The sequence below is a fragment of the Myodes glareolus genome, chromosome 23 (genome assembly GCF_982192425.1).
Source record: "Myodes glareolus chromosome 23, mMyoGla1.1, whole genome shotgun sequence".
NCBI classification, from domain to species: domain Eukaryota; kingdom Metazoa; phylum Chordata; class Mammalia; order Rodentia; family Cricetidae; genus Myodes; species Myodes glareolus.
The window spans coordinates 5427997-5497432 of NC_142048.1; the positions used below are offsets into that span (position 1 = coordinate 5427997).

A 69436-nucleotide genomic window follows, 5' to 3' on the forward strand; every position below is an offset into this window, starting at 1 on the left:
CAATCCCTGACTTCAAACTCTACTACAGAGCTACAGTACTGAAAACAGCCTGGTATGGCATAAGAACAGACAGGAGGACCAATGGAACCGAAGCGAAAACCCAGATATTAATCCACATATCTTCGAACACCCGATTTTTGACAAGGAAGCAAAAAAATATCAAATGTAAAAAAGAAAGCATATTTAGCAAGTGATGCTGGCATAAGTGGATTTCAACATGCAGAAGAATGAAAATAGACCCATATTTATCACCATGCACAAAACTCAAGTCCAAATGGATCAAAGACCTCAACATAAAGCCAGCCACACTGAACCTTATAGAAGAGAAAGTGGGAAGTACACTTGAACATGTTGGCACAGGGAACCACTTCCTAAATAGAACCCCAGCAGCACAGACACTGAGAGGAACAATTAATAAATGGGACCTCCTGAAACTGAAAAGCTTCTGTAAAGCAAAGGACATGGTCAACAAGACAAAACGACAGCCTACAGAATGGGAAAAGATCTTCACTAACCTCACATCAGACAGAGGTATGATCTCCAAAATATACAAAGAACTCAAGAAATTGGACACCAAAAGATCACATAATCCAATTTTAAAAAATGGAGTACAGACCTAAACAGAGAACTCTCAACAGAGGAATCTAGAATGGCTGAAAGACACTTAAGGAAATGTTCAACATCCTTAGTCATCAGAGAAATGCAAATCAAAACAACTCTGAGATTCCATCTTACACCTGTAAGAATGGCCAAGATCAAAAACACTGATGACAACTTATGCTGGAGAGGTTGTGGGGAAAGGAAACACTTCTGCATTGCTGGTGGGACTGCAAGCTGGTACAATCCCTTTGGATGTCAGTGTGGTGATTTCTCAGAAAATTAGGAAATAACCTTCCTCAAGACCCAGTAATATCACTTTGGGGTATATATTCAAAGGATGCTCAATTGTGCCACAAGGACATGAGCTCAACTATGTTCACAGCAGCTTTGTTTGTCATTGCCAGAACCTGGAAACAACCTAAATGCCCCTCTACTGAAGAATGGATAAGGAAAATATGGCACATTTACACAATGGAGTACTACATAGCAGAAAAAAAGACAGCTTGAATTTTGCAGGAAAATGGATGGTACTAGAAAACATTATTTTGAGTGAGGTAACCCAGACACAGAAAGACAATTATCACATGTACTCACTCATCAACATAAAGCAAAGAAAACCAGTCTACAAACTGCAATCCCAGAGAACTTAGGCAACAATGAGGACACTGAGAGAGACTTACATAGATCTAATCTACATGGGAAATATAAAAAGACAAGATCTGAGTAAATTGGGAGCATGGGGACCTTGGGGGAGGGCTGAAAGGGAGAGGGAAGAGACAGAGAGGTGAGCAGAGAAAAATGTAAAGCTCAATAAATATCAATTAAAAAAAACCGCCATAACCAAGGCAGCTTATAGAAGAGTTTATTGGGGGTTACATTTCCAGAGTTCTAGAGTCCATGACCATCATGGCACTGGAGCAACGGCTGGCAGCTTCTCTCTAATCCAGAGACAGCAGGCAGAGACACACTGGGCCACGTGTGGGCTTTTGGAACCTCAAAGCCCACCCCCAGGGACACGCCTCCTTCAACAAGGCCACACCTCCTGTCCTTTCTAATAGTGCCACTCCCTAACATCTAAATGTATGCACCTATGGGAGTTATTCTTATTCAAAGCACCACATAGACAAAAACACTTATAAATAAATCTTCCAAATAATTTAAAAGAAAACTAGGGGGGCTGGATAGATGGCTCAGTGGTTAAGAGCTCTGGCTGCTTTTCCAGAAGACGAGTTCAGTTCCCAGCACCCATGTCAGGTGACTCACAACCACCTGTAAGTCCAGTTCTAGGGAATCCAACGCCCTCTTCTGGTCTCCATGGGTACCTGCATGTGGTACAACACAAACACACGGAAACGCTCCGAGACACACAAATTTTTAAAAAATTAATAAATCTTTAAAGTAAAAAAAAAATTTTTTTTAATTCATTTTACCGGGCTGGAGAGATGACTCAGCGGTTAAGAACACCGGCTGCTCTTCCAGAGGACCTGAGTTCAATTCCCAGCAACCACCTGGTAGCTCATAATGATGTGTAATAAGATCTGGCGCCCTCTACTGGCCTACAGGTATACATGCAGGCAGAACATTTTATACATAATAAATAATTTTTAAAAAATCATTTTACCATGTTTTATTTCATGAAAATATTTAAGAGGTTCAAAAAAAAAAGTATATCATTTATGGCCAGATTCTTACAGGTCTCGGGCTTCCAGTGGTCTGTTCTTTGTAGAAGAAACTTTTTAAAGACATTGTCGCACTGTGTGACTAGGGCTGCCCTGGAATGTGATATATAAACCAGGCCAGCCTGAAACTCGCAGAGATCTCTGCCCCAAAGTCCCGAGATTAAAGGTGTGTGCCCCACAGGCAGCCGAGGGAAACCTCCTGATCTATGCACTGGGAAAGATTAGGGAACCCCAGCACACACATGGAATTGTTTTTCAGGAACAGGACAAATGACCATACAGACGTGTTACATTCAGAGTGTATTAGTGTGGAGGCTGGGCCAGTCCTCTGCATCCAGAGTGGGGACGACTACAGCTCGCCTTGCCTGTGGTATCTACTGAAATGGTTGTCGTGCCTGCGGAACTTCCCCATCAGCAGCTCCTCCTCATCCTCCTCGCGGGCTTTTTTCACTTCTTCCTTGGCCTGTATGGCATCCATTTCCTTTTCTGGACCCTGGAGGGACAACAGTAGGAGAGGCCTGAGCTGGGGCTCACACAGAAGAGCATGTGAGTTCAGCTGGTAGAGTGCTTACGCCTCAGTTAATGATGCTTGCCCAGCACTGGACTCAATAGCCAGCATGGGAAAAACTGGGCGTGATGGTGCACCTGCACACAGGCACAGGGATCAGAAGTCCAGGGTCACCCCTGACAGCAAGGTGAAGACCAGTCTGGAGGACTGTGAGACTACCGTCACAGTGCTGTCACACGTCCGTCATCCCAGCACTTGCGAAGCAGACAGAAGAGTAGATTCCTATGAGTGACATGGTGAATTCCACTGCAGGCAAAGCCCTACCAAGACGCCTCCCTCTCCAGAAAACAAGGGCCGCAGGAGTGGCTCAGACATACTGCTCTTCCGGAGGACCGGAGGGCAGTGCTTGGCACCCACACAAGGCAGCTCAGGACTGATCTAACGCCATCTGATGGCCTCTGTGGACACTGCACTCATGTGCACAGATGTAATTACAGATAAGAAAGAAAGCCAGGCTTGATGGTGCACACCTTTAGTCCCAGCACTTGGGAGGCAGAGGAGGGTAAGTTCGAGGTCAGCGTGGTATACGGAGTGGATCTTTGTCTCAAACAAAAAAAAAAAAAGTGAGCTGGGTGTTTTGTGCCTACCTTGGTCTCCCCCCAGGTGGCCTTGCCAAACCGCTCTGCATACTCTTCATCATCTGTGATCAGGAAGTTATCAAAGATGGTTCCAGATCTCACCTATGGATGGAAATGGGTCCTCATTAGTGGAGGCGATGCACAACCTTTCTCATGAGCAGGGGTGCTTAGTTCAGTACGCACCCATGATCAGCTAAACCCATTTCTATGATAGCAAAGCATAATCCAGGTGGGGCTCGGGGTGACCCAAAGGTGGAGCACACACTTACAATGCAGGAGGACCTGGATTACATTGCTAGCACCTAAGTGTGGCTAGTGGGCATCAACTGGGGGCTAGCTGGGACAGAAGCCCAGGCATCACCGCTAGTGCATATCCCACAGCTGACAGGAGTGACAGTCAGCTCCAAAGGAAGTGGCTTCTAAGGGGTAGAGACGTCAGGCACATGCTATGTCTTCAAGACCACATGCAACTACCAATGATAACAAAAGTGTTCAATGAAAAGTAACTATAGGCTGGGGCTCGAGAGAGGGCTGGAAGCTAAGAGTGCTTGCCACTCCAGCAGCAGCCTGAAATCCAGTTCATAGGATCCAACCAGGTGTCTCACGACAGCTTGGAACTCCAGCTCCATGGGATCAGACACCCTCTTCTGGCCTCCAAGGACACTTGCACGCATGTGCACAAATACAATTCACACACAGCTATAAAAAATAATACATCAAGGGCTGAAGAAATAGCTCAATAGGTGAGAATGCTCACTGAGAAAGCATTCAAGACCTGAGTTCAAATCTCCAGCACCCACATGGAAAACCAGACATGGTTGTACAGGTGCCTATGACTCCCAGTATTTGGGGGGCAGGAAGAGCAGAGGCAGGGGATGCTGGGGCTCACTGGATGCCAGACTTGCTCCAGGTACCCTCTCTCAAAGGAGTAAGACAGAGTGACATAGTTAGATACTAGACATCTTCTTCTGGCTTCTGCCCATGTGTGTTTAACACACACACACACACACACACACACGGAAAAACAACAGTTGTGTACTAAGCGGGTTATGTTAAAGTTCAAGTTATTAAATCAGCAGGCCATGTGGCATATACCTAGCATCCCAACACTCGGGAGCCAAGGCAAAAAGATAATGATTTCAAGGTCAACCTGGGTTACACAGCAAGGTTCAGCCCAGAGCTATTATAGCAAAGCAAACTTAAAGCCAAGTCACCTGCCACAGCTCCAGACCAATGGCACCGATGTTCTCGAACTCTGAGAGGTCATACTGCGTCAGGTAGTGGGAAGGCTTCATCTGCCGGTGGAGCCACACATCTTTATCGATGCCCTCAGGTTTCAGGCCATCCTGGAAAGGTAGATGCTTGCCAGGCTTGGATCACAGGCACCAGAAATGGTTTGTTTGTTTGTTTTTTTCCTATCCAAGGTGGCTAGTTCACCAAGGACCAATATTCCATGAATCTTTCTGCAACTTATAAAAGGAATGCAAGTCTTTTCATTTCCCCTACTTAAAAAAAAAATCCAAGCAAATCTTTTAGCTTCCCTGACCTGGTTAATAACATTTTTTTTTAAATTAAAAGCACTATGCCTCTCATTCTTGGAACTTGACAGCCTGCAGCTATCCAATCCCCCTTCCTTTCATTTCCTTTGCATAAACTCTTTCAAAAGTAGCCAACCTCAAAAGACTGTACGATCAGGTTCCCTTGAGTCACAGTCACTACCTGTGTTAGAAAAAAAACTAAACAAACTTCCCGCCCATGTGCTTGCTAGCAAGCTTGGGTCATGATGTGTCATTTTTACAAAAGGAAATTGTCTTGCCAGGTTACTTTTACTTCCTGTGACACCGAGAATATTCTTTTCTAACAGCACAGGTCGGGACAGAGGCAAGGACCACTACAAGGGTCCAGAGTCACTGCAGGAAGAAGCCACACACCTGGTACGGTGGCTTTTGCAGCCAGTCCCCATCCAGTTCACTGTTCCAATCGCTTGGCTTGCTGGCACCTGCATCCAGAAAATGCTTTTCCCAGTCCTTCAAATATAGAAAGGAAAGCATGACGCCAGAGGCACACGTTTGTATTACATTTGTTATGCATATGTGTGCGTGTGGTGGTCAGAAGACAACTCGCTGGGGTCAGTTCTCTTCCACCACGTGGGTTTCAGGTGATGTGGGAGTACCCTCTGGATGCTGTGATTACCACTAATGAATAAAGAAACTGCTTTGGACCTATAGTAGGGCAGAATTTAGGCAGGGAAAACTAAACAGAATGCTGGGAGAAAGAAAGGTGGAGTAGGGAGAAGCCATGTAACCCTGCTGGAGACAGACACTGGAACTTTACCCAGTAAGTAATGGAAACTGCTTTGGACCTATAGCAGGGCAGAACTTATCTAGGTGAGGAAAACTAAACAGAATGCTGGGAGAAAGAAAGGTGGAATAGGGAGAAGCCATGTAGCCCCGCCAGAGACAGACACTGGAACTTTACCTGGTAAGCCACAGCCTCGTGGCGATACACAGATTAATAGAAATGTGTTAAATTAATATGTAAGAGTTAGCCAATAAGAAGCTAGAGCCAATGGGCCAAGCAGTGGTTTAATTAGTACACGTTCTGTGTGGTTATTTCGGGGCTGAGCAGCTGCGAACCAACAACATCCAGGGTTCAGATTCAGGTCCTCATTGCTTAGCAGCAAGCATTTTTCTTGCTGAGCCATCCCCAGAAAATTCTTTAGCGTAGATGGCAGGGGTACCTAAGGAGCCAACATGCTCAGTGGAGCTGGGACAGAGCTCAGATGGCCTACAGAAGATGGTGGGCACCAGAATATAGGCTTGAAAAAACTAGAAACAGATTAGCAGGCCAGGTCTCTAACTCCTGTCACAATATCCTCTCCTGTTCACTAGAGTGGTCTCCAAGTGTGGTGGGTAGTTTTATGTCAACTTAACAGAGCTGGGGTCATCCGAGAGGAGGAAGCCTTCAGGTGAGCCTGCCACAGAAGAAGCAAGATGTGACTGCCTCGCTGAAAAAAGGTACCGAGCCATGTGGCTAGCATAGACAAGAATAATGGGCTAATATAAGTTATATGAGTTAATAAGAAGCTGAACTAATGGGCCAATCAGTTTATAACCTGAAAAGAAAAAAGTAATTGCCTCCATAGGCTTGTGGTGCACACCATTGAACCATTGATCCCAGAACTTGGGATGCAGAGCCAAGCGGACCTCTGAGTTTCAGGGCCAGCCTGGTCTACAGAGTGAGTTCTAGGAAAGCCATGGCTCTAAAGAGAATTCCTTTCTCCAAAAACCAAAATAAAAGAGAGAGAGAGGGAGAGAGAGAGATGGGGGAGGGGAGGAAAGAAGGAAGGAAGGAAGGAAGGAAGGAAGGAAGGAAGGAAGGAAGGAAGGAAAGAAGGGAGGGAGGGTAGCATTAGGTCTTGCTTATTGGGGTTTATGTCCTGCCCAGTTCCCACAGCTGTTTAGCCTCAAAGAAAATCACACAGAGGTCTCCATAACTTATAAACTGATTGGACCATTAGCTCAGGTTTTTTATTAGCTCTTGTAGCTTATATTAACTCATTATTCTTATCTATGTTAGCCACATGGCTCGGTACCTCTTTCAGTGGGGCAGGTCACATCTTGCTTCTTTGGTGATCTGGCCCAATCAGTGTTTATTTAAAACATAATTGACAGAATACAGACAATTCTCCCGCACCACTTTCCCCTCTGGGTTTCTTTTTTTCTTTCTTTCTTTTTTTTTTAAGAAACCCATTCATCCCAGTCCTGCCCAGACCAATTAGCGTTTATTTAAAACATGATTGACAGAATACAGACAATTCTCCCACACCAAGGAAGGAAGGAAGGAAGGAAGGAAGGAGGAGGGAGGGAAGGAAGGAGGAAAGAGGAAGGAAGGAAGAGAGTGGAAGGAGGGAGGGAGGAAGGAAGGAAGGACATTCCTCCATAAGACTGGGTTGTAGGCAGTTTTCTTTTTTCTTTTCTCCTTATAAGTTTTTTTCCTTATAGTTAAGAGCAGTCAGTGCTCTTAACTAACCACTGACCCATCTCTCTGGCCATCTTAATTAGTGGTTGATGGGGAAAGCTCAGCCCATTGTGGATGATGCCATCCCTGGGCTGGTGGCCCTGGGTTCTCTAAGAAAGCAGGCTGAGTCAGGAAGTAGTGACACATTCCTTTAGTCTCAGAGCTCAGGAGGCAGAGTCAGATCTCTGTGAATTTGGGGCCAACCTGGTCTACAGAATGAGTTCTAGAGGTACTTAGAGAAACCCTGTCTCAAAAACAAACAGAAAAAAAAAGCAGGTTGAGCAAACCATGAGGAGCAAGCCCATAAGCAGCATCCTCCACGGCCTCTGCATCAGTCCCTGCCTCCAGGTTCCTGTCCTGTGTGAGTTCCTGTCCTGACTTCCTTCACTGATGGAACCCTTTCCTCCCCAAGTTGCTTTGGCCATGGAGTTTCATCACAGTGATAGTCACCCTAATGAAGACACCAAGGCTGTAGGACTGCCAATCCCACCAAGTGACATGTGTGCCCTGTCTGGCTTTTGTTTGTCTGTTGGTTTGTGTGGTGGATGTGATAGGTTTCGCTCTCTTCAGCTAATTTTAAGGTGGGAACAGGGAATGAGGGGGAGAAACTGCATAGGAAACCTCATGACAATGGAGCACCAGAAAGCTACAGGCCAGAAGCAAACTATCTTGGGCTATTATTATTCCCTGTGAGAGCCTGTCCCTGCATCAGACCTAATATCTGTGTGAGTAATGGCCAGGCCCCACAATGGCCAGGCCTGTGAGGAAGAGGCAGGTAGACTTCTGTGAGTTTGAGGCCAACCTGGTCTACATAGTAAACTCCTGGTCAGCCAGGGCTACACAGTGAGTCTCTGTGAAAAACAAACACCCCATTAAAATTGTTTCTGCAGTCCCTTGAGTGTGTGCCCAGTCCTCAGGGAGAGAGGTCTGTGTGGGCAGGGATGCAGTGCAGGGAGTCCCCAAGGGACTCCACCGCATGCCCAGGCTACGGCCCACCTACCTGGGCTCTGCCACCGTCCACCTGGTCCCAGTCCCTAGACTCTGCTGATGGAGTTTCTGCTTTCTTCAGCGATGTCAGGTTCCAGTCATACTCAATGCTGCCGGACTCAATGGACTGGCCGTCAACTTTCACCTCGTAAGAAAGATCTGGCCTTAAAATCAGGGTGTAGAGGTGGGTGAAGCCATCAACCTGCACAGAAGCCACAGTAAGGAGCACTTTTATTGTGTGTCCAGATGTGTACTTTAGAACAGGAAGGAGGGGTGGCAGATGGCTCAGTGGGGGAAGGCACTTGCCACCAAACCTGGTGACCTGAATGCAACCCGCAGGACCCACATTGGTGGAAGGAGAGAAATGACTCCCACAAGCTGTCCTCTGACCTACACACACACACAACACACACACACAACACACACACACAATACACACACAACACATACACACACAACACACACACAACACACACACACAACACATACACACACAACACACACATACAACACACACACACAACACACACACACAACACATACACACACAACACACACACTCAGAGGGCAGTGCAGATAAAACAGAGCTGGGTGTGTTGGGGGTGGCACAGGCCTCTGCCCCTAGCATTTGGGAGGCTGAGACAGGAAGACCACAAGTCTCTGGCTAGCCTGAGCTACAGTGCAAGACCCTGCCTTAAAGCCCAAATCAACACGCTAGTTATGGCTCACAGCTCTAAGGCCAGCACTTGGGAAATAGAGGCAGGGGGATTAGGAGTCCGGTGTTATTTTCAACTATGTAGCAAACATCTGTTTTGTTTTGTGCTCATTTGTGTGGGGATCAGAGGTTGGGTCAGGTTCCTCCTACTATTGTTGCCCTCCTTATTTTCAGACACAGGGTGTCTGGAGCTCAACAACGTGGCTAGACTGACGGCTGCCTCCTTACGACCCAGACATCAGCACTGGGTTTACAGGTTGGGGCTCAAACTCAAGTCCCTGGGCTTCTTCAACAAGCAGCTCCTTCCTGAGCACCTTCCCGAGCCCACCTTTGTCCTTTTTGAGACAGTGGCTCACTCCATATACTCCAACCGACAGCTGCCCTCCTGCTTCAGCCAGGTGCCAGTCACCACACCCTGCCTCTCACTGAGTTCTTTGATGTCTTTTGAGATAGGGTTTCACTCTATAGCCCAGGCTGGCCTGGAACCCATGGTGATCCTCCTACCTCAACTTGAGTGCTGAGATTACAAATTGGTTTTGGTTGTTTATGCTGGAGCTCACAGGTTTATAATTTTACATTTCAGCACCATAAAATGCCAAAGTCAACCTTTTTGCTGTTGCTGCAGTTTCGAGATAGGGTTTCTCTGCATAGCCCTGGTTGTCCTGGGACTCCCTCTGTAAACCATGGTGGCCTTGAACTCAGAGATCCACCTGTCTCTGCCTCCAGAGTGCTGGGACTAAAGGCCACAGTGCCCAGCCAAAGTCATCTTTTTATCTGAGTTAAAAAAAAAAATACAATGACATTTTCAACTTGTCTTTCTAGGCCCCTCCCACATTTCTCCAGATTTCTTTTTATCTGTTCAGAGGACTTGGATTTTCCTCTTCTACCATGTAAGGCCCAGGAATTGAACTCAGGCTTCAGATTTGGCAGCAAGACCTCTGACCCACTGAACCATCTCACTGCCCTATCTCCAGATTTTCATAGTTAGAAAGTTGACAGAATCTCTGCTGTAAACCCAGACTCCTGACAGGGCACTGGGAGTCAGAGGTCATGTGAGGACGGTTCTGGAACTTTTCAGCATCAGAATCTGGGCTAGAAACCTAGTCCTCTCAATATAGAATACATATAAGATATGTTTATAATATAATGATAATATATATTATATTTGTATCCATGTGTATCTGTGTATACACATGTGCATCCTTAGAGTATGGAGGTCAGAGCAGACTAGAACTTTTGGAAGTCGAGTCTCTCCTTCCATGTGGGGTTCAGGGTTCAACCTCAGGTTGTCAGGTTTGGTGGTTTTTCCCACTGAACCATCTTGACAAACCCTTGTTCTTAGATTGTTTTTGTGTTGTGTGTGTGTGTGTGTGTGTGTGTGTGTGTGTGTAGAGTGCACCTTTAATCCCCACACTCAGGAGGCAGAGGCAGGCAGATCTGAGTTCAAGGTCAGCCTGGTCTACAGAAATAGTTCTAGGACTAGCTAGAACTAGCTAGTTCTAGTGTGTGCATGCTTCTGTGAGTGTGTGTGTGTGTGTGCGCGCGCGCGCACGCACACGCGTGCACTTATGCATACAGATGCCTGTGGAAGCTAGAAGGGGGCATTGGATGGCACATGGTGGAGTAAGGCAGTTGTGAGCCACCTGACATGTGTGCTGGGATCTGAACTCAGGTCCTCTGCACTCTTAACCCCTGAGCCATCTTTCTTTCCCTAGTCTTCAGTTTTTAATAGAGCTCTTCACTGTTCTAGCTCCTTGCTGATATGAGGAAGCAGGCATGGGAAGGTCCTCTGGCAGCAGGTTATGGGAGAAAATCCATAATATTCGGGCTGGTGGAAACTATTCTGTGACACGTGGCTGGAGGACTCTGCTCACCACGCTAAAAGCGGCCTCAGGCCCTCATATTCTTGGAAGATTTTCTCTGCTTTTGAGTGGACAGAACACAAAAATGGTTTTTTGTTTGTTTGTTTTTTGGGTTTTGTTTTGTTTTGTTTGAGACAGGGTTTCTCTGTAGCTTTGGAGCCTGTCCTGGAACTAGCTCTTGTAGGCCAGGCTGGCCTCGAACTCAGAGATCCACTGCCTGTGCCTCCTGAGTGCTGGGATTAAAGGCGTGCACCACCACCACCACCACCCAGCTACAAGAATGTTTTTAAAAGCATGCAGAAAGTAGCCTTCAAAATGATTAAAAGCTGTTATTTTTCTAGATGTGGTGATGCATACCATTAATGCCCAGCTTTTGGGAGGCAGATAGATCTCTGTGAATTTAAGACCAAGCTAATCAGGGTTGCATAATGAACCCCACCCCCCAACAATAAACACAGCCTGCCGAGGCCAGAAAATGGTTGGTTCCCTGGAATTCGAGTTGCAGATGGTTGTGAGCCTCTGTGTGGGAGCTGTGAGCACGAGCAGCCATCTCTTTAGCCCCTGTACATTTCTTTTCTCTGTGTGTATGTGTACAATGCATATGTGTGCAGAGACATTTGTATGTGTATGTGCCTGCATGTTGAGACCGGGCACTGAGGTCACACATCTTCCTCGACGGCTCTCCACCTTCCATACTGAGGTAGCATCTCTCTGTACTCAGTCACTGATCTAGCTGGTTAGGTAGCCTTTCCCAACAGCACTGTCCCATCCTGCCGTATGCTAGTGTAGGACTTTAAAACCAAACCAATACGCTGGTGTGGTAGCTCACTCCAGTAAGCCAAGCAGGACGGTCAGGAGTTCAAGGTCATCTTTGGATACACAGGAAGTTTAAGACCACCCTGGGCTATGTGAGACCTGATCTCAAAATGGAAACAAACCCACAAAGTCCTCAAGTTCCAGTGTCACCCTGAGCCCTCAAGCCCCAGCCAGTGTCACCTGCCTCTGTTGATTCTAGGACTGATCAGGAGAGTTTTATTCTAACTAAAGAGGTAGAGGTGCCCCTGTTCAGCAGGGACTAGACAGAAGAGAAACGGTATTTCCCACTCCCCTCAGAAGGAGTAAAATGCCTAGGGGTGGTGGGAAGGATTTATTAGCCATCCAGCCGGGGAGGCATCGTCTGGGACAAACCCTTTAAAGTGGCCTTTCCTTATCTTTTGCTAAAATGTTCCAGGGCAGGGGATGGCGTTTCTGTCCATTGCTTTATAGTCATTTACACACGCAGTCCCAGACTGTGTGATAAGCACACCCAAAGCGAGTCTGGCTCCTTTGCTCTTCCCCCACCTCTCCTTTTTGAAATAGGGTTTCTCTATGTAGTCCTGATTGGTCTGCAACTCACTGTGTAGACCAGGCTGCCCTCAAACTCAGAGAAACCCTCCTGCCTCTGCATTCCTAGTTCTGAAATTAAAGGCCCATGCCACAATGCCTAGCTCTTTTTTTTCTTTTTTTTTAATATTTTTTTTATGTTTTATTTAACTTTATCTTATGTGCATTGGTGTGAAGGTGTCAGATCCCCTGCAACTGGATCTTTAGACAGTTGTGAGCTGCCATGTGGGTGCTGGGAATTGAACCCACATCCTCTGGAAGAGCAGTCAGTGCTCTTAACCACTGAGCCATTTCTCCAGCCCCTGCCTAGCTCTTTTATTTGTCTTAAAATCTGAGTGAGGAGCCAGGCAGTGGTGGCACACGACTTTAATCCCAGCACTCGGGATTCAGAAGCATGCGGATCTCTGCGAGTTCGATGCCAGCCTGGTCTACAAGAGTTAGTTCAGGACAGGCTCCAAAGCTACAGAGAAACCAGATCTCGAAAAAACAAAAACAAATATTTGCATGTGCAAGTACGTGTGTACACACACATACATACACACACAATTACAAATGACAAGCTTAAAAGAAATAAGGGAAGGAGAGAAAAAAGGAATAAAGGAAGGAAAGGAGGGCAAGGGAGGGAAGGAGAACAAGGGCTGATGGAGAGAGCCGCTCACTCACTGTGACATTAGTGTGCTCACCTTGCATCTGATCGGCTTCTTGTTCGAATGATACTGATTTTTGAAATATAAGATAACATGAACTTTCTTGATATCAAATCCACAAATATCAGGTCCTAAAAAAAAAAAAATTAGGTGCTCTCAATTTTCTTCCAGATTGCATCAGCACACAGAAACACTCAGTTAAGCATCCTCCTCCAACACAGAGAGCAGACACATTTGTCCGGGGGCACTCTGACTTCACCAGAAGACACTGAAGCAGAGGTCTGATGCCTGGCTCCCTCCTGCCAAAGACACCTTCAACCCCACTGTGACTCAGCACACACAAGAAAACAAGGCCCCGGGGGCTGGAGTTAAGACCACTGACTGCTCTTCTGCAGAACCCAGGTTCGATTCCCAGCAGCCACAAGGCAGCTCACCACTGTCCGTAATTCCAAGATCTGACACCCACACGCAGACACACATGCAGACAAAACGCCAATGCACATAAAATGAAAAGAAATCATTTTAAAATTTTTAAAGAAAGAAAACAAGGCCCAACTGGGCAGTGTCCACCCCTGAGCTCACAGTGCTGGGAGGCCCGAGGCAGGAAGACCACTGATTCCAGCCTGGGTGGTACATACAGCTCCTGACTCAGAGCAAAACAGCGAGCTGGAGAGAAGGCTCAGAAGACAATGTTGCTTGCCCCAGGCTGAGAGGGAGGTAGCCCACTCCTGCACTGTGTCCTCTGACTCCGCATGTGCACTATGGCACATGCATGCCTCGCATAAATAAATTATAAAGGATTATTTTGTGTGACTGTGTGTGTGTCTGTGTATCTGTGTACATGTGCATGCCAGTACCTGTGGTGGCCAAACGAGGAGTCAGATCCCCTGGATCTGGAGTTACAGGTGATTATGAACCGCCCATCTCTGGTGTGAGAACTGAACTGAGGTCCTCCACTAGAGCAGAAAGCATTCTTAACCACTGAGCTGCCTCTCCACTCCCCAAATATACATGTCCTTTAAAATAAGAAACACTTTAATGTTTGAATTTAATTCAAATAAAAAATTACAAGAAAATAAAATACAATTTTAAAACGCACAAAAAGAAGCCAGGTGGGGGTGGTGCATGTCTTTAATCCCAGCACTTGGGAGGCAGAGGCAGGCAGATCTCTGTGACTTCAAGACCAGCCTGGCCTACAAGAGCTACTTCCAGGACAGGCTCCAAAGCTACATAGAGAAACCCTGTTTCAAAAAACAAAACAAAACAAAAAGCACAATAAGAGCTAAGGCATTTTGTGCTGTTTTGTCTTTTTGCTTTTTTACAGTGGTGAGAGTGGGTTCCAGAGGCCTCACACTAGCCAATCAAGCGCTCATCATTTGGGCTACAATGCAGTCCAAAGAATTTATAACATTTTAGCACAAGGTGTGTATGTTCATGTGTGTGCATGCTTGCATGTGTGGTGCATACACATGTGGTGTGGGAAGTCCTTCTGTATATGTGTTGCTTTTATTGGTTAATGAATAAAGAATCTTTCTTGGTCTGTGATAGGGTAGAGTAGAGCTGGGGGTGGTGATGGAGACAACTTGACTAAACTGGGAGAAAGAAGGCAGAGTCAAAGAGACACCATGGATCTGCCAGAGGAGAAAGAAGACCACGCCTCAGGGTAAAATATAAAATAACGGAAACGGGTTAATTTTTGATGTAAGAACTAGCTAGCAATATGCTTAAGCTATTGGTCAAACAGTATTGCAAATAATATATTTCTGTGTGTTTATTGAGGGACCCGGCGGGACAAAAACCTCTGCCAACACACATGAACGTGTAGAATGCTCTGCTTGTGTGCACATGCTGAGGGCAGAAGGAAGACTTGAGGTTTTCTCTATGAGTTGCCATCTTACACCCTTGAGACAGGACCCTGACTGAGCCGGAAGCTGGTCCTTCCAGCCAGATGGCCAGCCTGAGGCGTTCTTAGGGGTCTACCACTCTCTACCTCCCAGTATTGGGACTGTAGACACACACAGTCATGCCTGGCTTTTTATGTGTGTTTTGGGGATTTTTTTTTCTTCTTTAAGATTACTTATTTATTTCGTGTGTATGTGTGTGTGTGTGTGTGTGTGTGTGTGCTCTATCTGCATGTTCATCTTTATGCCAGAAGAGAGCATCAGATCCCACTATGAATGATTGTGAGCCGCCATGTGATTGATGGGAATTGAACTCAGGACCTCTGGAAGAGCAATCAGTGCTCCTAACCACTGAACCATCTTTCCAACCCCATGTTTTGGGGATTTAAACTTAAACAGAGTTACCCCCTGAGCTATCTCCCCAATATTTATTTTATTTTCTACATTTTTAGAGGGGTTTGAGACAGGGTGTCATTGTAGCCCAGGCTGGCCATAAACTCTGTAGCTAAAGATGAGTTTAAACTCCTGATCCTCCTACCTCTACCTCCCAAGAACTAGGATGATGCCTGCTTTCTGAGGTGCCAGGGATGGAGAAAACCCGGGGCTTTCTGCATCCTAAGCAGGTGGCATGCTAGCAACTGAGCCCAGCCCCAGCCCACACTTGAACTCTTTCAAGCTTTACCACACTCTGAGAAGGGGCCAGAAAGTCCATCTCCCTTATCTGACAGTCTGGACTTGATACTCTTCCCCAGAGTTTATCACTTTGGGGAAGGTATGTTGACTTTACCTGTCCCATGTCCCCACTGAAACCCCAGACTTTATCACTGTTTTGAATCTCTGAAGGCCAGGTCTTGTTATTTAACCAGTCAGGCATCCTGCTTTCAATTTCTCTGCCTCCCTCCCAGGTGCTAGGGAGGCAGGATTTACCATGGGGAGGTGTGTTTATGACCACCATTAACATCTCACTCTCTTTCTCTTTTTTTGCTTTTGTTTTGTTTTTGTTTGTTGGGGTTGGTTTGGTTTGATTTGGTTTTGGTTTTTGGTTTTTCCAAACACGGTTTCTCTGTAGTTTAGAGCCTGTCCTGGAACTCACTGTGTAGACCAGGCTGTCCTCGAACTCACAGAGATCTGCCTGCCTCTGCCTCCCGAGTGCTGGGATTAAGTGTTCCCCACGGCCCGGCTAGCATCTCACTCTTTAAATGTATGCTTTCTGCTCACACCTTGTAACACAGTCACGTTGAGGACCAGTGAGTGAGATGACCCAGTAGGCAGACACTTGCTATCAAGCCTGAAAGTCTGAATTCAATTCCCAGAACTCAAATGGAGAAAAAAAGAACTGACTCCCTCAAGTTACTGGAGCTGCAGGAATGGCTCGGCTGTAGAGAGTGCTGGCTGCTCTTGCAGAGGACCCAGATTCTGTTCCCAGCACCCATATGATAGCTCACAACTGCCTGTAACTCCAGCTCCAGGAAAACTGACGACCTCTTCTGACCTCTGCAGTCATCAATGGACATGTTGCACACACATGCATGTAAATTAAATGAATTTTAAAAAACCTCGAAAAAAAAAACAGGTTCAGATTCAGAGTCCTTTGGCTTTTTGATTTTTTGGATTTCTGTATGTAGCTTTGGAATCTGTCCTGGCATTCGCTCTGTAGACCATACTGACCTCAAACTCACAGAGATCCACCTGACGCTGCCTCCTGAATGCTGGGATTAAAGGCATGTGCCATCACCGCCCTGCGGCTCTTTGATTCTTAGTCCCGAGAACACTCAGCCTGCATTGGTGTGCAGTGCTGACAAACCTTGGGGCAGATAGGCTCAATACTACTACATCAGTCCTGTCGGCAGAGCCTCCGTGTGAAGTTGGAAACGCTTGCCCTCCCTGCTGAACTCACCAAACATGATGTAGTACTGAGACTTTCCGTTCATATTCTTCTGATCCAGGTCGGAGGGAAATACCTTGATGTAGCCACCACCACAGTCCATCTTCTGCTCATGCTTCACTGTGTACTGGATTACCAGGGTCTTCCCTTTGTTGCTGAACGGCTTGAAGCTCGCAGAGATGGCATAGAAGCGGCTGTTCTGAGTTGTCTGCAGGCCTTCCAACAGAAAGCGAGCATGATTGAGTCAGCAACTTGTAGGGACCATAAATTCATGTCACCAGTGACCCCCCAATTAACAGAGGTCCTGTTTGCATTTCCCACCGTGCACAAAGCAGCCGTAGTGTGCTTTTCTACACCATGAATATGTGTTACTCTCATTGGTTAATAAAAAGCTGACAGGCCAGTAGCTGGGCAGAAAGTTAGGTGAGAAAACCAAACTGAGAATGATGGGAAGAAGGAGGGCAGAGTCAGAGAGATGCCAGCCAGCCACCCAGCAGACATGCTAGAGGACAGGTAAAGCCATGAGCCATGTGGCAATGCATAGATTTCACTAGAAATAGGTTGATGTAAATGTAAGAGTTAGCTAGTAACAAGTCTGAGCTACCAGCTGAACATTTATAAGTAATATTAAGCCTCTGAGTGGTTATTTGGGACCGGGAAGTTGAAGGGTCCAAGAATAAGAAAATAAAATGTATATTTCAGAAATAATACTGTAGTAATAAAGAAATATAAAGTTTTAAGTCTAGGAGAATGAGAACAGACTGTCAGCAGCTTTCTCAGCAGATCAAGGATCAGTCATTCACAGTAAGCTATTTTCTTAGACACTTAAGAAGCCTCCATCAGCCTAGGTAATTTCATTTTATAACTGGCTATTCTATTTACAAGGCCAGAGCTTCTCTCTGCAAACTGAGACTAGTGTCCTGGCCATCCTTAATAAACGACGGATATGAACTGAGCTAACGTCTAGGGGACAGAGAAACGTGACCTCTGGGTTAGGCACTGTCTCTGTTATGGGAAACTGGCACCATCAAGGGGGAGGCATGGGGCTTCAGTATACACTGCCTGGAGGAACCAGGAGAGACAGAGGACACGGTGCAAACACCTGGTTTAGCCAATGAGCTCTGATAATGAAGGTTATAAAGTATGGCAGTCTGTATCTGAGTTTCACCTTGAGATAGTGTGAAGAACTTTCTGCTGTCTTCTAAGTTCCCAGCCTAAGAACCAATTAATTCTAATTTGCTAACCTTCTGATATTACTAGCAGTCCCTTTTTCTAACTAATTGCTAAAGACATCTGTTTTCTTGCAATTAGTGACTTTTGCTGTAATCTCCTCTGAAACATATTTCTTGATAGCTGCCTAGTTACCCATGGATGTTAGAACCCACTCCCCTCCTTAGGGTCTATGTTGACTGACCTGGGAAAGATCATAAAAACTCTTTTGTTCAGACCTAATGCTTGGTGGCCCAATTATAAAAAGATGAGATCAGAAACCAGCCTTTTGCCACAGCCTAACAAACAGCATCTCTGGCTGTGGTCTCAGCTAGCTGATAAGCTTCTGTACCCCGCAGTGTTGTTTTTTTTTTTATTCTTTTTTTTTTTATTTTTAAGTTTGCTTCTGGTTTTTCTGGAATCTGGTTTTTGGAATAAAGATTGCTTCTGGTTTATTAGACTTTGGTGGTCTGTCCCCATCTTTGCGTGACCCTCCTAAAACCAACACAGTCAGGACAGGAAGCGTCCACCTACAGCCTTGTGCCGAAGTATACCGTAACAAGCTCTCTGCTGTCAAGACCTGCACTTCACACACCCAGACACCTGTGGACTTAAGATGCATCCTATGCTGGGGCCAGTGAGAGGGCCCAGTGGGTGAGGGTGTTTGCGACCGAGCCTGATGGCCGGAGTTAGACACTTGAGGACCCATGTCATAGAAAGAAGGCCAACTCCCAAAAGCTGTCTTCTGATTTCCACATACATGTCAAGGCACTTCTGCCCCTCTATACTATCACACGTGCCTGGTACACACACATCACACACACACACACACACACACACACACACACACACACACAATTTACAAAAATACAGGATCTCACTATGTAACTCTGGCTGTCCTGGAACTCGATTTGTAGACCAGGGTGGCTTTGAACTCAGAGATCCCCTGCCTCTGCCTCCCAAGTGCTGAGAACACAGGACCTGGCACATCCTCAGCACTGGCTCTCCCTCTGGATCACATCCTCAATTCCACCGCTGTTAGACTTTATGTTATAAAATTCCTAAGCCAGGGTGTGGCTCAGCTGGAAGCTCAGCTACTGGGCCAGAGACCTGGGGCTCCATCCCCAGCACCATATAGAATGGGAGTGGTATATCCAAGTAACTGGGAGGAGACAGAAGGGCCAGGCATTCGAGGCCAGCCTCGGATACACAAAACCACCTCAAAATCAACACAGCAGGTTAATAAGATGGCTCAGCAGATCAGGGTGCTTGCTGCGAAGTCTGAGTGGGGTCCTTAGGACCCACATGGCAAGGGGAGAACCGACTCTCACACATTGTCCTTTGATCTCTATATGTGTGTCTTGGCAAGTACACACACACACACACACACACACTTAAAAAGCAGAGGCTGAGCCGGCGGTGGTGGCGCATGCCTTTAATCCCAGCACTTGGGAGGCAGAGGCAGGCAGTTTGCTGTCAGTGCGAGGCCAGCCTGGTCTACAAGAGCTAGTTCCAGGACAGGCTCCAAAACTACAGCGAAATCCTGTCTAGAAAAACAAACAAACAAACAAACAAACAAACAAAAAGCAGAGGCTGGAGAGACAGTTGAGATTGTGAGAGTCCTCACTGAGGTGGCAGAAGAAGGACCCGAGTTTCAATCTCCAGTGCTCCCTTGAAAAAGCTAGGTGTGGTAACACATGCCTGTAACTTCATTGCTAGTGTGTGTGTGTGTGTGTGTGTGTGTGTGTGTGTGTGTGTGTGTGCCTAGAGACAGAAAGATGGTTGGGGCTCACTGGCCACCATCCAAACTCCAGGTTCAGTGAGAGACCCTGTCTTAAGGGAATAAGGTGGAGAGTGACAGGACACTCTGATCTCTTCAGTGCACACACATGCCTATACCACACACCTTAGATATAATATCAAAAAGCTTAATTTGCTACCCTAATTTTGATGAGGCAAGAATATAGAGCCAGGTGGTAGTAGCACAGGCCTTTAATCCCAGCACTCAGGAGGCAGAGACAGGTGGATCTCTGTGGGCTGGAGGCCAGCCTGGTCTACAGAACGAGTTTCAAGCCAGGTTCCAAAGCTACAGAAAAACCCTGTCTCGAAAAACCAAAAAACGCAAAAGAATCTACAATGAAGGCTGTAGAGCTACTGAAGAAAACAAAGCACTACTTTTTTTGGAGACAGGTCTCAAGTAGCTCAGGCTGGCCTAAAACTCCCCATTTAGCCAAGTATCTTAGTCAGTTTCTGTGCTGTGATAAGCACCATGACCAAAAGCAATCTGAGGAGGAAATGGTTTACTTCAGCTTACAGGTCATAGTCCACCATGATGGGAGGTTGGGACAGGATCCTGGAGGTAGGAGGTGAAGCGGAACCATGGAGTAAGGCTGCCTACTGGCTTTCTCCTAGGGGCTTTCTCAGCCTACATTCTTATATTCCCCAGGACCAGAAGGGGTGCCACTGTCCACACTGAGTTGGGTCTTCCCACAACAGTCACTAAGGAAATCCCTCACAGGTTCCTCTACAGGCCAACGCTACTGACACACTTTTCAATTACGGGTCCATCATCTCAGACGACCCAAGTTTGTGTCAAGTTGACAAAAAAGCAGCCAGCACAGCAGAATAGCCTTGGACTCCTCATCCTCCTGCCTGTACTGTCAGGGTTCTATGACAGGTGTGAGGCATAATGTCCAGTTCTGATGCATTTGTTTTCCCTTGCTACCTGAAGGCAGTTTAGCTGAACAGGTATGGTGTCATATCCTAGCATGCTGAGGGCTAGGGGCTGAGGCAGACGGATGGTGAACTCCTGGCCAGTCAGGGATACATATTGAGACCCTATCTCAAATAAACCAAAAATAAAATTGGGGCAGGAGAGATGGCTCAGGAGTTAGGAGCAGGAATCAGGGGCAGGAGAGATGGCTCAGGAGTTAGGAGCACGGATTGCTCTGGTAGAAGACCTAGGTTTGGTTCCCGCACCCACATGATGGTTCCCAACAGGGTGTAACTCTTGTTCCAGGGGATCCAATGCTCTCCTCCAACTTCTGCAGGGGCCACACAGTTGGTGCACAAACGTGCAAGCAAGAAAAACACTCTACACAGAAATAATTTAAAATATTAAAATAAAAAATTATTGTGGCTGGTTGAAGTGGCTTGTGTCTTAAACCCCAGAACTGGGGAAGTAGAGACAGGCCCATATCCATGAGTTTGAAGCCAGACTGGTCTACACAGCAAGACCAGGCTAGTCAGGGCTACATAGTGAGACCCCCATCTCAAAATAAACAGCAGAACCCAAAACCAGTAAATCAAGCAAGCAATCAACCAAACCCCAAGTTCCCCAAAATGAACTTAGTATTTTGTTTTTTGCTCCTTCCTTCCTTCCTTCCTTCCTTCCTTCCTTCCTTCCTTCCTTCCTTCCTTCTTTCCTTCCTTCCTTCCTTCCTTTCGTTTTGAGACAGTCTTTCTATATAGACCTGGCTGTCCTTGAACTCACAGACATCTGCTTGTGCCTGTCTCCTGCATGCCACTACACCTGGCTCTTTTAATTTTTAATTTATTTTGTATGTGTGTGAGGGTGAGGGGAGAGAGCATGCGCCATAGCACACATGTGAGGGTCAGACTCCAACTTGTGCGAATCAGGTTTCTCCTTCAATCATGCAGGGAGTTAGTCTTGGTATCAAGTTCCTTTACTTTACCTCAGTGGTCCAAATTTGGTGTTGATCCACACATCTAAGCCTCAACTCCAAGCTAGCTCCCCATTCCCACACGGGATTCAGAGCCCTACCCCACTCCTACCCCCACAGCCAGACAATCCCAAGGGTCACACAATTCCCCACTTCTGTGTCTAGGTGCCATATTCTCTCCTGTTACCATCTTTCCATCTGTGACTGATAGGTCATGGTCCTCGGAGACCATGCAGGGACTCCAGATTTCCAGAGCCCCAGGCACCAGGCCTTATCTGTTGTTCTTATAAAACAGGGTTTTGTGGGACAGAAAAATCAGTGGGCAGACAACAGCCACATCCTCTGGCTCATTCATGCCATAGTTGGCTTGTTTTACCCACTTCAGTCATAAAGCTTGGGGTGGGGAACTGTTACTGCTTTTAAAATTATTTTATATTATTATTGATACTTCTTTTTTTCTCCCTCTGAGACAGGGTCTCACTATGTAGCCCTAGCTGTCCTGGAACTCACACTGTAGACCAGGCTGGTCTCGAAGGCAGAGATCTGCCTGCCTTTGCCTCCCAAGCACCAACTGCTGGCTTCTTAGTTGGAAGTTCTGACCTTTCTCGCCCCCTCCCCCGCCCCACACACCTCCCGCCCTTCACCCCCACCCCCACCCCAGCTGCCTTCCTCCTGCTCTCACCACACTGTTTCTGTAGTGCAGAGGCTCTGGGCAGGCTAGGCAAGACTGAGCCCCACCCCCACTCTGGATAGGGTACGTTTTAGACCTAGTGGGTCACCAGATCTCTGTTTCAATTCTTCAGCTACTTTGTAGCATCCAAGGGATATGTAAATGAGCTGCTCTGTCTGCATTTCATCTGTGGTGCAGATGTTTCAATAAAAACTTTCCCAGCCTTGGGGTGGTGGCTCAAGCCTTTAACCCCAGCACTCCGAAGGCTGGTGGATCTCTAAGATTCGAGGTCAACCTGGTCTACAGAGCGAGTTCTAAGACAGCTAAGGCTGTTACACAGAGAAACCCTGCCTCAAGAAACCAAAATGAAACTTCCTAGCATAGTGGAAGAATCTGCAGTACCAGGCCAGTCTGGGCTTCCTAGAGAGAACCTGTCTCAGATAAAACATCTTTTTTTTTTTTCTCCAGACAAGCTCTCATTTAGCCCAGGTTGTCCTTGACTTGCTATGTAGCTAAGAATGACTTTGACCTTTAATCCTCCTGCCAGTATCTCTCTAATTTTATTTATTTATTTATTTGAGACAGGGTTTCTCTGTGCAGCCTTGGCTGTCCTGGAACTTGGTCTGTAGACCAAGTTGCCTTCAAATTCACAGAGATCTCCCGTCTCTGCTTCCCGAGTGCTGGAATTAAAGGTGTGCATGACCATTGCCCGGTTAAAGTTTACATTCATTAGCCAGGTATGGGGCTGCATGCCTTTAATACCTGCACTAGAGAGGCAGAAGCAAGGCAGGCGGATCTGACTGAGTTCCAGGGCAGTCAGGGCTACAAAGACTATATCTCATAAAAATAAAATAAAATAAAAATTACATCTACTTATTTATTTTGTGGTGTGGGAGCATGTGTAGTGGTCAAAGGACAACTTGTAGGTATAGATTCCCTCCTTCTACCCTGTGGGTCCTGGGGATCAAACTCAGGTCATTAAGATTGGCTATAAATCCTTTACTTGCTGACTCATCTTGCTGGCTCCATTTTTCATTTTAATTGCCTCTGTTTTGTGACAAGATCTGACTATATCTTAGGCTGGCCCAGAGCTCACTATACATAGCCAGGCTGGTCTTGAACTTGAACTCCTCACACATGTGTGCCACAGCCTTGTTCTAATTTTCATGAAGTGAGACGATTTTGCACAACTACTGAAAACGTACTAAAACAGTCAGTCGTTCTTGCTGGTCCAGTTATCATTCCAGTACTCAAGAAGACTCCTGAACACTTGGTTGCACTCCAACGCTCAGGGTACACAGCCTCCCCCAATCATACATAGGCTACATAAGTAACCAGTACTTGAGAGGCTGACCCAGAAGAACTGCTGGGAGTTAGGGAGTTGAGACTGTCTCAACTAAAACCAAAATAACCCCACCAATTTTAATGGAAACCTGTACAAGGTAGGGCAGAGCCTGCATGTGACTCAAAGCTGTGACTTAAGCGGTGGGTGCGCCGCCAGGATGCCGTGCGGCTTTCTAACGCCACTCTATTTGCTCCACACTCTACACTAACCTTTGTCTTTCTCTTTATGCCCATAGAACTTCCCCGACGAGACTCTGAAGTGGCCGAACTGGGAGTCATTGGTGGACTGCACCCAGCGGTTCCTCCAGCGCTCTGTGGGGAGACAGGAGGGTTAGCGCTGCCAAATGCTAGGGATGATGAGCACGGATGGTGGACCAGAACACCAGCCACCACGGCCATCGCCTTCACCTCCATCTAGAAACTCCTCCTGGAAGTACACAGTGGCCAGCGCCACGCGCAGCATGCAGATGGCCCAGAGCGACACCCGGGCCCGGGCCATCGTGGCGCGCGCGACTCTCGCTCTTCGGCTCTCAGGCGTCTGCCCTGCCCACCAGGCGCGACCCAGAAACTACAACTCCCGTCATGCCTAGCGATTGTGACCTGAGGGTCCCTGAGAGTGCACATTGGAACTACCACTCCCGTGACGCCTCGCGATTATGACCTGAGGCGCTCATTGGTGGGTGGAGCGCGGTGTCCGACGGGAGATGTAGTCTCCTGTGGCCCTGGGGTAGTCTCCTGGGGCAACGGCACCCCGGGACCTGTGCTTTGCGGCAAAAGCCAGGCTCTGTCGTAGCGGCCAGGCGAGGCGAGAAGAGGCCGACGCATCTCCTCAGGTGACTTCAGAGTGAGCATCTGGTTTCGCGGGGAAGTTCGGGAAAGAGGCGCCATCCCCGCAGCTCAGTTTCCCCAGTTGAAGCGTGCCAGAGCGTGATCCCGTAAGGCTTACTCCTAAAGGCGAGGAAACTGAGTGGCAACAGTATGTACTGCTTAGTTCCTTTAACTTGTGTGTTATGTTAGTCCGCATCTCCTTTATTTTGCGTTATGTTAGTCCGCATCTCTGGTAGCCCAGGCTGGCCTGGAGCTCCCTGTGTAGTCGAGGCTGTCCTTCAACTCCTGATCTTCCCGCGTGCAGGACTTTCAAAGTACTGAGATTGTAGACATGCACTCCCGCGCTCGTGAATACATAAAACTTTTTAAAAAGTTTATACAATGCAATGAAAATTTTTACATTTATTTGTTTGGTCAGAGGAAGAATTGCAGGAATCAGTTCTCTTCTTTGATCATGTGGGTTCTCGGAATAAACTCAAGTCGTTGTGGGCAAGGGTTGAGCCAGGACTCTTCCCCTCCGTTTTACAAGTTAATAATACCCTATCCACTGTATTCCCTACTCCGGTGGTTTGCGCACTAGTTCATGGGCATCTGAATTATTTCCCAGTTTTGTATTTTGTGAATGATCTATGAATATGTTCATAATTTCCTTTTCACTTGGGCCCCTTTGGAATGAGTTACTCCAGATTTTATTGTCCTGTATCTTTTTCTTTCTTTCCTTTTCGTGTGTGGAGACAATTGTGTTCTTTCTCTATCAGGCAGTGTGATTTTCTGCCACGTGGGAGATTTGGCACACAGGAGAGTAACATAAGGGAGTCTTATAAGTAACCGCATTGGGTCAGTGAGTTGATGTCACATTGGAAAGGTGTGAGCTTAGTTCCAGAACACACATGGTAGAGCGGAGACCCAAATGCTCTGTTGTTTGTCCTCCGATCTCCACAGTGCAAACACACACACACACACACACACACACACACACACACACTAAATAAAATGAGCCAGGCAGTGGTGGCGCACGCCTTTAATCCCCAGCACTTGGGAAGGCAGAGGCAGGCGGATCTCTGTGAGTTTGAGGCCAGCCTTGTCTGCAAGAGCTAGTTCCAGGACATGCTCCAAAAGCTACAGAGAAACCCTGTCTTGGAAAACAAAACAAACAAAAAATAAATAACTTAATAAATTGCAATCAAATGTTAAGATAATTTTTAAAAAGAAGAGCTGGAGAGGTGCACTGATTGCTCTTGCAGAGGACCTGGGTTCAATTCCCGCACTCACATGGTAGTTCACAATGTCTGTAACTCTAGCTCCAGGGGATCTGACCTTTCTTCTAACCTCCAAGGACTCCTGCATGATCAAGGTGCACAAACATACACTCAATTGTGTACACATCCACATATTTTTTATTTTTGTCTTTTTTGAGACAGGGTCTCCTTACATAGCTCTGACTGGCTGGCTGGACTTTTGCTGGCTGCCAAAGAGGGAAAGGTAGCAGATTTCTGAAAAAGAAAGAGCCACTTGAAGCTAGGTAGGTCCCCAGGGCCAGCACTGGGGAAAGGGAAGTGAGTTCCATTGCCCAGGCTGGCCTCAAACCCATAGAGGTTCATCTGCCTTTGCCTCCTGAATGCTGACATTAAGGGTGTGTAGCATCACAACTGATTAAAAGATTTTTAGCCAGACTTTTAGTGGTGGTGCACATCTTTAATCCCAACACTCAGGAGGCAGAAACAGGTGAATCTCGTGAGTTCAAGGTCAGCCTGACCTACCGAGTGAGTTCCAGGACAGTGAAGGCTACACAGAGAAACCCTGTTTTGAAAAAGCAAAATGAAACAAAAATAAATGAATACTTTAAAAAACTAAAAACACAATCTTGGTTTTCCTAGAATGACTTCCACAAGAAGGCCCATTGGCCCTCGTCATGGTGTATTTGACTTCAGTGATACGTCCTTAGAGGACTCAAGGATGGAAGAGATAAGAAACATCCAGGCCCGAAGTCTCGGCCAAGTGACACTGGGGCAGAACAGAATCCTAAAGAGAAACCAAACGATGGATGAAAAATATCTGATATCCAAAGAGGAGGCTATGGCAGGGAGGGGGCCAAGGTTGGACTTGAGGCCCCCCACTATCTCCTCCAAGACCAGAGCCAACGAGGCCCTCAGGAAGCTGGCTCAGATTGAAACCAAGATCCGGAGTCGGAAGCAGGCACTCACGGCTTTGTCTGACACGGAGTCTGACTCAAAGACCGGCGAGCAGCGACGTCAGAAGGGGACAGATGCAGCGTCTGATGTTCCTTCTCAGCATCCATACAGAACTTTCCAGAAACAAGCCTGTAAAAGCCCCATGGCAAAGAGCGATGGGCAAAGAGAGCAAGGTAGCAGGTTTTTGAAGAGAAGAGAGCCACCCACTGAAGTTAGGTCCCCAGAGCCCGCGGTGGAGAAAGGGAAGAGTGTCCCACCACACAGACAGAAAGAACCTGCTGGAAAATGTGATGGTCCCGACAGTGACGAAGAGGAAATGAAAATATTGCTCAGAAGCTTAACGGAGTCTTCTAGAGAGAAAGAAACAAATATGAACCAGGTGCTCACTAGCACCAAAGTCAGCAGGAGCGATCCTGGAAAGTTGACTTCGGTGAGGTTTTCTTTTGTTGGTTTCAATGTTTTAGAATTTTTGTGATTCTAGGGATGGAACCCAGAGTTTTGAGCATCACAAGCAGATGGTCAGCTAGTGAGCTACACCTCAGAGACACCCCCCCTTCTGTGCATATATGTGCGTAAATTAAAGAGGGTTGTGAGGCGCCTGATGCGGGTGCTGAGAACCAATCTCAGGTCCCCTTAGAGAGCAGCAAGTGCCTTGTCCTAGTTAGCTTTGTCAACTTGATATAACCAGAAATCACCTGGGAAGAGAGAAGTCCAGTTGAATGCTTGCCCACATCAGGTGGGCCCACCACTGTGTTCTGAAGAATTGTTTATTGGTGTTTATTGATTGTTTATTGATGTGGAGGGCTCAGCCCACTGTGGTCTTGTGCCTGGATGGTCTTGGGTTGTGTGAGAAAGCTGTTCTAGCCCGTGGGAGCAGCTGTGGTGTGGCACCGTTGCCAGGGAGATGTGACCAGACATCCCAGCCCAGACGGAGCCAGTCCAACTTGGAGAATGAATGAGTTTACTGGGGATACTTAAGGAGCAGAAATGGCCGAAAGACAGCTGATGACCATAGCCCAGGGTGAGCGATAGCTCAGGGTCAAAAAGAGAAATCTTTTTTTTTTTTTTTAAAGATTTATTTATTTATTATGTACACAGTATTCAGCCTCCATGTATGCCCACATGCCAGAAGAGGGCACCAGATCTCATTACAGATGGTTGTGAGCCACCATGTGGTTGCTGGGAATTGAACTCAGGACCTCTGGAAGAGCAGTCAGTGCTCTTAACCTCTGAGCCATCTCTCCAGCCCGAGAAATCATTTTTTTAATAAACCCATTCTTTTTATTTATTTATTATGTACATAGGGTTCAGCCTCCATGTATGCCTGCAGGCCAGAAGAGAGCACCAGATCTCATTACAGATGGTTGTGAGCCACCATGTGGTTGCTGGGAATTGAACTCAGGACCTCTGGAAGAGCAGTCAATGCTCTTAACCTCTGAGCCATCTCTCTAGCCCAAGAGAAATCATTTACTAAAGCCATGGCTCTCGATTTCTTGATTTCCCCAAGCCTGACTCTTCTGGGCCTGGATTCTATGTAAATTCAAAGTAGCAGTTTTGGGTGACCCCTGTGGAGGTGCCTTACGTCCAGTCAGGAAGCTGATTTATCTGCTGACCCAGCAGCTGACTTGTCTTGCCCTAGCGCTGCTGATCAGCATGCAGGACCTTGGGTCCTGCTTCCCCTGCACCCTGAGTGCTACCTTCTGGCACTACAAGTGAGCCTACCTGGAGGGGAGAGTTTCTTGTTCTTTGTTTTGTTTTGTTTTTTGTTTGGCTGGTTGGCTGGTTTTTTGAGACAGGGTTTCTCTGTAGCTTTGGAGCCTGTCCTGGAACTCACGCTGTAGACCAGGCTGGCCTCGAACTCACAAAGATCCACCTGCCTCTGCCTCCCGAGTGCTGGGGTTAAAGGCGTGCGCCACCACCACCCGGCTTGTTTTGTTTTGTTTTTTCTATGTATGTTTTTGTTTATTTTCTCTATGTATCCCGGGATGTCCTGAAATTAGCAATGTAGACCAGGCTGGCCTCGAACTCACAGAGCCTGCCTCTGCTTTCTGAGCACTGGGATTACAGGTGTGCATCTGGACAGCACACTTTTGACTCAGTCCTATTCCCCTTGTTCACTCTGTCACGTGTGTAGGCTCGGACCGTCACACGATGTTTTCTCAGTCACCTTGTGGGTATCAGACATAACCCTGCTGAAGCAATTTGGAAGTCCTTGGCTCTGAGCAAGTGTCAGATGACTGAAGATACTTGTCACTCAAAGAGACACTGGAGCAGCTCAGCTCGGGAAGGTTCTAGGCCCTGCTTTGATACCTGCTGCCTTCTCCAGGGCTCTTTCATCTGTTCTGCTCACCCTCGCTGAGCTGGGTGGGACCAACAGGGTGCAGTTCCCTCTCCTTGACTGTACCCGCATCAGCTAGCTAGGCTGGGTGCAGAATCCGCACCAAGGAAAGAAACTCGGAACCCAAGACCCTCCTTTCTCAGCCACGCCCACCCCATGATCTTCCAAATGTGTACTTGTGTGACACACGTGTGCAGGTGTGTGGAATTCAGAGGTCAGTCTTGGCTGTCGCTACAAGATCTCACTGACCTGAGGCTCACTGCTGAGCCCAGACTGGCTGGCCAGTGGTCCGAGGGACCCACTGGTGTCTGCTTCACCAGAGCGGGACTGAAAAGTGTCCACACCCACATTTCAGGGTCAGACTCACGTCTTTGTGCTCATGTGGCAGGTACTTTACTTGTCATTGTCCCTTAGAGTAGGGATTTTTTGTTTGTTTGGTTGGTTTTCAAGATGGGTTTCTCTGTATAACATTCCTAACTGTCCTGGAACTCGTTCTGTAGACCAGGCTGGCCTCAGACTCACTGAGATCCACCTGCCTCTGCCTCTCGAGTGCTGAGGTTAAAGTTGCACACCACCATTGCCTGGCTATATATATTTTTTAACATTTATTTATTTGCAAGTAAGTGTGTGTGTATGCATGCACACCCGCTTTAGTGTGTACACATGTGTACACGGAGCTAAGAAGACAACTTGCCAAGGTCAGTTCACTTCCCTCCACCACATGGGTCTCAAACCCGCAGGCTCTGCAGCAAGCGCCTTTGCTCCCTGAGCCATCTTGCTGGTCATCCACCCACTAGTGGCTCCTGGGATGGTAAGAATTTATGTTGTTTGTGTTGGTAACTTCAGCCCTTTCTTTTTACAAAAACAGGACCCACCTCCAGCTCAGCCAGGAGTCTTGTCTCTGCTCTCTGTGGACCCGACCAGCTCAAAGCCTTCTCATCCCTCACCTTGGCTAGACGCCCCCTGGACTCTCAATGCTGAGGACACAGCCTCCCTCACATCCTCACCTTCCATCACAAATGACCTTTCAATGTCAGCATCTTCAAAGATGGGGTGCATCAAGCTGGCTTCCTCCCCCAGCAGGAGTGAGGTGGGGTCTTCAGAGGAGCCAATCTCAGAAGCTGCTGATGACAGTCTCCATGGTAACCCATCCCCTACTGTCCCAGGGCATTGTGGTGGGCAGGATGTAAGTGGTGGCAATCCTGTCACACTGGCAGCAGGCCTGGGTGAACTGCCAGTCGGTTGACAATCTTTCTCTCAATGCTACTAGAGCAGCATTGTGGAGCTCGAGGCCAGCACGACATACAGTCCTTGTACCATTGAGATAATAGCTAATAGATAATCGGTGACTCCTTTGTCTGTCCCTCATTTCTACCACTGAGTGTTGAGAAGGCAGGCCTGTGTGCCAGGCCTGGGCCTGAGTCTATTCTTCTCTCATAGCCTACCCTTGGTCAGAGAAAGGGAAACACTGAAAAGCTGTGGATGGCGCTGGAGCGAAGGCTCAGTGGCTAAGAGCTCTGGCTGCTCTTGCAGAGAACCAGGCTCAGTTCCCGGCACCCACATGGTAGCTCACAACTGCTTATAACTCCGGTTAGGGGATCTTATGCCCTCTGCTGGACTCTGCAGGCATTAAACACACAAACGTGAAGACAAACACTCATAAATAAATCTAAAAAAGAAATGAAAAGTTGTGGTTGTTGTTGTTGATAGTGGTGCCCATCTGTCATTCTAGCACAGAAGAGGGCAGGAGGAAGAGCAGGAGGACCAGGGCTTCATGGTCACCCTCAAGTGCCTACTTTGTCTGATGCCCACCTGGGTTATATGCAACCCTGTCTCAAGAACAGTCCACACCCTGGGCTATTTATTTAATGGGTTCATTTAGCAGTGCTGAGCTTTGAACTCAGGGCCTCCTGCATGCTAGGCAAGTGCTGTACCTAGGAACTACATCCCAGACTAGATAATTCAGAGAACAGAAGTTGACCTGGCAGTGGGTTCTAGACTTCTGTGGCCTGTGTGGCAGGGGTGTCTTGCTGCTTTGTCACATTGTCACTGGGTGGGATGAAAAACGGCAGGAGGTGGTTCTGTTGAGGGACCTCGAGGGGCAGAACTGATTTTCTTTTTTTTTTTGAAACAGGGTTTCTCTGTGTAGTTTTGAAGCCTGTCCTGTATACAGACTAGGCTGGCCTCGAACTCACAGAGATCTGCCTGCCTCTGGCTCCCGGGTGATGGGATTAGTGTGCACGACCACCCAGCCAGAACTGACATTTTAGTAATTGGCTATATTCTTCACTCCACTGTACTAACTTTGTAGTCTTGTTCTTTGACAATCTTATACACGTGTGCAATGCATTCTGGTACTGTCTCTCCCACCCGTTAATTCCTCTCCCAGATTCATGATTTTTTGTTGTTACTTTTGTTCTTTTTGAGACAAGGTCTCTCAACATAGCATGGCTGTCCTAGAACACACTATGCAGACCAGGCTGGCCTCACAGAAATCCACCTGCCTCGGTTTCCTGAATGCCTAGGATTAAAGGCCTGCACCATCTTGCCTGGCTTCTTTTTCTTTCTTTAAAAGATTTCCTTATTTATGCATTTTCTGTGTGAATTCGTAGTCTGCATGCACACTAGATCCCATCACAGACGGTTGTGAGCTGCCCTGGGGTCCTGGGACTTACTGGGAACTGAACTCCCTCAGGAAGAGCAGCCAGTACTCTGAACCTCTGAGCTGTCTCTCCAGCCCCGACATCTTTTCTTTATTGTGATATTTGAGGGGAGCCCATGCCCGTGGGGCCCGTGGAGCCCGTGGGGCATTAAGGACAACTAGCAGTTGGTCTCTGTCGGGCTTGGCTGCTGGCACCTTTCCATCTCACAGTGCACTTATTTTTAAATTACAGATTTTAGAATTAATATTTTGTCCATTGAGGATCTGGTTCTGGCTGATGGAGAGAAAATAGATGTGGAACAGAAAGTAAGTATAATGGGTCATTTTATTGTACTGATTTATCATGTATGTATTATGTAGTATGTATGTATGTATGTTTGTAAGACAGGCTCTCAGTCTATAGTCCTGACCAGTCCAGAGTTCTGTCTATCAACTGGACTGGCTGCAAACTCAGAGCGAGCCTCTCTCCTTTGCCTCCCCAGTGCTGGGATTAAAGGTGTATGCCATGCATTTCCCCATTTTGTGTGTATGCTCACTGTGCACCACAGCCCACAAGTGTTCTGCAGCGGTCACCAAAGAATGTTCTGACTCACATGTCATGAGTTCCACCATTTAATCAGAGGGTGGTGGAGGCGCACGTCTTTATTCCCAGCACTCTGGAGGCAGAGGCTGATGTATCTCTTGAGTTTGAGGCCACTGGTCTACATGATGAGGTCCAGGACAAACTAGGGCTACACAGAGAAAGCCTGTCTTGAAAAATAACCACAAAGAAAAGAGAGAGAGACAGAGGCGGAGAGAAAAGAGACACTAAGTCCAGAAGGGACCCCATGGGCTGGGAAGATACTTAGCAGGTGAAGGTGCTTGCCTCCAAACCTGACAACCCGAGTTCCCGCTGACTCCTGACTTTGTCCTCGGACTGTCACATATGCTTACATGTACACACACGCTAAATAATATGCATGCTTTCAAATGTGCACACACAGAATAATACACGTGCACTCACACTTATATGTACGCACTATATTACACACGTGAGCTCACATTTGCACACTCTAAATACCATGTGCGCTTACGTATGCACACACACACACTAACACAGGTGTGCTCACTTGCATGTACGCACATGTCATCGTTTCATTATTTATGCCCAGCAGCTGTTTATGGTGGTTCTCCAGCTGTTCCTATCCTGGGCAGTCCTAGATGCTTGTGTTAGTGTCATACTAACACAATAGAGTGACTTCCACAATAGCTAGCGCTAGTTACATAGAGAGACACTTTTTCAAAAAACAAGAAGTGATCAGAACCACTATCCCTGCCCCGCCAAACAGGGTCTCACTATGTAACCCTTTCTGTCCTGGAACTCACTTTGCAGACCAGGCTGACCTCAAACTCACAGAGATCCACCTGCCTCTGCCTCCCAAGTGCTGGGATTAAAGGTGTGTGCCACCATACCCGGCCATAGACCCTCTTTACAGCTTTCAGCATGGCTGAGTGGGATGCAGTCCCAGCCACTTGTGGCCCCAGGCTCCTATCTGCCCCATCAGATGTGTGTTCAGTGACACACAGGGTGCACCTTTAAAGTTCATAGGACCATAAGGAGGTACCTGTTTGCGTGTATAGGGCATTTTTGTTTGTTTGGTTGGTTTTTTGTCTTGTTTTTTGAGACAGGGCTTCTCCTGGAACTCTGTAGACCAGACTGGCCTCGAACTCACAGAGATCCACCTGCGTCTCCCTCCCGAGTGCTGGGGATTAAAGGCATGCACCACCACCACCTGGCTTTTAATGGGTATTTTTATTCTATTTTATTTTAAAATACTTATTTATTTATTATGTATACAATATTCTGTGTGTATGTCTGCAGGCCAGAAGAGGGCGCCAGACCTCATTACAGATGGTTGTGAGCCACCATGTGGTTGCTGGGAATTGAACTCAGGACCTTTGGAAGAGCAGGCAATGCTCTTAACCACTGAGCCATCTCTTCAGTCCCTTTATTTTATTTTTTAATTATGTGTTTCTGGAGGCGAATGTGTACGTGCATGTGTGTGCATGTGCGTGTGTGTGTGTACGCTGTGGGAGTCTGCTCTTCACCCTCATGTTGTCTAGGGAATCTCATTCAGGTTGTTGTGCTTCCTCTTCCTGCTGAGCCGTCTTTCCAGTCCACAGAAAAAATACTTTTAATTCTTCTCATTGGAGATATCAGGGGGGCAGGGTCTCGCTCTGTAGCCAGGCATGACCTTAGATGGAACAGTCCTCCTGCTTCTGTGTTCCAAGGGATGAAATTACAAGTGTGATATACCACAGCTGTCTTTATTTTTACTTTTGGTTTTCTGAGACAGGTTCTCATGTGGCCCAGGCTGGCCTCAAACTCACTATGTAGCTAAGGCTGGTCTTGACCTCCTGATCCTTCTGCCTCTGCCTACAAATGCTGGGATTAAAGGTGTGTATTACTCTGCCTAGATTACTACCTGTGTTTCTGAGAGAGGGTCTTGCTGTGTAGCCCAGGCTAGCCTAGAATTTGCCATTCCCTCTTGAGTGCTGGGTCACAGACGTATGCTGCTGTGCCTGGCTGAAGGGGCATTTTTAACCTTTCTAAAATTCCCTCCACCTCTGCTGCCATTGCTCCTTTTAGGGGGAAGATTCTGGAAGGGAAGGGATGTCAGGTAGAAGCTCTCCACCCATGTCACCCGCTTGGCTGGAAGAGCAGAGGGCTACCCAGCACAAGAGCGCTGCATTTCAGGGTGCGGCCATTGTGGTTGCTGAGGAAGAGGGCCTTGCCACTGAAGTGTCGGAGCACCTGGGTGACAGTTCTGCCGAAGCTGTCCAGTCCCAAAGTGTGTCCAGCGTGCCGTCTGCGGAGACTCACACTGCACTTGAGGCCAGTCTGGCTTACTCTGAGGATTTTGAGCAGTACTCTGGCCCCTTGACCTCAGAAGCGTCACTTGAGAGGACACTGGACACTTCATCGCAGCTGTTGTCCAGTGGGCAGATAGATCATCTTCCCAGACTGTCCCCAAAGAAAAAGTGGGGTCAAGGTGTGGCTGGAGTCATGAAGGAGACAGCCGTGCAGACTCTTGACCCTGCCTTTGCTGGCCAGTGGAGCAAGGGTGAGCAGGGGCCCACGTGACACTGCAGTGTCTTTGGGAGCAGGCAGAAAAGGATAGGTCCTCCAATCTGGGCTCTTGCCATTAACCAGCTTTGGGGGATGTTGGCACCCTGTTTCATCTTCTCAGGATAAGGAGGCAGCAGGTAGTGTTTCTGGCCTCCCAGCTCTGATACTTAAATTTCAGAACCAAAGACTTAAGGCCAGTCCAGACCCTGGGGTGACAGTTAAATCTGTGGACATTTAGGGCACGGGCCCCGGGGCAGAATGCTCCTGGTGCCTGCTATGGGGAGGGGACAGGAGGATACCTACCCACCAACCTGTCTGCAACCCCTGCACCCAGGTCCTCACTAGGTGCAGTCCAGACTGCCATCCACAAGGTCACATGTTTGACGTTAGTAGCTAGTGTAGTCTGCTTTTGCTTTGTTTTGTTTGTTTTGTTTTTCCCGAGACAGGGTTTCTCTGTAGCTTTGGAGCCTGTCTTGGAACTAGCTCTTGTAGACCAGGCTGGCCTCCAAGATCACAGAGATCCATCTGCCTCTGCCTCTCAAGTGCTGGGATTCAAGGTGTGCGCTACTACCACCTGGTGTCAGTGTATTCTGAAAGCATCTCCTCTTATCACACCCACTGGGACTTTCCAGATGCTTCTGTCCTTTCCAGCTCTTTCCAACTGTGGTCTCAGGCTTCTTTCCTCACCAGCATTGCTCTGGACCTTTTCTCTAGTCAGCTGCAGGCAGGGGGCTGTGCTGCTCACACCTCCCCCTCTGCTGGGGAAGGCTGCAGTTCTCTTGATGGTTTTGACTTTGGGGCTTCACTTGACCTTGTTGTCGTGGCGGGGTGGGGAAGAGCATCGGCGGTCAATGGAGGCCATTGGAAGGTACTAAGCCCCCTCCTTGCTCCACGTAAGCCTTTCAGGGTTGTTTGTGTTTTTGAGACAAGGGTCTCCTTTAATCTAGGCTGGCTTCAGATTGGACAGTAGCTGAAGATGACCTTGAACTTGGTCTCCTGCCTCAGCTTCCTGAGTGCTAGGTGACAGGCCTGTGCCACCACTCATGGCACGGGGATGATGATCATCATCAGCGGATAATGGACTTTGTGGAAGGTGGATGAGCTTTCTGAGAACTGACGCCCGGCCCAGCCTGTCTTTGGAGGAAACCTGAATTAGCTTTTAAAGTTCACAGTGCAGACTGGGAAGATGCTCAGTGGCCCAGTGCTGGCCTTGCAAACATGAGGATTAAGGCCTGGAACTCCAAAACCAATGTAAATGCCAGGTGGTTGTGGTGGCCCACCTGTCATCCCAGCCCTAGAAGGCTGAGTCAGGACCCAGAATAAAGTGGGCATGCATGGGGGACTCCTAATGGGAACATCAGTCTGCACATGCATACACACATGCACACACGCACACACAGGAAAAGTAGATGAAACAAAGATGCTTGTTCACGTGTTGTTCTGGATGCCAAGAGGATGAGGCAGATTTCTGGCTCAAAGCAAACCTGGGTACCATGGTTTCCAGACCCATTTCCAACCAACCAGTAAGCAATCCAGGAGACAGGGATGGGAACTGCAGCTTAGCTCATTGGCATTGTACCACACTCAGCAGCCCATCTTTGTCTTGGGCCAGCTGGTGGCATGGCGGCCATTGGCCCCACCCTTGGAGGCGCCTACGTGGACCCAGTACCCATCGCCAGTCACATTGTCAGCGCGGACGCTATAGAAGGTAACAGACAGCTGGGACCTCATTCCTTCCCCACAGTGTCCAGCCATTCCTGCAGCACAGGGCAGTACTTGCTAAAGGTGACTTTCTGGGGTCCCTGGGGGAGGGGGTTGCAGCAGCTGACAGGGTGGTGTTGAATAGCCTAAGGGTGGCTAGAACCTCTTTCTGTCTTTGGTGAAGGGACACCTAGGTTTAACCAAACCCAGGAGTCTAGGAGTCATGGGCTGGTGGTCAGCTATCAGAAAAACCTTGAGTCTGTTCCAGCCTTGCCATGCAGTCACTATTGGGTCATTTTGCCTATCTCCAGTTTTAGTTCTTTTTTAAAGTCCCTACTTTGGCATTCCTAAGCCTGTAATCAAATCTACTTAGGCAACGGAGGCAGGAAAATCACTTGAATGCAGGAGTTTATAGTGAAGCCTCTCTCTTCTCCCACCCACCCCCTTCCGAGACAGGGTCTCACTGTGTAGCCCAGGCTGTTCTGGAACTCACTTTGTAGACCAGGCTGGCCTCGAACTTACTGAGATCCGCCTGCCTCTGCCTCCTGAGTGCTGGAATTAAAGATAAGTACCATTAACACCCAGTGAAACCTCGTCTCTTAAAACAACAACAAAAAGACCAACATTTTGTCTTTGGGGGTGGACTGGGGGTAGGGTTGGGAGGCTTTCCGTGCATACATAGCCCAAGCTGGCTTGGAGCGTCAGATCCTAACGCCTCATATGCCTCTGCTGGAATGACAGACATGTGACACCATGCCCAGCTAAAGATTTTTCTTGACCTTTAGTGGAGCTCATGTATGTTATGTTGGTTAATATAGAACAGAGACTCAGGAAGAACTTCATGGCTGTGAGGGCAGACTGGCCAGAAAACAGAAGGTCTGCAGGAATCTGAGGGGGAGGGATTGTGGGCGGCACAGGTGGCACTCAAGAGCCACTGAGCAACATGGGCTGTGCTGGTTGCAGCCCTGACAGCCTACAGCCCTGCAGTGCTGGTGCTGAATGACATGCTGAAGCAGCAGCTGAGCCTGACGCAGCAGTTCATCGAGGCCAGTCGCCATTTGCACGTGTCCCTCCTGCAGTCCCTGGACGGGGAAGCATTCCACTACCACACCCTGGAGGAAACCAGAGAGGTAACTGGTCATAGCCCGGGTGGGCTAGCAATGGGACTGGGGTGCCTGTCCCCTCAGGCTGGACTGCACTCTGGACACCATGTTAGGGATGGGTACAGGCTGCAGCTGCTTGTTTCTTGGGCTAACTCTGGAGAGCACCCTCCCCACTCTTTCCTTCCTTTTTTTTTAATTTATTTTTTTTTCATGATATTTATTGAGCCCTACATTTTTCTCTGCTCCCCTCACTGCCTCTCCCCTCCCCCTTCAACCCTTCCCCCAAGGTCCCCATGCTCCCAATTTACTCAGGAGATCTTATCTTTTTATACTTTCTATTTCCCATGTAAATTTTATCGATGTAAGTCTCTCTCAGTGTCTACATTGTTGTCTAAGTTCTCTGGAATTGTGGTTTGTAGGCTGGCTTTCTTTGCTTTATGTTTAAAAACCACCTATGAGTGAGTACATGTGATAATTGTCTTTCTGTGTCTGGGTTACCTCACTCAAAATAATGTTTTCTAGTACCATCCATTTTTCTGCAAAATTCAAGCTGTCATTTTTTTTTTTCCTGTGTGTGGTACTCCATTGTGTAAATGTATCACATTTTTTTTATCCATTCTTTGATCAAGGGGCATTTAGGTTGTTTCCAGGTTCTGACTATGACAAAGCTGCTATGAACATAGTTGAGCACATGTCCTTGTGGCACGATTGAGCATTCTTTGGATATATACCTAAAAGTGGTATTGCTGGATCTTGAGGAAGGTTATTTCCTAATTTTCTGAGAAATCACCACACTGACATCCAAAGGGATTGTACCAGTTTGCAGTCCCACCAGCAATGCAGAAGTGTTCCCTTTTCCCCCACAACCTCTCCAGCATAAGTTGTCATCAGTGTTTTTGATCTTGGCCATTCTTACAGGTGTAAGATGGAATCTCACAGTTGTTTTGATTTGCATTTCTCTGATGACTAAGGATGCTGAACATTTCCTTAAGTGTCTTTCAGCCATTTTAGATTCCTCTGTTGAGAGTTCTCTGTTTAGGTCTGTATTCAATTTTTCTTTTATTGGATTATGTGATCTTTTGGTGTCCAATTTCTTGAGTTCTTTGTATATTTTGGAGATCAGACCTCTGTCTGATGTGTGGTTAGTGAAGTTCCTTTCCCGTTCTGTAGGCTGTCGTTTTGTCTTGTTGACCGTTTCCTTTGCTTTACAGAAGCTTTTCAGTTTCAGGAGGTCCCATTTATTAATTGTTTCTCTCAGTGTCTGTGCTACTGGGGTTCTATTTAGGAAGTGGTTCCCTGTGCCAATGCATTCAAGTGTATTTCCCACTTTCTCTTCTATAAGGTTTAGTGTGGCTGGCTTTATGTTGAGGTCTTTGATCCATTTGGACTTGAGTTTTGTACATGGTGATAGATATGGGTCTGTTTTCATTTTTCTACATATTGATATCCAGTTATGCCAACACCACTTGTTAATTAAGCTTTTTTCCATTTGACATTTTTTGCTTCTTTATCAAATATCAGGTGTTCGAAGATGTGTGGATTGATATCTGGGTCTTCAGTTAGGTTCCATTGATCCTCCTGTCTGTTCTTATGCCAGTACCAGGCTGTTTTCAGTACTGTAGCTCTGTAGTAGAGTTTGAAGTCAGGGATTGTGATACCTCCAGAAGTTCTTTTATTGCCCAGGATTGTTTTGGCTTTCCTGGGTTTTTTGCTTTTCCAAATGAAGTTGAGTACCATTCTTTCAAGGTCTTTGAAGAATTTTTCTGGGACTTTGATTTTCCTTCCTTTTTTAATGGAGGGTTTCTCTTTGTAGCTCTGGATGTCCTGGAACTCACTCTGTGGACCAGGCTGGCCTCGAACTCGAGATCCACCTACTCTGTCTCTTGAGTGTTGGGATTAAAGGTGTGTGCCACCACTCAGCTGATCCTTATTTTTACATTCATTTTGCTGCATGTATGTGTATGTATACATGTGCCTTAGGATCTCAGGACATTAAATTTCCTAGAGCTAGAATTACAGGCAGTTGTGAGTCACTGTGTGGGTGCTGGGAACCAAACCCAGGTCCTTTGCAAAAAGCAGCCAGTGCTTTCAGCCAGAGCCATCTGTCCAGCTTTCATTTCTTGATACAGGGTCTGTCTCTAGGCTGGCCTCATCCTCGCTCCAAAGTGCTGTGATGGCAGGCATACACCACCATTCCCAGTTCGTTTCATTCAGAAGACAACTGATAGGAGTCTCCTTCCATGTGGGTCCTGGGGATTGAGGTCAAATTATCAGGAAGTACCTTTACCTCACTTAGCCATCTTGCAGGCTCCACATTATTTTTGATGGGTCTTGCTAGAACTTTACATTCCCCCACCCCAGCCTCCCAAATACTAGGATTACAGGTGTGTTCCACCACCACACCAGCTCACAATGAGATGTTTGATGTGACATCTCAGCCTCTTATCCTAAGACTGCTACTTCCCAGCCTGACCACGTCACCCAGAACCCAGCGTGGCTCTTCACTCTAGGACATCTTGAATGTAGCACCTTGGGGCAGTCTGTCTCCCAGGCTAAGGGCCCAGAAGTTTCGTGTGCCTGTAGCCATATTTTATTTACTGTCCTCTGTCCTACAGTACATTAGGTGTCACAGGCCTGCACCCTTGACCATGGAGGCTGCCCTTCAGGAGGCAAAGGAGGAGCTTCACTTCAAGTCCCAGTAGGTGAGGCTTGCCTGGTTACCTCTGTTCATCTCATTCATGTGAGGGCAGGCAAGGCTGGGGATCTCCTGGTTAATCTCTGCTCAGTAACAACCATACATGGATTCTAAGCCCCCACTTGCCCAGCTTGTGGCTCTGCAGGTACGTCATGAGGACAGCTGAGGACCTGCCACACGCACTCAAAGCAGGACGGAGCCACAGACTGCACATGCCAGGTGTCTGGATCATCCATGGGGAATATTCCACGCCAGGGGCTGAGACAGGTCTTCTGAGCATGGTGTCCAACAGAGCTGGCATCCACCTTGGAGCTGCCTGCACCATGCCCGTGTGCACATCTCACCCACCAGGTGGACAAACTGATCTTTTACAAAAGGCTTTATTTGAAGGCAAAACAGTAAAATCCACAATCAGTGGTTAACAGCACATGTGTCTGCTTGTTTGTCCCAAGTCAGACACGTCTGCACACGTCACAGCTATGGGAAATCTAAAACAAAAATCAAGTGTCTTATGTGGTGCTGAGAAGTTGTAGAGGGCTCTGCATTTTATTGAAAAGAACATTTCAAAAGTCTGTACAAATAACTGGCACCAGGCTGCTGCAACCCCAGGAGCTCCTGGGCCTCCCTCCCTCCTTCCCTGGGAATGACTGGGGCACACAAATCAAACAGCGCAGGAAGTGCTGCCTGGCTGGTGCCCCGCACTCCATGGCACCCCATGCTCTGGGGTGCTCCTCGCTGGTGTTGGGCTCCCCAGGCGGGAGCTGCAGGCCGAGGCGCTGTGCTGGGTGGAGGAACTCTGGAGGCCATCTTTTCCTGACCCCGTCTCCTCGGAAGCTGTGTCCAGCTGATAGCAAACAGCTAACATTTGAGGAAAGGGATAAAATGCAGCTAAACGGCGAACGGAGGAGTAGGGTCTCTCGACCCCACACATCAGGAGTCAGCCTTCGCTCTTTTCTAACACAAAGCCAGGTGGAACCAAAATGAAATTCCTTCTGACCTCTGCAGCTCTGAGGCCAGGCTTTTCCAGTCCCATGTGCAGTGTGGGTTTCACTACCTGGCTCTGGGCTGAGCATCACTGGGGGTGGGGGTCGGGGTGGTCTTGGTTTTGAGCTTTGCTATCCTGGCACTGAGAGGCCGAGTTATCTGCAGCACCTCCTCCAGGACATGCGCAAGCCAAGCCGGAACCCCTTCCACACTGCGCAGCGCCACCCGAGGCCTGTGTTAGTCTTCCTTTTCTTCCTTTCTCGCCCCAAATGTGGAGACTGTGTGAGAACAGGGCCGTCACTTCCACCCTTCCAGCAGGACTATGCCTGTCCTGCCCACCCACACCGTTACTCACACTCATCGCGGGCCTTCATGCGGGCAATGAAGGAGTAGCTCTTGTTGCGGCGGTAATTCTCATAAGGGTCATCCAGGGCCACGCCCACGCCCTTGTATTGGTCCCACTTATCCCGGACATCGCCGCCCTTAATGGGGTCCTGGATGCCTTGCTCCTTTGCACCAAGGCCACCAGACCCGCTCCAACCTTGAGGGAGTAAAGGAGGTGCACATGGCAAGGCTGAACCCCCAGCAGGGTCCCATGCAGAAAGCTGGCACTGACCCAGGTACTCACCCATCTTCACCAGCATCTGATGGCCTTTGTTCTCTTCTCCAAGCCTCGAGTCTGGTATGGGAGGTGCTGAATTAGAACCCAGGCCAGCTGCGGAGCTGGAATGAAGAGAGCCATGTGGTAAGCTGGTGAACTCTATAATGGAACTTAGAGCACTGAGAGCAGCCATTTAAGCATGGTAGGAAAGGACCTGTGGGCTGGCCCAGTTGGTCTGAGTGATGCCACCTGCCCTTTAGCAATAGGGGTGCCTCTGAATACCCCACACCAGCCGCTTACGGTGGGGTGGGGCTCCTGGACCTGGAGCGGCGCCGCCTCCCTGGAGAGTATGACTTGGACCTGGATCTGGATCTGGAGCGTGAGCGGCTTCTGGAAGAGCGTGACCGGCTGCGGCTTCTGTGGGGACAGTGGGACAATGGAGGGCTGGTAGGAGCAGTGTACATGGGCTTCCCAATGCTCCCATGTGCCTACCTGGACCTGGAGCGTGAGGAGGAGCGAGAGCGGGAGCGGGACCGTGAGCGTGAGGAGGAGCGCGAAGACTTCGAGGAGCGTGAGCTGGAGCGAGATGATGAGCGTCCTCGGCTCTTGGATCTGCTGCGTGACCTGGAGGGGCCGCTGCAGGGGTAATGCCATAGTGAGGATGGCCAGTTAGGGTACCACATACCGCGGGGCTGGCCCCATGACACCCACTCGGGTCACCTGTTCCTTTTCTCCTGGCCCTTGCGCCGCCTTGCCCGCATCTTGGCTCGGAAGAACTCATAGAGGCCGTTCTGCTCCCAGCCCTCACTGTAAGACAAGGCCCCCATGAAAGATCTGGGATGGCCTCCAAGAGCCATAATGGTCAGGGAGGAAGCTAACCAGGAGGCAGCTAGGGCTCTGCTCCATGTTCAGACCTCCTTCCCACTGGAAGAACCTGAAGGACCTGGTAGGCAGCCGAATCCCAGATAACCTCATAAACTTGCCCACTGCTGTTCTTAATGGCTTCTGGGCCAACAGTGGATGCCCAGCGTCTGAGACCAATGCATAGAATGTTTGGAGGAACCAGCTCCTCACTGCAAGTTGGACTAGGAGGGCAGGGGCTCAACCAGGCTGGAGTCCAGCCTCCCTACCTGTTCCTCGGCCTGTCATGGGAGGGTGGGCTATAGAAGGCTTCCACAGCTGCAAGCAGCCTCTCGCTGGGTGGCATGGGGGGTGGCAGGCGGATGTCTTTGGGGTCCAGAGGCTTGTACTCATGGTCCTCCAGCTGTAGGAGAACACGCTATTGCCTGTGCCCTGCGGAGTCTTCCCTGGCCACCCAGTAGAAGACAGCAGCAAGGCAGGAACCCAGCCCAACATCATCAGCACGCCCTTCCTTCCACCATACACTACCACCTACCACCCTGTCCAGTATCACCTTCACAAGGGGAGCCATTAACCCCGCTGGAAGATCGAAGTAGGGTACATTGGGGACTAGGCTGGGGTCATCATGGTTGATGTGAGGTGGGCCTTGTCGCCGCATGTGGGGGGGCTGGCCATTGAAGCCGTGGGGAGGAGGGCCAAAGTCAGGGTGCTGGGGCCCGGCCCAGGGCGGGTGCTCATTGATCCCAGGGTGTGGCATGCGGTGGCCAGGGTGGTGATGAGGAGGTCCCATCTCTGCAAAACAAAATATTGTCTCCAGCTTGCTGAGGTAGTCAAGTGGAGTGAGAGGGGCAATAGGGAGGCCTGGAACTCTCACAGACATGGGTGCAGCTAAGGGGACTCAAGTGACAAGATTGAAGGACCACACCACTGCACCCAGTGGCAGCAAGCTGAACTTCCACCTCCTCATTGGTCTTTCTCTGCCAGAACTCAAGACAGGTGAGCCAGCAGCTGCCCTTGAAGCATAACATTATGGCTACTCTGGTGGACTCCACCAACTGCCTGAGGTCCTCTGAAGAGAACAGGGAGGACACATGCAGAGGGAAGCCTTCCTGAGGCCAGCCCTGAGGACCCAGTAGTAGGGTGTGGCTCTCTACCACTGAGGCACACCCTTGTCTATGGCTTCTGTGTGCAGCTCAGGCTGACACAGCAACCACAAGAGACAAGAAGACACAGGTACAGCTTCAGATGGGCGAACAGCCAGGAAGGACAGCAAGGGAAGAGCAGGAAAACGGTGCTTGAAGTACAGACAGAAAAGTCCAACTGGCCTGTGCGTGTGGGTGCAGGGTGGAGGCCACCCTTGTCTGCCCATTCCATACCCATCCTATGCCTGTCACTTCCACAACACTGACAGCCAGGCATACCTGGGACACCCCAACAGGCCTTCCTACATTGCCCTACCCACCCTACCCACTCACCTGCGGGGAAGTCTCCTTGGGGATAGTCGAAGCGGTGAGGGTAGGGTGGCCGCTCAAAAGGGTGACGAGGAGGGAAGTCATCCTGCATGAAGCGGGGTGGGAAGCGGTTGAAGTTGTGGGGGTGTGGAGGCTGGTTGAACTGTGGGTGCTGCTGGTGGGGTGGGAAGGGCCCACGGAAGTGGGGAGGTCGCTGCATCCGGAAAGGTGGCTCACGCTGGGCACCACCCCAGGGTGGTGGCTCATGCTGATTGTTCCATGGTCCTTCAAACTGGTTATTCCAATTGGGATCTGGCTGGTTGTTCCAGGGAGCATCTCGTTGCCCATTCCAGCCAGGGTCCCCACGCTGCTCGCCCCACATGCCCTCGTGGCTGTTGTTCCAGGGTGGGCAGTGGGGCGGTCCACCTTGGTGGTGTGGGTATGGAGGCTGCTCTGGGGGCTGCAAGGCAAAACACAGACATGAGATCAAGGCCTGTAGTTACCTCTCCCTCCTACGTCCCCACCAAGGCTGCAACCTCACATATAAAGCAAGCAGGACCAAATGTGTCTCCCTCAGGCCCAGCAGGCACCAGATCCCTAGTGGGACACTGCAGGGGTACATCCTGTACCATGCCACAAAACATTTCAACAAGTTGGGCCATGTGCCTTAAACCACCCCACTTTGTAGCATGAGACCCTCTCATCCAGAACACTGCCTGAAGTCAGCCTAGACACCTGTCTTTGTTTCTTTATCCAGGACAACAGCTGCCTTTCTTAGGTTGATATAGGAGAGACCACAACAGGTCCCCTATCACTCCCAAGGCTTGGCAGCAAGCTACATGATTCACACCAGGTAAGTAGGGTGCTTTCTCCTCTGGCTTTCAAGAGAAGCAGAAGGTTGAATTCCCAATAGCAGGAATAATTTCTTTTTGTTTGTTTCCTTGTTTCCTCCCTTCCTTCCTTCCTTTCTCCCTCCCTCCCTCCCCTCCCACCCTCCCCCCTCCCTCCCTCCCTCCCTCCCTCCCTCCCTCCTTCCTTCCTTCCTTCCTTTTGGGGGGTGGTTGAATCCAATAGCAGGAATAATTTCTTTTGAGACAGGGTTTCTCTGTATAGCTTAGGAGCCTGTCCTGGAACTCGCTCTGTAAACCAGGCTGGTCTTGAACTCACAGAGATCCACCTGCCTCTGCCTCCCAAATGCTAGGATTAAAGGCATGCACCACAACTGCCGGGTGCAGGATGATTTCTAAGGTACCATGAAGGCAGTATGAGGAGCCTGGTTGGCTTCAAGGTCTTTTTTTATTGGGGGAAGAGGGGTATGGGCGGTGCTCTGCTCCAGTTCCAGGATAGCCTGGAACTCAATCCTCCCGCCTTAGCCCTCCAAAGACTGCGATTACAAGCATGTCCCATGGCGTGGTTCTACCCCCCACTTCTAGGGATGGAATCCAGCACCTTGCCATCTACATGGGCTGCTAATACCTGTAACCTCAAGATTTGGTGGTGGACTCCCATACTGGCTGGTAAGCCTCAGTGGACCAGCCCTCCATCCCATAGATCATACTGAGCCTACGCAAAGCCTGTCACACACCCCCTTCAAAGGTTCCCATGTGCCCACCCAACAGGCTCATAGCCCACACTGGGACGTGGGTACTGTTGACAGGAATGTACATCTCTTGTCAACTAAACCTGAAGCTGAGAGGCTCGGTTCAGATGTGAGACCTGTAGTTCTCAGCCCAGAGCCACATCCCTGGCAGCCATAAGTATTCTCTACAGTGGCATGGCCATGCCCCGTTGATGGGAAAGTACACTGTACCCAGACGCTCCAGTCAATCTCATCTAGCAAATTACGGGGCTGGTCATGTACCATGTGATCTCTGCTCTAGTCTGAGTCACCCAGAGTCCTGGCAATGCAGCCAGCATCATCAGCCTCTGGGGGAAGCTCACCACTTCTGATCTTCCTTCTGTCTTTCCTGACAGACCTGAAAGCTGCACGAGTAAGGACAGGCCAAACGGTGGTACCGGGCGTCTCCTCAGGGTCTACTACTTATGGCCACCCCATGCCTGCTGCCCTACAGGACCCTACTAGGAGAGCACAGAGCAGGCCTTTTACGCTGTCACATACGTCTCAACAGATAAAGTACCTGCTGTTGACCCCAAGGAGCAACAGGGTGAGGCTGATCAAACCAAGGGGGCTTGTTTGGCGGGATCTGTTCATGGGGACCAGGACCCCGAGGGCCAGCAGCTGCAGGATCCTGGACACCTGCCGAGGCATCGTACTCTGAAGAACCAGGCATCTGGATGGGAGGCTTGTTGTCATCTAAACACAGGTGACAGTCGGTTAGAAGTCACTGACCGTCAGTAGGAGGAAGGACTGTTGAGTCTAACACCCCCAATTCGGTTCAGGACAGGACTGAATTGTGTTCCTAACGTCACTGAAAGCCACTGCTGCCAATGTCACCACCACAGTCCTCTAGAGATACAAGTGTGGACATTTTCAATGCTCATGACATGTCACTGTTTTGTCTACAAGTTGTCATCTCCCCCACCCCCTGCCCCAGGGTTTCTCGGTTTCTCTGTGTAGCCTTAGCTGTCCTGTAATTCACAGAGATCCACCTGCCCCTACTCCCCGAGTGCTGGGATTAAAGATAGGTACCACTACTGCCCAGCTCAAATTATTTTTTTTAGTGAACTCATCTCATGGTAGTCAGAGAGCAACTCTTGGCATCAGGCTCTCTCCTGCCACCCGGTGGATCCTAGGGATCAAACTGACTCGCCTTACTGGTCTCTACCTCAGTTTTGGAGTGTCTCACTGAACTCCAGGAATCGACCTGTCTCTGCCTTCCCAGCACTGAGCTAATACACACCACTCTACCCAGTCTTCTGTTTTGTTTTTTTTTTTTTTTTCTCCTGAGACAAGGTTTCTCTGTAGCTTTGGTGACTGTCCTGGAACTAGCTCTTGTAGACTAGGCCTCAAACTCAGAGATCTGCCTGCCTCTGCCTCCCAAGTGCTGGGATTAAAGGCATGTGCCTTTAATTAAAGGCGTTGCCCACCTTACACCTGACTTAAAATGAGGTCCTTGTGATTGCATGGCAAGTACTCGCTGGTCTAAAACTTAAAATCCTCTTGCCTCGGCTTCCTGAGTACTCATTTCAGACCTTACCCAGGTTTCTTCATAAGCGGTCCTTACACACATACACATGTACACTATAAACACAAGATCAGACACGTGTGTTGTTGTGTGTGTTTAGGATTGGGCTATACACATGCTGAATTCACCCAGCCCTGGACCATACCTTGAACAGTGTATCAAGAGAGGATTGATGCACTAGTCTTCTTCCTCTTTTCTACTCTGAAGCCGTGCACAGCAAACACTGCTGGCCTAGTCTGGGCACATAAGCGGATTACTCTTGGCCCAGTAGTGGGCAGGCTGTGGAGCAGGTGGCCAGGGGACCAGGAGAATAGTGCTCTCTGACGTTTAGGGCATTCAGTTTTGCTTTTTGTTTGTGTATATATATAATTTTTTTTTTGATTTTTCGAGACAAGGTTTCTCTTGTAGCTTTGGAACCTATCCTAGAACTCACTCTGTAGACCAGGCTGGCCTCGAACTCATAGAGATCCATCTGCCTCTGCCTCCCGAGTGCTGGGATTAAAGACATGTGCCACTACATGTCTTTCAGTTGTAATGCAAGGCATTCAGTTGTAAGAGGTGGAGGGAACTGCATACCTGGCTGGGTAGTTGGTGGGATGGTGGGAGCGGGTGCTGGGGTTGGGGGAGGTGCTGCTGGTGGGGGTGTGGCTTTCACTTCTGCTTCCATCTGAGGCAGCTGAATCTGTGGCTGTGGCTGCTGCTGCTGCTGCTGCTGCTGCTGCTGGGCCAGGCTGCTGACAAACTCTTCATGCTGTGTCTTGAGGCTCTGGATTTGCTGCTGGAAAGCCAGCTGCACAGGCTGAACCACTGAGGAGTACTCGTTGATGAGAGTAGCCTGGTGGAGAAAATAACACCATTCAAGATACCAGTCTGAATCCAATAGCTAAAAGGTATGTAAGATGCAGCCAGACTCAGTGATGAAAACACTCACAGTTTAAGACTTTGTGGTGATGGGTAGCCCTTGCTGTGTGGCACTCACCTGGTACTGGCCAAGTCCCAGGGCGGGGCTCTGTAGCTGCTGAATGATGGAGTCATCAAAGTAGCCATTCTTCTCCCAGAGCTGCAGGAGCTGGTGCAGAGGAAGATTCGTGAGGCAGAGGCCATGCCACTCAGCCCAGCTGCTCACCCGCCCACCCAGCCCTAGCAGCCTCATACCCGGGCAATCTTCTGCTGCTTATCCTCCTCCACAGCCAGGAAGCTAGTGCAGTAGATAGGCACCACCACCTTCTGCAGGGCAGCCAGCAGCTCCCGGGCCTGCTTGCGCTGGCTGTGAGGGAGAGACCTTCCGCGCGTCAGGGCCCTGGGGCGGGACCCGGCCACGCACCCGTTACCATGAGGCTGCAGCCACAGCACCCTCTCCTCAGGAAATGCCCCCCCAACCACACAGGACTAACTACAATGCAGGTGCCTTGTCTTGGGAGACAAGAGAATGTGCACCCCAGGGCTATTAAGAACAAGGCCTTCACTATCAGAAGGGCCTACCAGAGTGCTTGCATATGTGCAAAGGGTGCAATGGGGCTGCTGTGGTCAGGACCCAGTTACCACTGTGCCCAAGCAGGGATTCCCTAGCCCCATAGGGTCACTGAGGAGGCTTCTTGGAGCCTAACCACCCACAAAGGTTATGGTCAGCCCCGGGCACAGCATTTGCATGCCATGTGCCAAGACCCCGGGTTTTGTGCCCAGTGCCACTGAAAGAGGACAAAGAGGAAGAAACAGCCCAGGAAGGCCCCTCCAGCTGTGCAGTATGGTGAATCCAGGCCTCTTGTGTGACAGTGGCTCAGCAACCATATGCCGACCCAGGAAAGATGCAGACAGAGGCTAGCAGCTTCAGCTCCCACAGCTGAGATCACAGGGCAGCAAGGACTGGCAGGAGCTGGGTAACAAAAGGCACTGCAGGCCAGACTTCTGTGTGAGTCCAGGTGAAGAGTATAGCAGGGAATGGGGGAGAGACCATCTGAGCAGAGGCAGCAGCAAGCCACTGAGAGAAAAAGGTGGAGTGCAGGAGGGCGTAGGTAGCAGAGCCACTGCTCACTTCCCAGCAGGACAGATATGGAGATGAGGCAGGGAGGGAGGGAGCAGGCCAGCTTCTCTTGCTCTCCTGGGAGTCCTGCACACTTATCAGGTGTCCTGGTTGTCATGGCCATGCTGAAAGGCAGGGAGGCAGTCAGCTTAGCTGACTGTCAGCATGTATCACTAGCATGGAACTCCTGCACCTGCCTCTGGCCAGAGTTCTGGGTTCTGGTTTCCTCCATCAACTTCACCCGGTAGCCATGCAGAGACACACCTACCAGGCCCTAAGAGGCTGGAGCCATAGCGCAAAGGAGAAGTCTGATAGGCAGAGAGTCATCAAAAGCAGCCCCCAGGATATATCTGAACAGAGGGGAGGCAGGGTCCCCACAGTGTAGTAGCCATGTGTCTGGCTGGGAGGAACGGTGGAGGGAGGACAGCAACCTAAAGCAGACACATGATGATTGCGGAAGTAGAAAGGAGGCAGCAGAACCCAAGGCCTGCCTTCTGGAGGTGCCAGACACTGTTCTGGGAGGGGAAGCAGTGGACAGTGTGTGTGTGGTGCAGGGGTGGTCTGGTGAGCTGGGAGGGAAACCCGTAATTACAGGTGTGGGCTATGGCCCGAGGGATCGCATACTCACCAGTGGTGCAGCACATCATTGATCAGATAGATGAGGTGCAGTCGCAGCTCGAAATGTGCTCCATCAGCAGTGATGCGGTTGCGCAGGTGGCCTGCCATCAGCTCGCAGTGTGGTGGGGACTTGGCATTGCTGAACATCCAGTTCTTCCCAGCCTGAGAGTCAGGCCAGGGTGAGTGGGTGGTCAGGCAGGTGACGGCACCCCCACCCCACACTGAGCCTCACCGAGATGGCATCCTTAGTGCAGGTGTCAATGATGGGCTGTAGCAGGTTGTCGAACTCGCTCATGTCCAACTGTGTCTCTTCCAGCAGCTTCTGCATCTGCTGCTCCACTGCATGTGCCACAGCTGCAGTCACTTGCTCCTGGGAAAGCCATAAGGGACAGGTGGTGTGAACAGGGGCTCTAGCAGACACACTGCTATCTGTCTTTAGCATATGCCAAATCCTGTGACAGTAGGCAACACAGTAGGCAGAACAGGCCTCAGCTAACAGGAAAATGAAGCCAGGGAGGCAGGAATGTGGTAGGCACCTGTGATCCTAGCCCTCAGGAGGCTGAGGCAGGAAGACTGTGATTCTAGGACACAGCATTGGGAAGATGCTGTCTCAAAAGCAAAGCAAACCAAACCGAACCCAAACCACAAATAGTAAGTATGGGCCATCAAGCCAGTTAAGACTAAGAGGCCAGTCTGGCACCCAAGACCTCACTGTCCAGTCTATGATGGGTAGCAAACACACATGCTTGGTGTGTGACAAGGGCAAGCAAAGAAACACCAAGTGGGGCTGGTACCCAGGTCCTTACATCACTCCTTTCATTTCTGATTCTCCTCCCTAGAGAACTTGGCAATAGGATCAGCCTAACAGATGGGCCAATGAGGTCCCTCCCTACTCACTCAGCCTGATAGGCACCAAGTTACCAAGTCCACAAGTCCACCTAGCAACACCTGTGAATGTTCCACAGTCCTACTGGAAGGCGACCCCATGGTCACTAGCCCAAGAAACAGCTGTACCTGACGCAGGGCCAGCAGGTGCTGTTCCTGCTGCTGAAGACTCCACTGGCTCTGCTGGATGAGCTCGTCCATTGACGGGGTGCCCTGGGCTGGAGTGAGGGGCGCCGCAGGAGCTAGCGGAGGTTGTGGCAGAGGGGGCATGGTTGCAGTTGGCTCCAGCTCTGGGGCCTGCTGCTTGCAGATAACTAGTAGGAGAGAGATGGGTCCTGTGAGTCTAGGGCCAGCCCCAGGTTCCCTGAGATGCATCAGGTTTGACCAGTATGGAGGGGTTGATGGAAGAAAGCTAAGTTCACTCTCCAACTCATACAGCCAACCTGCCTGTGCTTTTTTTCCCCTGTTGTGCCTGGTCTTCCTGGAGATTATCAAAGCTGCCTTTGTACCACCTCCTCATCACACAGGCTGAATCTACCCATCTTCCCTTCTTAGCCAGGACTAAGGTACTATGAACTGTAGGCCATGGCCTTTGCTGGAGATGTGGTATCTATCCTAGGAATGTGTTTGTTCCATATGACTGGTCCCTAAACTCTCCCTTCACTAAGATATATTCTGAAGGTCTGGCCAGCACACACAGGAATGGAGTGTCCTCAAGACCTGCCACACCTCCTGTGGTAATCCTTTCAATCTGCAGGCCTTGGATCAGCATCCAGGATCACCTAGCTTGAACCACCAATAACACACTGGTATGACAGTAAGTGTCTGGGCCCATGGCCATGAGGTATCAGTATGTCTGGAGAAAAGGGACTTCCCTGCCTGCAGGCAGGACTTCAACAAGATGGCCTACTTACCCTCTACTTCTGGGCCCTGCCTGATCCCAACAATAGGGCCAATCTGCGGGAGCCTCTGAGGCTCAACCAAAGGAAATGAACTTTGAACAAAAACAAAGAAAGTATGGCAAGGGGGTGTGTATCACTTAGGCCTTAGTGGCATCCACAAGTCGGCCTGTTTTAAGCTGTAAATCTCACACTCCTTTGGGGAGAAAGCTCCACTCTGGAGGAGCCACTGATGGCCCATGACACCACTCATGACAGCACTGGGCTTTCACAGCCTCATACACCACCTCCCAGTCCAAGCCCGGATCTTGCAGCTGCACTCCAGCTGGCACAGCGGTCCATCCAGATGAGGGTGGACATACGCCTCACACCAATCAGCAGCAGTGTCAGCCACAGCTCTGCTTCTGCCTGCACCATACCTAGTAAGGAACTGTGTCCTGTAGCAGTGTGGCCCTATGCACACAGTAGACAGGACCTGTGGAGCAGTCTTGCCCAACAGATAATCTATGGGAAAGGCAACAGCCCACAACTCACACTTTTATTGCACTTTGTAAATATAAGGCCATGGTGACAGTGGACTAGAAGTTTTAACCAACAACTCAGCACCACCCTTCACCACAGTGCTTGCAAAGCGCCATTCTAGATCAGTCCAAGGTTGAGCGATAAAATACTGAGTCAGCCCACAGCCCTTTCTGAGCTTAATGTCTAGGTGATAGCTCCTCAGCAAGCAACTTCTCCCTACCCCATTTCTCCCTTATGGCCAAACCCAAACCCTCTTCTGGACTTCCACCACCTACCACCCTCAGCCTGTGCCCACCCCTCAGCTTGCCCAAGATTCTCTCTCCAGTGTGCCTCTGGCTGTCCCTGTCATGTTCAGTAGATCCTACTATGGCATGGCTCTCAGAATGCCCTCTTGATCCCAGCCCCAATCTGCCATGACTTCCATCCATTTTCCTTTCCGTTTTGCAGCACTAAGTCCACAGCCCCAACAAGTGATTGTCCAAATGGGAAGTATGGGCAGACTTCCTGTATAGCTCCCAGGGATATTCACTCCAAGGCACACCCCTCACCTATCCCCAGGTCTACCTTTGATCCCACCTGCCTCCACGTTCACGCTGACCCCTTTATAAGCGGTGACTATCAATCACCTCTCTCCCCAACTCCAGTCTGTTGTGTTGGCAACCTCTTGTGGCTCTCTGTTGCCTTAGGATTGTTATGAACTTGGCGCTCTGAGGCTAAGTGATATCAAACAGCTGACCTACTAAGACTCTAGGAGACAAAACCTTATGACCCACAGACTTCAGTCCACACTGGTATATCAGAACTCTCCATATCAAACCCTCCCTCAGCTCACACTTGTGGCCACTGGTGGCTCCTCTCCGAACATACAGCTTCTTCAAGCCCCTGTGCTTCATGGGCTCAAGTTTACCTGCTTTCTATAAAAGTCTATAGTTTAAAAGTTTGATATATACAAGTTTTCTATCAACCACTCACAACATAATGCTAGAGCACACCAAAAAAAATATTTGGCATCAGGACTGTGGCTTGGCAGCTGTCACCTTTGAATGCCCGTATCTTTGCAAGGGCAAGCACTCATTCCAACAGTTCACCCAGGCGTTAGAGTTACCCAGTACAACAGATGGGGTGGGTTCCCCAGGACCCACCCCATCTGCTGACACGCTGTCATTCAAAGCTGGGGTATGCTGGCTTGCACTTGTAATCCCAACACCTGAAAAGTCGATGCAGGTTTAGTTTGAGTTGGAAGCCAGTCTGAGTAACATGTTGCCAGACCAACCTGGGCTACAGTGTGAGATCTCACAGAACAGCTGTGCTTCCTAACTGTTTTCTTTTTTCCCCCAGTTTTCTGAGGACTGGGTCTATGCAATCATGCTAGTACTGGAACTCAATATGTAGATGGGACTGGCCTCAAACTCAGAAATCCAACTGCCTCTGCCTTGGGATTAAAGGGCTGACCCACCACATCTGGCTCTTAAATTTTATTTTTATTATCATGTGTTTCTTGATGCTCACCTAGTTGGACATTTTAAGATACAGTTAGGCCAGGAAGGGTGGTGCACATGTCTTTAATCCCAGCACTTGGAAGGCAGAGATCTCTGAGTTTGAGGCCAGCCTAGTCTACAAAGCTGGCTCCTGGATGGCCAGAGCTGCACAGAGAAACTGTGTCAAAAACCAATTAAAACAAACAAAGAAAAAAAAAGAAAAGAAAAAACGCTGCAGAAACTAAAGGGAAAACTTTTTGATCTATGTATCTGAAACGCACAGAAACCTCTGGTCTCAGCCTTTAGAATGGGCTACACAGTTCCTGCCCCAGAAACAAGTCTCTGCTTCCCGCCTTCCTGCAGACCCGTCATTCCTTCTGCAAAGACAATCCAGGAACTCCCGACCAGCGCCCGGAAAGAGAGTTTATGACACTTCAATGTATGACTCCTTATGGCACACAGATTCAACAGTCTATCTTGGTGCAGGGCCCCAGAAACGACAGAAAGAACAGTCAGAGACACAACCGCCCGGCTTTGCAGACCGCGAAACATGCGACCCCAAAGAAAAAGGCTGCGGTGGGGCCCGGACTGAACTCCGAGGCGGCCGAGGGCCGGGGGGACTCACGCTGCTGCTGCTCCAGAGCCAGCTTGCATTTGTAGTAACTGTAGAACTCGCCTCCAAACAGAAACGAGAATTTCGGGTTGTCCTTCTGTTTCTCCATCGTCATTTTCTCGAACTCGGGCCCGTTGCGAGCCACGAACTGAGCGAGCTTGTCGATGACATTTCGAAGCTCCTGGTCTGCAGGACGGAGGAAAAGGCGTCAATGGGGGCAGCTCGAACCCGGGGATCGGGCCGGGGTCCTCTAGGGCGGGCCGCCTCGACGAGGCGGCCGTGTACGGGTCCTGAATAGGGTCAAGCGCGCGCGCTGGAATGCGGGGACCCACGGGAGAGGCCGCGGGAGGAGCGGCGAGGCCGTAGCGCGCTTCGTCTCCGAGCCGGGAACTTGGAGAGGCACGACCAGCCGGTGGGGGCACGCGGGGAGAACCTAACGATCTCCGCTCAGGGATGGACCTCACCGTCTGGCGGCAGCGGCATCTCCATGGCTGCAGCCGCTGGGAACGACCTCCGGCGCCTCACGATCGCCCACCAGCACCGGCCGCAAAAGTCGGCCGGAAGTGGCGCAAAGGGAGACGTTCACGACGGCCTCGCGGGCCGCTTTGGCGCGTCATTTACGGCTGTCGCCAGGAAACCCCGGAAGTGAGGACTGGAAGAGGGCGGGAAGAAACTGCGTGAGTAACACGCACGGGGAGGGGGGTAGCGAGGCGCATGCGTGGGAGGTTCTTGGCGCCTCCGCCGAACCGGCTGTCGTTCCGCTACGCGGCAGCGTGTGTGGAGCGGGCCTGGCTTGAGCGTTTGGGTGTCTGCGTTCCTGCGAGAGCGTCCAGGCGCTTTCAGGCCTCTGCGTTCTTCACAGCCTTGTGCACCGTCCAGGCTTGGCAAATCACACGATCCCGGCTTCCCAACATCGGCCTCAGAAGTGGAGCAACGATGTGTCTTCTGAAGCGACGATGCAGACGCGTGCTGACCTAGGGAAGGAGAACTGAAAGCAGCCGTCGGCAGCCATCCCCTTTGTTTACGTATTTTATTATTTACTTCTGCTTTCTGGAGATTGGGTCTCAGGAAACTCAAGCTGACCTCTAACTCCCCGTATACTTGGGGGTGATCTTGCACTCCCGATCCTTATGTCGGCGATGACAGGCGTGCGCCGGGGTTATAGGGTGTTAGTTAGCATTGGAAGCCAGGAAAGCGTGCATGATAGGCAAGCACGAGAAGCTATACTATCGGCTTTAAAAAGGAAAACAAACAAAAAAATCCCATATATCTTAGTTTGCCACGCATGGTGGCGCACGCCTTTTGTTCCAGCGCTTATGAGGCAGAGGCAGACAGTTCGAGGCAAGCCTGGTGTACATAGTGAGTTCCAGGACAACCAGGACTATACGAAGAAACTCTGTCTCGATAAACAGAAGAAAACAGATCTGTTTTAACTATGTATGTGTCTGGTGGATTTGTGCAGGTGAGTTCAGTGCCCTCAGAGGCAGAAAGAGTGCATAGAATCTCTTGGAGCTGTGTGCTGACATCTCTGGCATGGATTTACTTTCTGCATTTGTGCTGGCCACCAAGCCCTTAACTGTGAGCCTCTGTGTCTTCTGGCTTCTTAGCCAGGATCTCCAACTTCTAATTCTCTTGGATACCACCTTAGCTGCTGGAAGCTCCACACCAAGATTATACGAGGAGGAAAGATGCAGTTGAGTCTGTGAGGTATCCTTACAGTCTTGAGATTGCCTCTGCCCCTCCTGGAAACCTTGTCTTGTCTGCTGTGAAAACCCTTCATGATGTCCTAATCTTGGAGCTGCAGAAATCACTCGGTGGTAATGTGCTTGGCTCTGGAGCAAGATGACCTGAGTTCATGTCCAAGAACTCAGTGTAAGAGCCAGACAAAGGTCTGGAGAGATGGCTCAGCAGTTAAGAGCACTGATTGCTCTTCCAGGGAACCTGGGTTCAATTCCCAGCACCCACATGGTACCTAACAACTGTTTGCAACCCCAAGATCCAACACCCTCACACAGACATACATATAGGCAAAACATCAATAAAATAAAAAGCCTGTAATCCCTAAATGACATTATAAGTCTCATCAGGACTGTTTGTGTGGCTCACAGCAAACCAAAGTCTACATCTGCTCACCCGAGACTGTTCCAGAACATTCTTGCTCCCTGCAGACTTCTTCCCTGACATAGCTCATGACTCACTGTCTTGATCTTTCCAGCACCCGGACTGCCCTAACCCCCATCCCATCATCCTGAACTGCAAGGCAACTAGCTGGTGGGTTAGGGACAGTGACCTTGTCCACTTTCCCGGGTCACACTCCTGCTTAAGCCTGTCTACCCAGCATTCTGCTTGGACTAGGGGTCTAACTTACTGATAAAACCAACTCACCCATCTTCCCTTCAGCAGCTCCAAGCTCTCCCCTAGCCCTCTCCTGTCCCAGTTGACCCAGCCTTACCGTCTCCATGACAGTGGATGAGATGTGGGGCAATGACTACCACTTTCGTTATTAACCTCTTTGCAGTCCTGAGGAGGGACACTCAAATACCCTGGTTTAAAGCAATGGAAGTGAGGGAGGGTTTCTGGAGAAACTCATCAAGAACACTGGCTGTGCCATGCGGTGATGGCACACTCCTTAGCACTCAGAAGGCAGAGATAGGCAGATCCCTGTGAGTTCGAGGCCAGCTTGGTCTACAAAACAAGTACCAGTCCCAGGACAGCCTGGACTGTTACACAGAGAAACCCTATCTCAAACAAACAAAACAACAAAAACAAAATATAGCTGGGCTGTGGTGGTGGATGCCTTTAATCCCACCAGAGGCAGGTGGATCTTTGAGTTGGAGGCCAGCATGATCTACAGAGCGAGTTTCAGGACATCCAGACACAGACAAACCCTGCCTTGAACAATCAAGGGGGGAAAAGAAAGCAATGGGAAGACCACTGGAACGTAAGAAAGTAAATATTTTAAAAGTTTAATATATTTTATTTATTGGGGGAAAGTGTACCTTCCTTCCCCAGGTGAGGAAGGGAGAGGACAACTGTATCATGATTGGTTCTTTACTGCCATTCCAGTGTCCCCAGGAATTGAACTCAGTTCGTCAGGTTTGTCAAGTGCTTTTACCCTCTGAGCTCTCACCAGCCACTGCCACCCATGCACAGGGCCTCTGCCTCCCCAGAACTGGGGTTAAAGGCATGCACCACCACACTTGGGCCTTTGCTTCATATTTCCCAACCCATTGTCCTTCACCTCCCTAATAATTCTAGGCAACTAGGTTTTGCCAAGGGAGGCCTGCCTCCTTGCTACTCAGCTGGGCTTTGCCCTTTAGTCAATGACTCTGCCTTCTAATGAACCTCTTTGGGAACCTGAATGACTCCCAATCCACCAAGCCAAGACCAAAACTTTGCAACACATTTGGTCCCCTCACCATGGCAGCTGCCCTGACTGCTTGCAGAACGCTGCAAAATATGGAGGAAACCAAAACGGCCAAACATCACAGAGACCCGTGCTTGCCTAGCATATGTGAGGCCCAAGGTCCCCATCCCCAGTATTTCAACAGATGGCCACATAACTGTCCTAAAGTCACAGGGTGTGGCTTCAGTTCAATGCCCAACATACAGGAATCAGAGTCAGGAGTTCAAGACCAACTACATAGTGAGGTCAAAGCTAGTCTAAGCTTCATGAGACCTGTCCTTAACAAGACAGTCCAGTGGGTAAAGGTACTTGTTGCCAAGCCTGGTGACCTAAGTCGAAGAGCTGACTCCTACAAGCAGCCCCCTGACCTTCACATGTGACCATGGCATGTGTACCCCCCACATATATTAAATAAATGATTAGAAAATGGGAAGTGTTGAGCGGTTAAGAGTGCTGTCTAAGTGTGAGGACCTGAGTTTGGTTTCATGCACAACCTCATCAAGCCAGGAGTGGCCATACCCATGTGCCTGTTACCTCTGCGGTGGGATCAGGCAGGAGGATGCTGGGTTCATTGGCCTCCAACCTTGCTCCAGGTTCAATGAGAGATCCTGTCTCAAGAGAATAACATGAAGAATGAAATAAAGTAGGGCACCTGACATCCTCTGCCCTTTTCATGTGTTTGTGGGTGCACACACAAAAGCTATCACACAGCCCAATGGAGAGGTAACTAGCCCCACCCCTTGTTCCCCAGTCATTGCTCTTGGCGGCCTCTGAGGGAATACAGTTGATCTGCTAGATGAGTGAGCACATGTATCCCTACCTGCCAAGCCTTGAAGCTCACCTGTTCCCTGAGGTTTTACTTTGCCAACAACCCAGCAGATTGTACGTATTGTTAACAAGATGTGATCTGATCCACTATTGCCTTGGGATGTGCTGTGAAGAGCCTGGAGGATTACCAAGAGTTCAAAGCTAGCCTGGACACTATGAGATCCTATCTTGAGTGAAGAGATGCAGTAGTCTGGTAGCCATGAGTGCCTGTGAAATGCCAACCGTACACTTAGTACCATCTAGAATGAAAGGCCCAGGAGACCTCTGGGCAAGCCTATGGGGATGATCTTGATGAGGATAACTGGCTGGGAAAATGTGTCCACTGTGGCTGCACCATTCCCTGAACTGAGAAGCAAGAAAGCTGGGTCCCAGCATTTCTTTCAAACAAAATAGTCATCCCTCAGTGAGTGGAGGCCCGCCACCCAGCTATGGTTTAAACAGGTCACCCCAAATTTCATGGTTGGAAACAACCCATCTGCATATTTGAGTCTTGTTAATAGTTGTGGATGGAAACATTAGGGGTTTCTAATGGTGAGGTCATAGGTGTTGGTTCTCCCACCTTTGATATGATGGCTTCTTTTATTTATATGGCTATCTGGACAGATGTAATCTAGTCTTCTTCCAGCTTGTAGGAGTCCTGCTTCAGCTTCCTCGGTGATGGGAAGATTGCCTGGCTGAGCCAGCAGCTCTCAGGTGTGTGTGTGAATGCTCTACAGGACAGGAGCCCAACACTTGAGGGAAGCAGGAGTCCAGATGCCTCACACAGAGGAGCGAGAGTCAAGCATGGCAAACAGCACCTGAAGCAGGACTGCTGCAAATCTCAGGAAAGCCTAGGAAGGGAGACCTGTGGGGAGGTCATTGTCGTCATGTGTGTAGCAGGAAAGTCCTCACTAGGTTATAAGCATAGAACTACACCCTGGGATGCCCTAGCCCGAGTACCGTGAGCCAAACCATGATTTATCAACCAGAGAGTACAGCATCCTTGGTGTATATTCACTGTAGCCAGTGTTTAAGCTGAGGGTGGCTGCTATACCAGTGTATGTGGTTTTAGTTTCTTGACCTAATCTGTTTTCTGTGCTGTAACAGGTGATTGATTGCATATCTATCTCTTGGTAAGAATATTTAGTAACACAGTATCTTCAGCATATTACTTTCCAAAGGAAATAATAAACACCATGAGTTTTTTTTTTTAAGACAGTTTTTTTTTTTTTTTTTTAAAGCTTCATGATCTCATGAAGCTCTTGCTGGCCTGTCTGTGTAGCCAAGGATGACCCTAAGCTTCCTGACAGAGTTTGAAAACTGCTATGTGTAAGGGTCTACCTCATTCTTTTATTTATTTGGTTTTCAAGACAGGGTCTCTCTGTGTAACTCTGTCCTGTAACTTGCTGTGTAGACCAGGCTAGCCTCAAATTCACAGAGATCCACTTGCTTGTGCCTCCTGAGTGCTGGGATTAAAGGTGGGCGCCACTAGCGCCTGACCCTGTATTTAATTTATTTATTCTATGTGAATTGGTGTTAAGGTATCATATCAGATCCCCAGGAACTGGAGTTACAGACAGGTGTAAGCAGTCATGTGGGTGCTGGGAATTGAACCCAGATCCTCTGGAAGAACAGCCAGTGTTCTTAACCTCTGAGCCATCTCTCCAGCCTCCTGATCCTGTATTTTTAAAGATTTTATGTGTATAGGTGTTTGCCTGCATATATATCTGTGCAGTGCTCAGAGCCCAAAAGGTCACATGGAACTGGAGTTAGAAGGTTGTGAGCCACCATGTAGATGTTTGGAATCAAACTCAGTGAGCAGCCAGTGCTCTTAACCACTGAGCCATCTCTCCAGCCTCTAATTTGTTCTTTTAAACATTGAATATCAATAACTAGTTTTGTTTTTAAAAACGTTTTCATATTTAAAAATAGGCCCAGGAGATGGCAGCATCAGTGAAGTGTTTGCTGCACACGCATTTAGCCTGGAGTACGAAGCCAGCTTCTAGGCAAAACCTAGAAGTGGTGGCACACAGCTGAAATCCCAGCACTGGGGAGTCAGAGACAGGAGTATCCCTGGGTCTTGCTGACTGACCAACCAATCTAGCCAATCAGTGAGCTCCAAATTCAATGAATGACCCTGTGTCATAAAACAAGATGGAGACCAATAGAGGACCCTCGAGGCCAACCTCTGACCTCTATACGCACATAAAGGGGGCCTGTCCCCCAAATGTTTGAATATTCAGAGATGGCTAAAAGGGTAAAGTGCTTGCTACAAAGGCATGAGGACCTGAGTTCAAACCGTCAGCACCCACATAAAAAGCTAGGAGTGCTGGGAGGTAGAGGTAGGAGGAGCTTACTGGCCCAGGTGCCAAGTACACAGCAGCAACTAACCCTGGGGCTGAGGAAAAGGATCATGAATCTGAGGTCAGCCTGGGCTGCAGAGTGAGGCCCTGTCTCCAAACATAAGGCCATCTAAGGAAACAGGTGCCCTGACGGCCCTTAAGGGGCGTGGCTAGACCCGGGTCCTGGGGGAACTGAATCCTGGTGCAACATCAGCTGGCTGAAGCCAGAGGTTCTCAGGGGGCCTTGGCAAGAAGATTGAGAGTTTAAGGCCAGTCTCAGTTACAGTAAGTTCACACACACACACACACACACACACACACACACGTACACTCATGATTGTTAGACATCCAGACATGAAAATAAAGGGAGGCAGAATGTTCCCTTGCCTTGAATACATATGTGGTTTGTGTACACGTTACTTGTTTGCATGTAGGTGACCTATATACAGGAGTGCACATATGCTTTTACATGCAGAAACTGGAAATTGATATCAGGTGTCTCCCCTAACACACATTCAAAGTTTTAAAATATTTATTTATTCAGAGTATTTCTGTGTGGGTGTGTGTATGGCCTAGCATATATGTGGTTAGAGGACAACTTGCAGGAGCCGGTTCTCTCCTACCATGTGGGTCCCAGAAATTGAACACAGATTGCCAGGCTTACCAGCAATCACCTTTACTTACTTAGCCATCTCACTGGCCCTCTATCTCACACATAAGCCAGAGCCTCTGGCTGAACCTGGAGCTGGTCAGCTTGCTCCTATGACCCTGGCTCCATTTCCCCTGCACTATGATGGCAGTGGGGCATGAGTCCCAATTCTGGTTTCCGTCCCTGCCATGCAAGGGCTGCTCAAGCCACTTCCTTACCCTGGATTTTCAGTCTCCTTGCATGTTATGCTTCTGGGAGTGCAAGGAGAGACCTTCCCTGACAAACCAGAGCCAATCTCAAGCCCCTGGAGACCATAGTTTATTTTTGGTGAATAGCAACCAGGAACACAGCTATTCCCACAGAACAGTCTATGACACTGGAGCCTCAGGATGACGACAACGCAAAGCAAGAACATGACAGTTCTCCATTTCAGACCCCAAGGTTTGGGAGCCCAGAGTCCTTCCAACACACAGGGAAATCGAGCCTCAAGTACTTCCCTGCCTCAATACATTCAGCTCATCTCCTTCCCTAGAATAAGCAGTGTAAAATAAGGTGCAGGGTGTGGCAGTCCTGCATCACCTTAGCACCGAGACTGAGGCTGGAGGACTGCCTTCTATCCTGTGGTCAGACTGAGCCACACAGGCAGCCACCATCTCAAAGAAATAAATAGCTAAAAGAAGCCCTACTCTGAGTATTCTAATAGTGAACAGACATTCAAAACTATTCTAAGCCTGTTTCCCCTTCTGCAGAATGAAGGAGTCGGGTGGGCCAGGATAGTGTTTTGGCCAGGCCATTTAAAGGGTATATGGAAAGAGCAACAAAATTTCTCTAATATGAATCCCAAAAGAGAGGTGAACATGATGGGCGAGCAAGACTAGGGGCCAATGCGACACTGAATGGGCCAAGGTAAACCATGGACTATGTTGCCAGAGATGACCATGAACTTCTGCTCTTAGCTGCCTCAGCCTCTGGAGTGTGGGGTAACAGGTATGCACCACCACAGTTTATGTGATGCTGAGGATGGAGCCCAGGGCTTCATGCACAGGTTTGAGTACTACATCCACTGAGCCACAGCCATCTGGTCTACCTGATTATCGCATTCGTTCTACTGTTCATACTCACTGTGAGCCTATGAACAGAATTAAATATCCCATTTATTAATTTATAAACTGTAAGAAAAGTGATGGTCTTTCCCTCCTTGGCAAACCTCACACTGGAAAAGGAAAATGCATTAATACACATATGAAAGAAACATCATGGAAATCCAAAAAGACATAATTCATTCTGAGTTCAACACAGCGTCAGGGACACCCACAGAGACTTCTGTAGTGCCAGGTGTCTCAGTGTCTTCCCCAGGGAGGAAACCCACCAGACCACCTTATCAAGGTGCTCTTCCCACTGTGGTGATGGGCTCTGAACATCTGCAATCCAGCAAGCCAGACAGATGGGACTGCCCTGAGGCTGGCATTGTGAATGAACTAACCTCAGATATAAAACTCGAATTAATCTGGACCGGTGGTGGTGGTGAACTTCTTTAATCCCAGCACTCTGGAGGCAGAGGTAGGCGGGTGAGTTCAAGGACAGGCTCCAAAGCTACAAAGAAACTCTGTCTCAAAAAACCAAAACCAAAAAAACAACCCCCCCCTAAAAAAAACCAACCCTCTAATTAATCAAAAGCATAAGTACCCAACAAACCAGGAGTTAAGGACTGGCGGGCCATGACACACTTCTCAGATCAGTGCTTAGAGATGGGGACAGAGGCACGAAGAACGCTAAGAGTTGAAATTCAGTCCGGGAGCCTTAGTGAGGTCTCCAGGTGGGCATGGTGGCACATGCTTTTAATTCCAGCACTCAAGAGACAGGGACAGATAAATCTCTATGAGTTCGAGGTCAGCATGGTCTATATTATAAGACCCTGTCTCAAAAACAATAACAACAACAAAAACAAACAAAAAACCCAAAACTGGTGCCTTGGTTGCCAAAGAAGACATGTTGCAATCCTTGGGTACCACCACTGGCCTGCTGTGTCCACACCAGAACCCATATTTCTGTGAACCAAAAGGTTCTCACAGGCTTGGAAGACCCTCCTGGCCTGGCTTCCTGAGTAGCTAGGACCATAGGAGCAGGTCACCAGGATGAGTATCCAAACGTTTTGTTTTTGAGACAGTCTCATTATGTAGCCCAGATTGGCTTCAAACTCCTGTCCATCCTCCTGGCTCAACCCCTGAATGTATGCCAGCCAGGTCCCTAAAACTGATCATTTTCTTGAGATAGGCTCTCATGTGGGTCAGGCTGGTCTGGAACTCACTATGTGGGTGAGGACCCTGACCTTGCTTCCGAGTGCTGGAAAGGCAGGCCCACCCCACTATGTCGCTTTCTGTGATGCTGGAGACAGAAGTCACTGACACACGCACGCGAGGCAGGCACTTCACCAACCCAGCCTCAAACTGACTCTTAACTAAAAACTTAAGACCAGCCTGCTGTCCCATCCACTGGACACAGTTAGACCTGACCCACATGCCATCTCCTCACTGACAAGTGACACTATATTTGGAGTGTAGATTTCATCTTCTGCTACTCTAGCTGCAGCTTCAAGACGTTTCAGGATTGCCTTGCTACCACTGAGCTCCAAAGGACTGCTCTAGTAACAAACATCCTGTATTTTGAAATGAATCAAGATGGTTTCCACCCACTGGCTAGCCCTGGTGCAGTGCCTGCCCGGACCTAGGCTCCAAAACTTCCCCAGGGAAACTTGAGGTTCTGGGGAAATTGCCATCACCATAATCTTGCCTTCTGTAACATCAGAAGGGTGTGGGTGCAACCGAGGTTAACACTGGCCACCCCTTCTGGAGTCCAAGGGCCACTCAGGCCGGGAGTGGAGGGTTGTGTCCTGCTCTGACACTCACAAGGCAGAGGAAGGTCACACCAATCACCAATGAACCAATGGTCACCGCAGGCACCCAAGTCAGCACGAAGTGCCGTGGAGCATCCTGGAGCACTGCTGCTGGGGACACGCAATGGCACCCGTGTCAGCTCTCCATACCTCTGGACTACAGCCTTATGTCCTCTCCTTGATGCCCCAGATGCCACCTCCTGCTAGCTTCCAGGACTGCAGGCACAGCAATGCCAGTTCTGCAGAGAGGGTCTCTGTTGTCACCAGAAGTTCAGATCAGACCTTGCCATGTACTGGGGGTACCTCTGTGCACCAAAGCAGAGCATGGCCTCTGAGCAGAAGAGTGAACCAGGATCAGAGACTGTGGCCATTCATGTTGTGGTCATGTCCCACAGCCCATCAGGATCTAGGGCTCCCCTGCTGGCTTGCTATGTGCTCAGCCAGGCTGCTGAGCTTACAGAGGTGGTGCAGGAAGCCTGGCTTGACAGCGTCTACACGTCATGGCGGCTGAGGGCATAGGAGTTCGGGTGGCTCTGGCGGCTGTACTGAAAATGGTCTGTGAGGAGAATGTTGCGGTACTGGAAGTCACCCTGCTGAGGAAACAGTGCACCATTGTGGGGCTTCTCTATTGGGCTCCGCAGATGCTCTCTGCTGCTCAGGTCTGATGTAGAGACAGGGAGGAGGTGGCGCCGAGCCTGCTGGTTCGCGTCATACTTGGTCTGTGTGAAGAGAGAGTAATGAGGCACAAGGGAACTTTGAGTGGGTGGGGGCATATCACCCAGCACTAAGGAGGTAGAGGCAGGAGGGCAAGGGTATCAGGCCAGTCTAGGCTACGTAATGAGCTTGAGGCCAGCCTGGGCATCATGAGACTCTTAAAAAAAAAAAAAATCAAACTGAAACAAAACAAAACAAAAAACCACCACCAACAAAGAGGTTACCCCAAAACCAAGGACGAGGGATGCTTCTGTGGTAGAATGCTTGTCTAGCATGCACAAAGACTTGGGCTCCACCGCAGCGCTGCATAAACCAGATGGAACAGACACCTGTCTTTCCACTCCCTTGGGAGGTGTGTGTGTGTGTTGTGGGGGGGGGGGGGGTCCAGAAGCTCAAGGCAGTTCTGGGCTGTACAAGCCTCTGCTCCAAAACAAACAGTAAGAAACAAGGAAGCTTCAGGTCTTGTATACCCATGACAGATGCAGGAGGGTATATTATGTGCAGCACACAAAACCCACCCACCTTGTAAGGTACCTTTGGAACCCAGAGCCTCCTTGGCTCCTTCTTGTCCCTCTCCTAGGCTGTGCCTGGCTGGCGGACAGTGGCCCCTAATGCTCACCTTGTTGTACAGAAAGACCCCCAGGATGGCAGTCATCATGCCTAGCACATTGGTGCTGGTCACTGGATTGCGTAGCATGATGAGGGACACAGTGATGACCATGATCCTCTTGGTGGCGTTGGCCACTGAGTAGCTGAGTGGGCTGATGAGGTTGAGGATACTAAAGGCGATGACATTCTGTGCAAAGTTGCAGAATCCACTGACTGCTAAGAGCAGCAGTGTCCAGGGCCACTGAGACACATACGCCTATGGAGACAGATGGGAAGCATCAGTGGGGGAGGGGTACATATGTCACCATGTGGCAGCAGGTGGTTAGATTTTTTTTTTTTTTGAAACAGAATCTTACATAGCCCAGGTTGGCCTCAAACTGGTGGGCGACAGGTTTGGTAACAAATGCCTTTACTGTACCACTGAGCCATTCTACCAGTTTATATGACACTTTTTACACATGACCTCTGACCCTCTTGACCACTCCACTGCATGGTGCAGTGGTTGAGGGTACCTTGTCAGAGATGCAAAAACAGCCACCAAATGGTTGCAGAGATGGTTCATCAGTTAAGAGTACTTTTCCAATTAGATTCTCAGCACCCACATAGAGGATCACAATTGTCTGTAATACCAGTCCAGGGGATCACATGCCCTCTTTTTACCTCTGAAGGCACCATGTTGTACATGGACATACATGCAAACAAAACACCCATACACATAACATCTAATAATTTTTCTTCAAAAGGCCACCAAAATTGTATGTGTGTGTGGCAGGGTGCAGCTTGCTGCAGGGCTCTCCCCTGCCTCCTGGTGCACAGCAAGCAGCCTCCCCACTGGGCCATCGCACAGCTCTCCCCTCCAAAGCATTCTCTACAGTTGGAGCACAGACACGGGGGGGGGGGGGCGTGTACCGAGCACAAATGACATCATGGGTTCCAGCACCCAAACCCCAAACCAAATGAAGTGAAAGTATCAAACCAGAAGGACCCGAGGAGATGGGTGACATTATCAACTATTGTCACCTTCCACAGTCCCTGAGCCCACCACCCATTCTCAGACAGGTGCCGGGAGAATGCAGCAGCCCAGCTAGGACACGGGGCAGTCCTGGACATCAGCTTCCCCAGACGGCCCTCACACCCACCTTCCTGCCCTGCTGTCAGTTTCCAAGCCATCCTGTGGCGGCCACAAGTCCCAGCCAGACCCTCTCTGAACATGGTGGTTAGCAGGAATGTCAGGGGAAGGAAGACCCACAAGAGTAACCCATGGAGTCAACCAAATCATACTGAGCTTCCAATCCAGGCCTGGTGTGCACACTTTCTACTCCAGCACTCAGGAGCTAGAGACAGGAAGATCAGGAGTTTGAAGTCACCCTAGGCCACATAATACAGGACCTAGATCCTGTCTCAAAAACACCAATGGTAGGCTGGGAAGACAGACAGCTCAGTCAGGAAAATGTCCGAGTTCAGACCCCAACACCCATGTGAAAAACAAACAAAACAAAACACAAGAGAAACCACGCAACTGCACATATAAAGAGCATATCGCTAGAGGCAGAAAGCTTGGGGACAAAAACAACGGATCCTGAGGCTTGGCAGCCAGCCAGTCAGTGAGATCCTACATCAGCAAGACAAGGGGAAGCAACTGAGGAAGGTGCAGGAGGCTGAGCTAGTGTATATGCACACACACACACACACACTCACTCACACAAATATATGCGCACACACACACTCACACATCCTAAAGGAAGAGAAGTAAAATTTCAAGGAGCAGAAACTGGATGCACTTCCTGTTCCCGTAATAAAGCTTTCTGGGGGATGGGAATTGCTGCACCCAAGTCAAAAGCGTCAAGGCCCTGGTTGGGTAGGAGTCCGCTGGGGTCACTCAGGGGATGCTGCTCTGCCCCATGGAGGCCTAGATGTGGCAGGAAGGACTTCAGCTTCACAGATTTGTGTATTTGGGGAACTGAGTGGCCAGCCCGGGGAGGATGCACAACTGGGGCCCTGAATGGCTTCCTGACAAAATGCCCTCCCAGCTACTCAGCACTCACCCTCTCCTTAAACCTGGCAACGGCAATGGAGTTTGTCCCTAGCATACTGTTTCAATAAGCAGAATCACACAACACAGAGCCAGTCTTTTTCATTCAGCCTGACACTAGTCTGGGCTGTGAGAAATAAGAGGATATTTTTCACTACTAGGTAATAATCCATTTCATGACTATATCAGCTTTTCTTCATTTGTTGTAGGTTGTTTCCAGTTCGGGGTAAAAATAGAGTTGATATAAATATTCACATATAGGCTCACACGGGGTCTTGCCATGTAGCCCAGGCTGCCCTCACTCTCTGGCAATCTTCTACATCATTGCTAAGCGATGGGATCACAGACACTGCCCTACAGTGCACAGGACAATCTCTGCCGACTATGGCGGCATCTCAGAGGCTCTGTGTTCCCATTCTAAGATTTTCATTCGAGTTCTTTTTCCCTTCTTAAAAATGTTTTTAACTGAAATAAAATTGTGTCTCTTCTCTTATCCCTTTCCTCCTGCCTTGCAGGCACCCCAAGTTAACAGCCTTTTACTTTGTCACACATGTGCATGTGTGAACACACATGTATACATACAACCTGCTGAGCCTGTTTTCGTTGTCTGTGTGTATGGCTTCAGAGCTGACCACCCTGCACTGGACAGCCAGTGAGGGTCCTCCTCCTGGGAAAGGCTAACTCTCCCTCTCCCAGCAGTCCTTAGCTGCCTGTAGTTCTTTGTCTGGGGTGGACCCTGTGAGATTGTCTCCCTTCCAGATTGGCAAGTCCGCTGCTATTGTCCCCGTCTTGTTTATGTAGCCGTTCCTAGGGAGACTGCTTCACAGTGGAGTTCCTGGGATTCTGGCTCTTAGGATCTTCCCGGCCCCTCTAAGCAGATGTTCTCTGAGCTGTGATGCAGGAGCTGGGATGAGGGCGGATCACTGGGGCTGTGCTCCCATACCTGCCGATCCCCAGCGTCCAGCTGTGGCTTGCTGTGATGGGTTCCATTTGGTGTGAAGAGGCTTCTGCCTCTAGGGATGGGAGCTGTGCTCATCCAGGAAAGACGGTTCAGCACAGAGGGTCCGGAAGGTCTCTTTCTCCAGAAAGGGAATTATCTCTTTCCTTGAAACAGTCTCATGTAGTCCAGGCAGGCCTATGTAGCTGAGGATGACTTTAAGGTCTTGATCCTCCCACATATGTCCCCAAGTACTGGGGAGACACCACTCGAGTATTTTAAAAAATCATGGTGTACATGTGTGGACAACGTGTGCACGGGGGGCAAGTCAGTGGACAGTTTGTAGGAACTTGCCTGCTCCCTCCATCATGTGCCTCCTAAGGATGGAGCAGGTCATAAGGTTTACACAGAAAGCTGTCTCTTGGGATCTGGAACACGCCCAGGACAACATGGCAGAAGACACTGGCCATGTCTTCTTGGAATCTTGTACAGAATGCTACTGGGCTTCAAACTCCTGCAGCCCACGGCGACCATGGTCATAGCTTCTTCCAAAGCTCTGTGCTTAGTGTTCACTGCCGAATAGTGCCCTGGCCCACAGCTCCACCCAGTC

The 69436-nt window shown here is 49.2% G+C and overlaps 4 protein-coding genes and 1 long non-coding RNA gene across 14 annotated transcripts in view; 2 read left to right on the top strand and 3 right to left on the bottom strand.

Moving 5' to 3' along the window:
* Positions 1-2566: 2566 nt before the first annotated feature.
* Positions 2567-24297, bottom strand: Calr3 (calreticulin 3). The gene is made up of 9 exons (XM_048442815.3): positions 24140-24297; positions 23942-24043; positions 16838-17041; positions 13076-13170; positions 8446-8634; positions 5357-5452; positions 4640-4771; positions 3435-3527; positions 2567-2772 (listed from the first exon to the last, which is right to left on the bottom strand). The coding sequence occupies exons 1-9, from the start codon at positions 24228-24230 to the stop codon at positions 2629-2631; spliced, it is 1146 nt and encodes a 381-aa protein (XP_048298772.1). The 5' UTR covers positions 24231-24297; the 3' UTR covers positions 2567-2628.
* A 153-nt stretch (positions 24298-24450) lies between these two features.
* C23H19orf44 (chromosome 23 C19orf44 homolog) lies at positions 24451-40786 on the top strand. Of its 8 annotated transcripts, none has more exons than XM_085680371.2 (9): positions 24451-24707; positions 26437-27181; positions 29958-30231; positions 31984-32057; positions 34381-34855; positions 36473-36568; positions 37525-37691; positions 40280-40362; positions 40490-40786. In XM_085680371.2, exons 2-9 carry the CDS (start codon positions 26438-26440, stop codon positions 40779-40781), a joined length of 2205 nt encoding a protein of 734 aa, XP_085536497.2. In that variant the 5' UTR covers positions 24451-24707; position 26437; the 3' UTR covers positions 40782-40786. The 8 variants fall into 8 exon arrangements, with proteins under 8 accessions (XP_085536497.2, XP_087757162.1, XP_087757161.1 ...); XM_087901036.1 differs by having other exon boundaries at positions 40505-40786; XM_087901035.1 differs by having other exon boundaries at positions 24451-24575.
* Positions 40724-55014, bottom strand: Cherp (calcium homeostasis endoplasmic reticulum protein). Of its 2 annotated transcripts, none has more exons than XM_048442805.3 (18): positions 54902-55014; positions 54450-54623; positions 51055-51239; positions 50273-50410; positions 50051-50202; positions 48558-48669; positions 48382-48471; positions 47979-48237; positions 46395-46570; positions 44281-44716; positions 43359-43597; positions 43075-43208; positions 42665-42751; positions 42437-42580; positions 42245-42361; positions 41972-42066; positions 41699-41884; positions 40724-41621 (listed from the first exon to the last, which is right to left on the bottom strand). In XM_048442805.3, exons 1-18 carry the CDS (start codon positions 54924-54926, stop codon positions 41581-41583), a joined length of 2790 nt encoding a protein of 929 aa, XP_048298762.3. In that variant the 5' UTR covers positions 54927-55014; the 3' UTR covers positions 40724-41580. The 2 variants fall into 2 exon arrangements, with proteins under 2 accessions (XP_048298762.3, XP_048298761.3); XM_048442804.3 differs by having other exon boundaries at positions 48558-48702.
* Positions 44714-46401, top strand: LOC148118289 (uncharacterized). The gene is made up of 3 exons (XR_015736206.1): positions 44714-45109; positions 45690-45773; positions 46231-46401. It is a non-coding gene; the product is annotated as an uncharacterized LOC148118289 (long non-coding RNA).
* Positions 55015-61943: 6929 nt separating the features above from the next.
* The window catches only part of Slc35e1 (solute carrier family 35 member E1), a 13148-nt gene continuing 5655 nt past the window's right edge, over positions 61944-69436 (bottom strand). For both annotated transcript variants that reach the window (XM_085680373.2, XM_048442803.3), the window contains 2 exons: positions 65868-66113; positions 61944-65253 (listed from right to left, as the gene is read on the bottom strand). In XM_085680373.2, the coding sequence (XP_085536499.2) occupies positions 65026-65253; positions 65868-66113 (474 nt within the window). In that variant the 3' untranslated portion in view covers positions 61944-65025. The remainder of the gene's footprint in view (positions 65254-65867; positions 66114-69436) is intronic.

Coding starts and splice junctions, on each gene's coding strand:
- Calr3 (XM_048442815.3), bottom strand. CDS start 24,230: ATGGCCCGGGCCCGGGTGTCGCTCTGGGCCATCTGCATGCTGCGCGTG. Junction 24,044..24,139: donor GGAGGAGTTTCTAGATGGAG/GTGAAGGCGATG, acceptor GTCTCCCCACAG/AGCGCTGGAGGAACCGCTGG. Junction 4,772..5,356: donor TGCAAAAGCCACCGTACCAG/GTGTGTGGCTTC, acceptor CTACCTTTCCAG/GATGGCCTGAAACCTGAGGG.
- Cherp (XM_048442804.3), bottom strand. CDS start 54,926: ATGGAGATGCCGCTGCCGCCAGACG. Junction 48,472..48,557: donor AGCAGCAGAAGATTGCCCGG/GTATGAGGCTGC, acceptor CCTCTGCACCAG/CTCCTGCAGCTCTGGGAGAA. Junction 42,067..42,244: donor TCCAGGAGCCCCACCCCACC/GTAAGCGGCTGG, acceptor TCTTCATTCCAG/CTCCGCAGCTGGCCTGGGTT.
- C23H19orf44 (XM_085680371.2), top strand. CDS start 26,438: ATGACTTCCACAAGAAGGCCCATTGGCCCTCGTCATGGTGTATTTGAC. Junction 30,232..31,983: donor TGCTGATGACAGTCTCCATG/GTAACCCATCCC, acceptor TTTAAATTACAG/ATTTTAGAATTAATATTTTG. Junction 32,058..34,380: donor AAATAGATGTGGAACAGAAA/GTAAGTATAATG, acceptor TGCTCCTTTTAG/GGGGAAGATTCTGGAAGGGA.